The sequence below is a fragment of the Mercurialis annua genome, linkage group LG1-X, assembly GCF_937616625.2.
Source record: "Mercurialis annua linkage group LG1-X, ddMerAnnu1.2, whole genome shotgun sequence".
Lineage (NCBI taxonomy): Eukaryota > Viridiplantae > Streptophyta > Magnoliopsida > Malpighiales > Euphorbiaceae > Mercurialis > Mercurialis annua.
In genome coordinates this window covers 18,190,040-18,262,128 of record NC_065570.1, presented here as the reverse complement: position 1 = coordinate 18,262,128, position 72,089 = coordinate 18,190,040, and the positions used below count along the sequence as shown (strand labels likewise).

General features: G+C 36.5%; 2 protein-coding genes across 2 annotated transcripts; both read left to right on the top strand.

Annotated features, from left to right (window-relative positions):
- The first annotated feature begins 51,571 nt into the window (after window positions 1-51,571).
- Window positions 51,572-52,813, top strand: LOC126666480 (uncharacterized). The gene has a single exon (XM_050359396.1). It carries the CDS (start codon window positions 51,572-51,574, stop codon window positions 52,811-52,813), a length of 1,242 nt encoding a protein of 413 aa, XP_050215353.1.
- LOC126666464 (uncharacterized) lies at window positions 52,814-53,377 on the top strand. The gene is made up of 2 exons (XM_050359395.1): window positions 52,814-52,897; window positions 52,952-53,377. Exons 1-2 carry the CDS (start codon window positions 52,814-52,816, stop codon window positions 53,375-53,377), a joined length of 510 nt encoding a protein of 169 aa, XP_050215352.1.
- The last annotated feature ends 18,712 nt before the right edge of the window (window positions 53,378-72,089 follow it).

Genomic DNA, 72,089 nt, shown 5'->3' with positions numbered 1-72,089 from the left:
TAAGATTTCAGACAAAACCCCAAAATTTAAATGTCGAAACTAGGAAAGCTCGACGAGTTATTAACGAATATAAGTTAAGATATATATATATATATATATATATATATATATATATATATATATATATATATATATATATTAAAAGAAAATAAGAAAAGAAAATAATAAAAGAGTGAGGCGGTGGAGAGTGGTGGCCAAGTAAGGTTAATTTTCCACTTTAGTCTCTAAATTTTTAATTCAATTAGTTTTTTATTATTAACTAATTAAGTATTATTCGTAAGTACAAATTAAAATTAAATAATTATAAGTCTCGAGCGAATAATATTTGTATTAATATTCGCGGAATAATTTAACGAAGCTACCGTCAAATTTTTATGGAATTTGGACATAATAATTTTAATTAAGCGGGACTGATTTAAACCTAATAAATCTTTGTAGATTTATTAAAGATAAAATATAAGTCGGATGTGAATAAAAATTATATTTTTATTCGTTTTATATTTTATTGGATTTTTGGGTAAAGTTTCGTAAAATTTGGAATTAGTCTCCGTTTAGACTACGGACGACTAATTAAAATTAGAGTTAAAGTGCGTGATTAAGCTAGTATCAAATGGTACTTTAGCCATATGAATTGCCTATAAATAAAGGAGAGGGGGGACGCATAATTCATTCTGCTCCTCAGAATGACGTGCCTGCTTAGACTTAGGAGATGGGCAGTGGGCGCGAGGAATTAGTTCTCGTCTGATTTCGCGATTTCAACTCTGATTCTTCAAGAAATCCATTAGTAATCGAGGAATTAATCTCGTATAAGAAAGTTATTTTGATATATAATTATTACATATTCGATATTAAATGGTAAACGTATCGAATCGATCGTGTGCGTATCGATTTAACATTTTAATTATAGAATTGAATTGGATTGTGTAGTAGAGTATTGAATTAATATGTTTGGATATTTCGGAGTGTCGGAAATAGGTTGGTACGACCGGGAATCAAAGATTCCGGGGTTGTCCGTACTGTGGGGGCGCAAAGTGGACTGTGCGGACGCACAGTGGACTGTTCGTACGCACTGTCCCTACTATTCGGACGCACAGTAGGCCAGTAGGGAAAAAGATTTGGGCTTTCGCCCTAACTCGGTTCGGTTCGAGCTGGTTAGTTCTAATCGATCCGAAAAAAAATATAAGTGGACTATCAAAATATGAACTAGGACGTTTAAAAGGTTTAAAAGAACCTAGACGTTTGAGTATAGTCGGATTATTAAAACGATGTGATGTTTTAATATAACTCTACATTAATCAATGTGATTAATGTTAAAAGGACTGTAAGTCTATACTAAGAGTGGAATTATATACTGAACGAGAAGTTCAATATTGAGATTAGTTTTGTAATAACCCGGAAATTTAAGGATTAAAATATAGCCATGTGTCTAATATTTTATTAGACGGGAGTAGGTAAATTAAATTTAAAAATAAATTTAATTTACAAGTGTCCCTAACATTTTAATATGGCTATAGGATTGCAAATTTAAATTTTTAGAATTTAAATTTGAATAGTTATATAGTTAACGGAGACAATATGGATTTATGAATTGGGTGCAGAATAATTCATAAGTCCCTAGAAAATATTTTTGGTGCTAATATTCGCGAAATATATTAAAAAGGTTATCGTGAAAATTTGATAAAATTTGGAAGCAGAAATTTTATCAAGCGCAGTCAATGCGGACTTAATAAATCGAAAATGATTTATTAAGAATAAAATATAAGTCGGATGGGAATAAAAATAATATTTTTATTCTTTCTATATTTTATATAATTTTTGGTAAAATTTTCACGAAATTTGGAAATCGTTTCCGTTTAGGCTACGAACGACTAGTTTAGAAGTTGGTTTAAAGTGCATGATTGAGCTAGTATCAAACTGCACTTTAGCCAATACTATATATATAAACCTAAGCTAACAAATTGAAGGCAGAGCCTTCATTCTTTCATTTTGAAAGAAAAGAAGCAGCTGTTTGCTTCCTCTGACAGTGCGACGATTAGGGTTCCGCGCCGCTTCGTCCGTTTCTCGATTCTAACTCAATTTCTTCAACGATTACTCACGTAATCGAGGTATTATATCCGTATTAAACGTTTATTTCGATTTATTTTGAATATAAACTCGTTTATAAACGGTTACCGTATCGAATTATCGTTTTAAAAGTCCGTATTGATTTTGAATTGTGTATACGTGATTGTGGACGTTAGAATAGTGTTTTTGGACGTTTTAAGCAGGACGGGAGGTCCCGGAATTGAAATTCCGGGGCTGTGCGCGAGCACGGCGAGCTGTGCGACCGCACAGCATAGTGTGCGGACGCACACTATGCTGTGCGGACGCACAACTATGAAATGTTGTGCGACCACACAGCTGCAACTGTGCGACCGCACAGTGCTTCTGTGCGGGCGCACAGCTGCCCGACGACAGTCGGGGGTTCGTTTCTTTCGGGCTTTTCGGAGGACTTTCCGGGGGCGATTTCGACGTGCTTTCGCCTAATAACCCGAGGTGTTTTCCAACCGAACCTAAAACATTTTTAATAAATGTTTTTAATTAAAGTTATATATTTTAAAATGATAACTTGTGTTAGAAGAAAATGAAAAGGTTTTATAACCTAAACCTAAAGACTTTTAAAAGGAGATTTTAAAAGTAAAGTTAAATGTTTATAACAGACTTTAAAAGAGTTAAAGTCAACGTTTAAACGGTTTTAAAGATTTAGCAATCAGTTTTGCTAAATACTTAGTATATGACCGGGAATTGTTTTGACAATTAGGTCTATACTATGGTTTTCTTTAGGTTTTGCGATACCTAAAATAACTTCCAGAGAGAAGTTAGAACGTTTTCTCGAAATGAGAAGTTATAATATGGTTTTAAAAGAAAACAGACCATAAGTGTTACGTGTTTAAATGATTATATGTTTGACCTAGATCTGGGTTTAAGGACCTAAAAATTTTATAGGAAACATATATTGATGTATTTTATCTTGTTTGCTTTGTGTGTTTAGTCCGACCAGCTAGCGAGCAGTCTGACCACAACCACAGGATTAAGTTCCAGACCTAACGGTGTTTGTGAGTTCATTTGTTTACTTTTGAATATTAGTATTCAATTGTTTTTAAATCCATAAATCGCACTAAGTATGAAACTTAGCCAAGGAAGATCCACTGAAACGAGCTATCTATTGGGCAACAATAGGACTGTGTGATCACCGGTGTTAATGAACTAGATGAGAGGTAAATATTATAAGCATACATACTGAGATTAGGTTTTAAGCCAGATGCTTGCTAAGCGGCTTAAACCTATCGGGTAGTCCTGAGGTGGAAGTGATTTAAGTTCCGGCCCAGCAACCCTATACAGAGTCAAGATGGCTGTGATACATAAGTATACAGCTCATCCTGTATTAAACAAGAATTGTGCATATGCATTATATATATGATAGCATTATAACGTAATCAGGACTAGGGTTTCATTTGGATCGAGGACTAGTAATATTTTTTTATACCGATATTTTGTCTATACGCGATTTTGGTATTTAACTGTAAACCTATCAACTCACTCAGAAATATTTATATTTCTGACCCCGTTGTTGTTTATCATTTTCAGATACCTAGCTACCGGGTCTGGTCGAGCTTCCACCCTTTTTCCATCATGGAAGCTTATTCTGTTGTTATGTAAATAACACTTTAAACTTTTAGATGCTGCAATAGTGTATATAGGTTTGATATGCCTGTGGCCACGTCATGGTTCCTCTGTCTATATACTCTGATAGGAACCTGACTTTGTCTAGCTCTAATAAGTGGCTACTTAATAGGCATATGGTGTTTTATGGTGTCCCCTACGGGTGGGCCAAGCTTCGTGTTTTTTGTCTGCAGAGACACTGTGTGTAGTTTTAGCTGGCCTTACGTTTGTGTGCCTGCTGTGCATGTTTTTAATATGTTTGATATAACGCTTTGAAAAGGAAAGTATTCGATATATTTTATTAAACATATTGTTCGGGTGCGTGGTTTGAGACAGGGCTGCCTGCGAGGCAAGGCACGTGAGCTAAGTCCCTGTACCACCGCATCGATTTTCAGAAATGCGCGTGGGTCAGAATAACTAGGGTTATTCAACCAGCATTTCTGAAAACGCGATTTCGCTTATATAAATATTTTCAGAATGTGTTTTCCACGTTAAACGGAAAAACAATTATTTTAACGGTGTTTTCTGAAAACGGGTCGTACGCAATGTACGATCTAGATTTATATTTAGGTGGCGAAAAATTTATAGAGGTTTTAGGCTTGCTACGGATTTCGAAACAACCATTCCCATTCCCTAGCGCCGGTCTCGGCTCGAGTTTCGAGGCGGAAATCGGGTCGTGACAAGTTTATATGCGTTGTTTATAGTGTCGTCTATAACAGAGTTTGTTTATAGTTTATCGTTTATACAATAGGACTTAAGTTAGGAGTTCAATGTCTAATATTGTGCTGACATTTGAATTCTAATTAGATCTGACCAGTGGTCGATCTAGCGAGCCAAACACCAACGTGTTTGACTGACGAGCTTGATGGGAGCTTACGTTTTAAAAAAATGGGGACATCGGTTCTGTGAGTTTTACTTTGTGGTTTTTACTTTTGAATATTTACATTTAAACTGTTTTAAATAACAATCGCACTAGTATACTTGAACCAAGAAAGACCCTTTGGAACAAACTTCCTATTGGTTGTCAATAGGACTGTTTGATCACCAGTAGTGTCTTCGATGCGAGTCTGTGTCTGACATAGAGGTCAGTTAATGTCATTGGGCGTTAGAAGTGCTAGCGACCCTGACTCAACAGTCTGAGACGGCAGTAATGGTTACGGTCACAGGTATTACTGTGATGGCAGTTTCACGATTACGGTTCAGACACCCAGCTTAGACGGCAGTGATTCAGTTCACGGTCTAAGGATCATGTTGTGTAGGTTGAGACCCATACAATAGTCTTCCTTGTAGGATTTCATCTGGATCGACTAATTGGTAATATTTTACATATACAAATGTTCTATGTATCTACGATTTAAGTATTCAATTGTAAAATTGTGGACTCACTGAGAAATATTATTTATATTTCTGACCCTCCCCAATGTTTTCCTTTCAGGTTATCAAGGTTTGAGGTCGGACTTCTATAATAATTCCGGAAGTCAATGTCAACCAAACCTCTAGAGCTGCAAGTAGTTGGGTACTGGGAAGTCTGTCTTTCTATTTACAGCAGTTTAAACTATTTTGATAATCTCTTATTTGAACTACTGTATATATATATATATGATTTCAAAGCTGCGTGTTTTCTAAAAATGCTTTGACCAGGTATTTGACAGATACACTGGTTTTGTGTTAAAAGTATTTTAGGATTGTATTGGAAATAGAGCAAGTACGTCATATGAGATTGATGTTTGCGCTCTGGTTTCTTGAAATACAATCTGGGTTTTATGAACATGTTTTCAAAAATGTGTTTTCGTTAAACGAGAAAAAGGTTTTAACGGTATTTTCTGAAAACATATCATATGTGATATATGGTCTTGAATTGCGATCGCGTTTTTAATAAAGGTGTTAAAGTATTTCTGCAACGAGATTGCAAACCTTATTATGTTTTAAAATGCGAAAAATTTATAAACGTTTTTAGGCTTGCTACGGGTTTCGGAGCAACCACTCCCTTTCCCTAGCGCCGGTTGCGATCCATAAATTTGGGTCGTGACAAAGTTGGTATTAGAGCAATAGTTCTCGGACTCGAGAATTTAAAAACATTGCTGATACATGGAAATAAAGTATGGGGTAGATGTCATAGGTACTTATAGGAACTAATGCAGCACATAGGATTCGAGTCATGTCTCCTACATATATTCTTATATTTCATAGGTTCTCAGCCTTCCCTTTTGGGATATAAGACTGTGATATACGTGTGCGAGTCGTCTAGAAAATTCGATAGCGATGCTTGAATAGCAAGCATGGAAATAACGTGAAGACATTGTCGAAGTCATTCGATAGTAGTACAAGGAGACGATTGATAGAATAAGTACGAATTCAGAGAAGTGGACTAGTTGTGGAGAAATCTTACTAGTTACAAGGTTTAGGGTCAGGAGGAAACTTACAAAAAAAAAAAAACCAAATGATATAACATGTTATGGTTATTCATTTAAATGATTTTAAAAGCATAATTGTGCCTAGACATGAGACGTCATTACCCTATACACAATTACGCAGATGTTTAAAAAGTGAGTTTTTAAACAAATTGTTTTAAAAACGCCGGCAAATGATTGAAATGTTTTAAACAGATTTGTTTTATTGTAAGTATTCCTAGACCAGAACTCTGTAACAAAAGTAAATACTCGAGATCAAGTAGTAAGCGATTCTCGAGGGGGAAACAGAAGCATATGAGAATGGAAGTTGGAGAATAAAAGTTATGGACATAAAAGCACAAAACTAGTTGTAGTTAAATGAATTACAACTTGTATCGGATATATATATATATATATATATATATATATATATATATATATATATATATATATCCGAGTTACAACAAGTTAAGGATAAGTATATCCTTAAACAAGATGCCTAAGGCATTGTACCCTAAGACACTAGGAGTAAGAAAGGAGAAATAGAACCTACTGATCGAGCAGTGATTACGACGTTATAGATACTTGATTTCTCACTAGAGATTAGTATAACATGAGTTTAGGAAGACTCAAGGTAAGTGGAAAACGCACGATTCAAAGTGTAATTAATAGAGATAGTGTACTGATGAAGCGAGTTTCAGATAATGTTTGAAAACTGACAGGGTGTAGTAAAACCCTGATAATTTTTAATTGAACCGTTGGATCAGTTTGATTTTGGAATATGATGTTCCTAAGATGGTTGCCTAGAGGTTAAACATTGCGATCGTCAAATGGAAAGTTAGACGATTGATATTTTTTCAAGTAACGATGGGAAACTTGCGTGAAGTTTGGCAGTGAGCCAAAAGTGAAAGTGATAAAAGTATAAAGTATAGAGTTTAATTATTTTAGGATTATCAATGTAAGCTCCATATATATGTAATGAATTTGAAGACTACTGAAAACCAGTGGTTTCAAATGGTGAAAATTCCGATAACCGGGCCTAGCAACTGTGAAGTCTTGGCTGGCTTGTGACGGAATATACATGTAGAGTACATGTATTTTGAATGTCGGGTCAGAAATGTGTAAAGTATGGCCTACCAAAAGTGGAAAGTGTGAAATAGATGTTTTATTTTTAATATGAAATGTTTTGAAAAATGGAGCGAGAAGTTGATAATCAGTTAATTAAATATAGTAGGAGCTATAGAGAAGTAAGAATGACTCTTAGCTGCGAGTAAGACAGCAATATATGTATAAAGTTAAGAGGTGAAAAATAGCAATAGTCAGATCAGTGATGTAAGATCTGAGATTTATGCATCAGAATGAATGAAAGATTCTGAGTAAGCCATAGTTTGAGGTAAATAACCTGTTAAGAGTAGAAATATATGGACATTAAGATAAGAGTTCCGCGATAATAAAAGGAAACAGACTGTTGACCCGTGAAGGGACACAACATATAGTAAAGATATATGAGGAGATAAGAAAGTGATATAGAGAGTAAGATCGTACGAAACGAGTTACGATGAAATAAGCGTACAAGTGAAAGGTAAATCGCTTATTAAATGGAAAGAGAAAACATAAGCTGCGATTGGTGTGTATCGAGATTAAGAATAACATGGATATATTTTATCGATACGTGCAATAGTGAATTTGACTTTACCTAGCTATAATATAAGTAAAGTCACTAAGTTAAGGTTAATTGAGATTGAGATAAGATACACTGACAGTGAAGGTGTCAGTAGTAGACATAATTATAAGAGTGCAAACGAGTATTGCACGAAGCGAGATAGACAAGTATAATAGAAATACGTCTCACACGTATGATAAACGTGGACACAAAAGAAGTTAAACTAAGGTTTATCGTGAAGATAGCGTAAGTTAGATCCGAGTGATGGATTTTTCAAAACTAAGTATAAGTGAGCGAACACTTTAGCAGTTCTTATGAAATATATGAGAGCAAGTAGTCAAGCTACTTCTGGATTATTTTGGAAGTGGTGTTAATGGACAATGAGTCTGTGTGACTAATAAAGAAAGGACACGCACAATGTGTGCGACCATTGTTGTAAATTCTGAGAGAACGTCAGAATTAAGTTAAGATTTTCAAATGTAAGTGACAATTTGGAAACACTAGAAATCTTAGATGATATCTAGTTGATATGAGAAAGATTCAAATGGTTATAAGTGAAAGTAATCGGTACGGTTAAAGAAATTAGTAATTTATTGAGTTCTGCAGTATTCTGTGAGCATTGCTTGCAAGATTTTCAAAAATCTTTGCATTAGAAATGAAATTCGATAAAGAAAGTACGAAAGTTGATTAGGCAAATCGACTTGAGATAGAATGTGGAGATTTAGAAGAAATGATTAACTGTAAATAGTGCAAGTGTTAACACTATTCGTAAGATACATAAGATGTGTTAAAGAGTCAAGTGGAGATATGTTATGATATAACATGATTGAGATATAGAAAATGTTCCTCGATGGCCGAGAAAGCACGAGGTAACTGCCAATATATGAATTGGAATTAGCAATATTTATAGTCGCACTAAAAGTCGAAAGACACTAGTAGTGTGATATAAAGTGCGAACTAATTACGAGATAAGAGATATTGTGATAGAAGTTGAGAGACACTACTTGTAGGATAATGCGTACATTACCTACGAACTAAAACTCAATGGATGTTGATTTTTAGACAGGAAAAGATGTTTGGTCAGTAAAACCAAAAGATTATGATATAAGAAGAATGTTATATAGAGATCCTACAACCTAACTGTAAAGAGAACAGTTAGTAAATTGTATATCAGAGTAGCGCAGTGGAAGTGTGGAGGTTTGCAGAAATCATATGCATACTACACTACTGTGCTAGCGACCATTAAGTAAGACGTTCAAGTTTTGAATAGTCAAGTGTTGGACGTAAGGTTTCAAACCTGAAAAGTCTATAGACATAACCAAGTTTAAGATAAAGTGGAAATACTCCAGTTGAGTATATGATGGAATGTGTGATATAATATATGATTGAAAGTATGTGCTAGATGTCGATCAGCAAAGAGAAGTTTGTGAATTCAGTATTGTTGATGATTTACTGAAATCAGACAATAGATTATGTGAACCAGACATGTATAGTCTATTTTGTCACAGTACCACGAAAAGGTATGGTGTCGAGGAAATGTATCGATAGAACGATATAAAGAAAGAGATAAAAAAGATAATCGTAAAATGTCTAAAGGATTAGTAAGTCAAATTGGAATGCCAGTGACTATACTGATTTTGGGAAATATTTCCACACTAGAATGGAAATGAGAGGAGATGACAAAGGAGTAGTAGTCAAAATACCTAAGTATTAGAAATTTTTTGACTTGATATAGATGGTGATGGACAATATGATGAAGATCATGCGTTCCATACTCTCAACACTTTGCATATAAAAACAAGTCGATGAGAGTCTAAATGATAAAGGTGAAGTCTACGGACGACCAAAACTTGTAATAAGTTTTAAGTCAGTGATTAGAAGATTGTATCGTTTGTTGCTCATAAGTAACAAACGACTTAAAAGGGGTAAACCCAATAGTAAGCGTACACACACCTTAAGTGTATAAATGTCTATGGAGTTAGAAAACTCATAAAGTAATGCTATCAGAAAGCATTATGAGATCAAAGCAATTGATCTCCTCTGTGTTAAGAGAACTAAAAAAAGAGACGATATAAGACATGATTTGACAAAGATACAAATCATGTGTATACATACGAGTGAACAGTGTAAGGATTTACACTTCGTTGACAGACGAAAGACACTGATCCAAAGAGGAAGCGTAATTGAGAGGTTAAGAGAAATGCGATAAAAAGAATAACCTAGGTTATAACGAAATGTGGAGCGTTAACTCCAAGTCATGATGAATCGTGACATATAAGGAAGTTGCATGAAGATGCAACTGACGAGTTGATATCGTGACAAGTATTCCGTGTATCGTACACGAATACTGTAAGGATGAAGTTTATAATCTACCTCTGGTAGAAATAAGCTTATGCTACGTAAAGCATAAGAAATAAGGTATAAAAGATGTTAAGGGTTAATAAAGTTATGTGGCTAAAATTTTAAATTCGAGGACGAATTTTTATAAGGAGGGGAGAATGTAATACCCCGTAATTTTAAACAATTAAATATGTCACGAGGTTAAATTTGAATAATCAAAATATTAAAAATAATATTTTGAGATTTCGAATATTAAGAAAAATATTTGAAAAGACTAAATTTAATAGTTAAAGGATAATAGTAAGATTTAACTATTAAAGGTTATTAATTAAATCACGGGATGTGATTTAATAAGTTCGGAATACGTAAATTAAATTTAAGCGTAAAATTAATTTATATGTATCCATAAAAGTATATCGTAATAATATGAGTTTAAAATTTAGATCGGAAATTTAAATTTTAATAAAGGGATAGTAACAGGATTAATATAACAGAAAATACGACTGGACGTTGTAGATGAAATATATTGATAGTTAATGTATCAATATACCACTCTAATTGGAGAGTTTAAGATTTCGGACAAAACCCCGAAATTAAAATGTCGAAACTCGGAAAGCTCAACGAGTTATTAACGAATATAAGTTAAGATATATATATATATATATATATATATATATATATATATATATATAAATATATATTGAAAGAAAATAAGAAAAAAATAATAATAAAAGAGTGAGGCGCTGGAGAGTGGTGGCCAAGTAAGGACAATTGTCCAGTTTAATCCCTAAACTTTTATTTCAATTAATTTTTGATTATTAACTAATTAAGTATTATTCTTTAGTTCAAATTAAAATTAAATAATTATAAGTCCGGAGCGAATAATTTTGATGCTAATATTCGCGGAATAATTTGATGAAACTACCGTCAAATTTTTATGGAATTTTGGACATATTAATTTTAATTAAGCAGAACTGATTTGGACCTAATAAAAAAATTATTAAAAATAAAATATAAGTCGGATGCGAATAAAAATTATATTTTTATTCGTTTTATATTTTATAAATTTTTGAGTAAAGTTTCGTAAAATTTGGAATCAGTCTTCGTTTGGACTACGGACAACTAATTAAAACTAGAGTTAAAGTGCGTGATTGATCTAGTACCAAATGATACTTTAACCATATGAATTGCCTATAAATAAAGGAGAGGGGGGACGCATAGTTCATTCTGCTCCTCGGAATGACGTGCCTGCTTAGGCATATGAGATGGGCAGTTGGCGCGAGGAATTAGCTCTCGTCGATTTCGCGAATTCGACTCCGATTCTTCAACGAATCCATTAATAATCGAGGTATTAATCTCGTATACGAAGTTTATTTGGATATATAATTATTATATATTCGATATTAAATAGTAAACATATCCAATCGATCATGTGCGTATCGATTAAACGTTTTAATTAAAGAATTGAATTGGATTGTGTAGTAGATTGTTGAATTAATATTTTTGGATGTTTCAGAGTGTCGGAAATAGGTTGGTACGACCGGGAATCAAAGATTCCGGGGTTGTCCGTACTGTGCGGGCGCACAGTATTGAAACTGTACGGGCGCACAGTAGACTGTGCGGACACACAGTCCCTACTGTGCGGACGCACAGTAGGCCAGTGGGAAAAACGATTTGGGCTTTCGCCCTAACTCGGTTCGGTTCGATCTGGTTAGTTCTAATCGATCTGAAAAAAATATAAGTGGACTATCAAAATATGAATTAGGACGTTTAAAAGGTTTAAAAGAACCTAGATGTTTGAGGATAGTCGGGTTATTAAAACGATGTGATGTTTTAATATAACTCTACATTAATCAATGTGATTAATGTTAAAAGGACTATAAGTCTATATCAAGAGTGGTATTATATATTGAACGAGAAGTTCAATATTGAGATTAGTTTATATGCGTTGTTTACAGTGTCGTCTATAACAGAGTTTGTTTAAATTCTATCGTTTATATGATAGGACTTAAGTTAGGAGTTCAATGGCTAATATTGTGTTGACATTTGAATTCTAATTAGATCTGACGAGTGGTCGATCTAAAGAGCCAAACACCAACGTGTTTGACTGACGAGCTTGATGGGAGCTTACGTTTTAAAAAAATGGAGACATCGGTTCTGTGAGTTTTACTTTGTGGTTTTTACTTTTGAATATTTACATTTAAACTGTTTTAAATAACAAATCGCACTAGTATACTTGAACCAAGAAAGATCCATTGGAACAAACTTCCTATTGGTTGTCAATAGGACTGTGTGATCACCAGTAGTGTCTTCGATACGAGCCTGTGTCTGACATAGATGTCAGTTAATGTCAGTGGGCGTTGGAAGTGCTAGCGACCCTGACTTACTGTCACAGGTATTACTGTGATGGCAGTTTCACGGTTACGGTTCAGACACCCAGCTTAGACGGCAGTGATTCAGTTCACGGTCTAAGGACCATGTTGTGTAGGTTGAGACCCATACAATAGTTTGCCTTGTAGGGTTTCATCTGGATCGACTAATTGGTAATATTTTACATATACAATTTTTTTATGTATTTGCGATTTGAATATTCAATTGTAAAATTGTATACTCACTCAGAAATATTATTTATATTTCTGACCCTCCCCAATGTTTCCTTTCAGGTTATCAAGGTTTGAGGTCGGACTTCTATAATAATTCCGGAAGTCAATGTCAACCATACCTCTAGAGCTGCAAGTAGTTGGGTACTAGAAAGTTTGTCTTTCTATTTACAGCAGTTCAAACTCTTTTGATAATCTCTGATTTGAACTACTGTATATATATATATATATATATATATATATATATATATATATATATATATATATATATATATGATATCTAAGCTGTCTGTTTTCTAAAAATGCTTTGACCAAGTGTTTGTGAGATACACTGGTTTTGTGTTAAAAGTATTTTAGGATTGTATTGGAAATAGAGCAAGTATGTCATATGAGATTGATGTTTGCGCTATAGTTTCTTGAAATACAATCGGGGTTTTATGAACCCGTTTTCAGAAATGTGTTTTCGTTAAACGAGAAAAAGGTTTTAACGGTATTTTTTGAAAACGGATCATATGTGATATATGGTCTTGAATTGCGATCGCGTTTTTAATAAAGGTGTTAAACTATTTCTGCAACGAGGTTGCAAACCTTATTATGTTTTAAAACGCGAAAAATTTATAAAGGTTTTTAGGCTTGCTAGAAGTTTCGGAGCAACCACTCCCATTCCCTAGCGCCGGTCGCGATCCATAAATTTGGGTTGTGACATAGCGATTTAAGCAAAACGTTTAAAACGTTACGAAACAAATCCAAACATTTAAAACATTATGAAACAAATCCAAACGTTTAAATCGTTACGAAACAAATCCAAACGTTTAAAACCTTACTAAAAAAATCCTAACGTTTAAAATTTTACTAAACAAATCCAAACGTTTAAAACGAAACGAAATAAATCCAAATGTTTCCCCTTTTTAGCTATTTAAGCCAAACGTTTAAAACATTACACAACAAATCTAAACATTTAAAATGTTACAAAACAAATCCTAACATTTCACCTTATTAGCGATTTAACCCAAACGTTTATAACGTTAGGAAATAAATCCTAACGTTTCATCTTTTTAGCTATTTAACCCAAACGTTTATAACATTACGAACCAATTCCTAACATTTCACCTTTTTAGCGAATTAAGCCAAATGTTTAAAACGTTACGAAACAAATCCAATCGTTTAAAACGTTACGAAAAAAATCTTAACATTTCATCTTTTTAGCTATTTAAGCCAAATGTTAAAAATATTACAAAACAAATCAGAACGTTTAAGACGTTACGAAACAAATCCTAACGTTTAAAAAGTTACGAAACAAATCCAAAACAATTCACCTTTTTAGCGATTTAAGCCAAACGTTTAAAACGTTACAAAACAAATCCTAACGTTTCACCTTTTTCGCTATTTATGCCAAACGTTTAAAACGTTACGAAACAAATCCAAACGTTTAATTTTTTCTGCTATTTAAGCCAAATGTATAAAACAATACGAAACAAATCCAAACGTTCAACCTCTATTGCTATTTAAGCCAAACGTTTAAAACGTTACGAAAAAATCCTAACGTTTCACTTTTTTAGCGATTTAAGCCAAATTATTATAACGTTACGAAACATTCCTAACGTTTCACCTTTTTAGCGATTTTGTAATACCCCGTGAGTTGTTAAGATGCTAGGACGTGCCACTTGTCCGAAATTAAGAAAGTTAGGATATGAAAGACAAGAATGATAACCAAGATGAGAAGTGTAATCAGAGTAAGTATATCAATTGGACCACAAAATAATAAATTTAAGCAAAAATTATTATTCGTAGCGATTATAAAGGAAAGCTAAAGTAATTAAAATAAAATAAAGTATTTTCACACCAAGGTCCGTGAAATATTTTTAAAAAACAATGGAAAAAGTTTCATAATTTTTGGACATTGTTTAGTTAAGCACGTCGGTTGATTGAGAAGTTGAGTTAAAAAGCAAATTAACCACTTTAAGTACTAAAGTGGACATCTAGCCATAAACTTTCGAAGAAAGTTGTGTTTTACTCTGTTTTATTAAGGTAAAAAAATAATATCGATAAAGCGGTTATCGATAATCATTAATGAAATATTGGACGAAAACGTGCAAGTTAGCTCAAAATGGAAATTTGAGAGTTTTTGGCAAAAATTGCCAAAATAAAATTATTGAAAAGTGAAGTTATAAGATATGGGACTAATATTAATTATTTGAAAATAAATAATATGGAAACTAATAGGACCTAAATTGTTTAGCGTTCGACAGACTAAATTGGACGAAAGAAAATTTAAGGACTAGAAAATGAGGAGGTGTCAGTTTTAAGTATTAAAGTTGATATTAGCTAATAACTTACTAAATAAGATGTTGAATTCCTAATTTCCATATCTCATATTCCTTCATTATTCATTGTCATTAGAGAAAAGGATAGAAAGCTTGAGTAATGAGAGAAAAGAGGAGAATGAAGCGTTTTGGGTAAAATCGAGCTACGGTGCTTGTTTCTCGACCAAATTCGATGATTTCGGTGGCTATGGATTCGGGACTCAATCCTATACTCAAGGTACGCATCAATTCACATTTTTTTGACTGAATTTTGGACGAAATTGATGAGTATATGACTGTTTTGTTCGGCAAATTTGGTGAACTCGTGATTGATGCGTATTTGATGATTATGGATGTTTAGAGCTGCGAATTAAGTGTTTTGATAAATGAATTATGATTAATTTGGGTTGTTTAGATGATGATAGGTCATGGCAGAAATATAAGTGTCACGACCCAATCTCAGGGCCGAGACCGGCGCTAGGGAATGGGAGTGGTTGCTCCGAAACCCGTAGCAAGCCTAAAAACGTAAAATAATTTTTCGCGAAACATATACGTCATGCATGACATACATAAACACGTGTCATGCAGAATCATACATGCCAGGCACACATATCCTCTGGCAGTTACAATATAAATAACGCAGCAAGCGTAAACGTTTAAAACTTTAAAACGTTAAAGTTATATTTACAGAAAACTATACATTACAAGCTGACTTGTAAATTACTTATCTACTGCAGCTCTAAGAGTAAAGTATTGTTTCTTTACATACTCAAAAATACAGACTTCTGGAAGTAGGATAGAAGTCCGTTGCTTCAAAGCGTCTTTAACCTGAAAGAAAGTCTGTGAGGGGTCAGTATATTGGGATATACTGAGTGAGTTCATACATTTACTAATAAGTATTCAAATAAAACATAAAACTGCAATCAATCATATGCAGCCAAGTAAAGGATCCGATTAAAACCTTAATCCTCAAACATACTAATCATCAATCAAGCAACCCAATCATTAATATCAAATTGCGAGTCCAACTCGCTGGTGGCCCAGCCACTAGATACGGGGACTCCAGACTACACCGTAGCCGAGTGCTCACTCGTATCAAAATCATAAACCCATTCGTAAATTTCATAATCATCATCAGCTCCCAGCTGAGTCACATCAAAACTGGTGATCACACAGTCCTATTGTCGCCCAATAGGTAGCATGTTCCATCGGATCAATACTGGTTTCAAATCAAGCATATGCAATTCATAAAAAGAATTCGCATCGCAATCATGTAAAACAAACATAAAGCAATATAAAATATTTGCTTAAATAAATACTTTAAAAGCAAATCGTATAAACTCACTGAAAACGCTTATCCAAAAATACGTCGGGGCTTTAGAACGTCAAGCTTCCCGAACTACCGGTCCAGCTGCCTCTTACCTCGTCGGATCTAAAGCAAATTTTAAAACATTTGACTTGTAATAGAATCCTATTCTAAGATTGACTCTAGACTCGAGACACAACAAGACACAAAACATAAGCCATCGTGCTTCAAACGTAATCTTTTCCGATAAACGAATCATTCTTCTCTCGTTCTTAACACTTTTCAATTTAATTCTTAATAGAGAATATAGGTTTTCTCAATGAAACCAATTGATATCCATAAACTAACTTATCCCAAACAACTAGTCATAATTTACTCGTTTTACGTCCGAATCTCGCATTTTCGGAGTCCGGGAGTCGATATCGGGATGAGGAATCATCAAATTAGGTTTTTAGGGTCATTCCCATTCAAAAGAGGGGTGGCGCACGTCGTGCACCCCCTAGTGCACGTCGTGCACCTTGGGTGCACGTCGTGCACCTCACTGGTGCACGTCGTGCCCCTGCACGACGTGCACTGATGTTGTGCACGTCGTGCCCCCTTCGTGGGCACGCCTCCAGACGTCCAAAACGGCCATTCCGACCCTAAAATCAATGTTTAAACATCCCTAATCAATAGATTCATCAAATTATCAATCAAGCTAGTCGGAAACGCAAGAAAAACGCTTAAAACGAATCAAATACGTTATCGCGATACGGTTTCGCCATAACCTATCGTTTCAAACCGTTTTTCTATCAAATAAACTCAAACAAATGGAGAAACAACTTGCTTACCTTGATTGTCCTTCGAAATACGATCGATTCGAGTTATTAAATGTCGAAAACGGACGAGAAACGGAGATCGTACGAGAAAAACGGTGAGAACGTCGTAAGAAAGGAAAAAGGAAATGAAATGGTTTCTGGATGCTTCATTCCTTCTTCTGAAGGTTTACATATGTAATGGCTAACTTGCACTTTAGTCCTTGAAACTTTTCAAAAGTTTCAATTTAGTCCAAAACCTATCACTGTCCAAATTTTAAACAGTCTCTGATTGACTCGAAACTTTTAGCACTATTACTATAAATTATTTCGCGGACTTTGGCGAAATAATTTCCGTCACGGGATTTATATTTTATTTTATATTAATTTTCAAAGTTATATCCTTAAATCTCGCTAATACTCTTAATAAAAGTTATTCTAAATTCTCGATATAATTAAATTAAATTCTCCTTAATGTAATTTATCAGAAATCTTGACACGTGGCACGACGTAATTATCTTAAAATATTTTGGGGTATTACATTCACCCCCCCTTAAAATAAATTCGTCATCGAATTTAAAATTTAGCCACGTACCTTGAGTGAAAAGATATGGGTACTTCTGCCTCATATCCTTTTCTATCTCCCACGTGCACTCTTCTACGGACTGACTTCTCCAAAGAACTTTCACCATCGGAATTCTTTTTGTTCGCAATTGTCGTATCTGCGTGTCGACAATCTGCACTGGCCGTTCTTCGTAAGTTAGTTCCTCGCTCACATCCACCACTTGTGGTTGAATTATTCGAGAAGGGTCTGGTACATATTTTCGAAGCATGGAAATATGGAAGACAAGATGAACTTGCGACATCTCCGGTGGCAGGTCTAGCTTGTAGGCAACAGAGCCTATGCGCTCCACGATCTGATATGGTCCGACATACCTCGAAGCCAACTTGCCCTTCTTTCCGAAACGAATAACTCCCTTCATCGGTGATACCTTGAGAAACACATAATCTCCGATCTGAAATTCGATATCCTTTCTCTTGGGGTCTGCATAGCTCTTCTGTCGACTGGAAGCAGTAGCCAAACGCTGCTTTATCAACGGTATTTTCTCTGACGTAATCTGGATGATCTCTGCTCCAGTGAGCTTCCGTTCGCCGACTTCATCCCAACAGATAGGGGATCGAAATTTACGCCCGTACAACGCTTCGTATGGAGCCATCTCGATGCTCGAGTGATAATTGTTGTTGTAGGCGAATTCGACTAAAGGTAGGTACGTATCCCAACTACCTCCAAAGTCTAGTACGCATAGTCGAAGCATATCTTCTAACGTTTGAATTGTCCTTTCAGACTGGCCGTCCGTCTGAGGATGAAACGCAGTGCTGAAATTCAATCGCGTTCCTAACGCGTCTTGTAAGCTCTTCCAGAAATGAGAGGTAAATACGGAACCTCTGTCTGAAACGATTGACACGGGAACTCCGTGTAGGCTCACGATCTTATCGATGTAAATCTCTGCCAACTTTGCTGCAGAATACGTCGTCTTGATCAGAATGAAGTGCGCTGACTTCCTCAAACGATCCACGATTACCCAAATAGAGTCAAATCCTTTCTGCGTCATAGGTAGTCCGACTACGAAATCCATCGTAATTTGCTCCCACTTCCACTCTGGAATGGGTAAGGGATGAAGAAAACCGTATGGTCGCTGATGCTCCAACTTGACTTGTTGACAAGTCGGGCATTTCGCCACGAACTCTGCAATATCTTTCTTCATTCCGCTCCACCAATACGTTGTCTTGATGTCATGGTACATCTTCGTGGAACCAGGATGAACGCTATACATCGTTCCATGGGTCTCTTCCATGATCTTCTGTCTTAAGTCTTCCACATCTGGAACGCACATTCGATTGTCGTACTTCAGTATTCCGTTGACGATACTGAAATCTTGACTCTTTCCTTGTTGAACTTCCTCAATTAGATGCTTTAATTGAGGGTCGTCTATTTGCAATTCTTTAATCTGATCTATCAATGTCGATCGTATCTTTAGCTGAGCCATTAGGTTTCCGAGAGATGAAATCTCAAACTCAACCCCTTTGCTAAACATCGTGTGAATCTCATTGATTAATGGTCTCCGCCATGTCGTTGAAACGTGCGCGAGACTTGCTGCCGACTTCCTGCTTAAGGCATCTGCCACTACGTTGGCCTTGCCTGGATGGTATTGTATCGTGCAGTCATAGTCTTTTAATAACTCCATCCACCTTCGCTGTCTGAGGTTCAACTCTCATTGATCGAAAATGTACTTCAAGCTTTTATGATCCGTAAAGATCTCGCACGTGGCGCCGTATAAATAATGTCTCCAAATCTTCAGTGCAAAAATCACCGCTGCTAACTCTAGATCATGTGTTGGATAATTCGTCTCGTGCTTCTTAAGCTGTCGCGAAGCGTATGCAATCACTCTACCGTGTTTCATAAGGACGCATCCTAGTCCAACTCTTGATGCATCACAGTAAACTGTGAATCCTTCCGTTCCTTCTGGTAATGCTAGAACTGGTGCCGTCGTCAGACACTCTTTCAGTTTCAGAAAACTGAGTTCACACTGGTCCGTCCAGTTGAACTTCGCGTTCTTCTGAGTTAGCTTCGTCAAAGGTACAACGATCTTCGAAAAGTCCTGTACGAATCGCCTGTAATATCCCGCTAAACCAAGGAAACTTCGAACTTCTGTAATTGATTCAGGTCGCTTCCATTCTATTACAGCTTCAATCTTCTTTGGGTCAACCTTAATGCCACTTTGTGACACCACATGACCTAAGAAAACCACTTCTGCTAGCCAAAATTCACATTTAGAGAATTTGGCGTAAAGCTGGTGTTCTCTTAACGTCTGTAATACTATCCGCAGATGTTGAGCGTGTTCTTCTTCTGTACGCGAATAAATCAAAATGTCGTCAATGAACACGATCACGAACTGATCCAAGTACGGTTTGAATATTCTATTCATCAAATCCATGAAGGCTGCTGGGGCGTTCGTCAATCCAAACGACATAACAAGAAATTCGTAATGTCCGTATCGAGTTCGAAAAGCAGTCTTCTGAACATCATCATTACGAATCTTTAGTTGATGATAGCCTGATCTCAGGTCAATCTTGGAGAAAAACTTCGCTCCTTGTAACTGATCGAATAAATCGTCGATTCTAGGTAACAGATACTTATTCTTGATCGTCACCTTATTCAGCTGTCGATAATCGATGCATAGTCGAAGCGATCCATCCTTCTTTTTCACAAATAGCACTGGTGCACCCCACGGGGATACACTCGGTCTGATAAAACCGCGATCAAATAACTCTTCTAGTTGATCTTTTAACTCTTTGAGCTCTGCTGGCGCCATTCGATAAGGAGGTATCGATATCGGCTTTGTGCCAGGAGCCAATTCGATACAAAATTCAATCTCACGATCTGGGGGTAATCCAGGTAATTCCTCTGGAAAAACGTCTGGATATTCCGATACAATTGGTACGTCGCTTAAGTTTACACTTTTCTTCTCCACGTCTCGTACTATCGCTAAGAATCCTTGACATCCCTTCTTTAACATGCGACAAGCTTTAATAGCTGAGACAATACTCGTAGAAGATTCCATCTTATCACCCTGAATTGATACCGCTTCAATTCCAGGCGTGTTAAACGTTACCGTCTTCTTCCGGCAATCCACATTGGCGTAGTGCTGAGCTAGCCAATCCATTCCTAATATGACGTCAAAAACTAATACCTCGAGTAGAATCAAATCCACTAATAAATCTCGTCCTTGAACTCTCACAGGACAAGACGGATAAACGATACTAACTTCCACACTCTCTCCGACTGGAGTAGCTACTGATAAGAGATTCCTAAGATACGCTTGTTGTACTCCTAACTTACTAGCGAAGCTAGGCGAAACAAATGAATGTGTAGCGCCCGGATCAAATAAAATTAGTGCGTCTTGAGAAGCGATAGGAAAGGTACCTTGCACCACAGCATTGGAAGCCTGTGCCTCCTGAGGATTCAGTGCGAAGACCCTGGCTTGACTTCCGCCAGCCTGCGAAGTCTGACCAGTACCGCGACCTCCGCCATTTCTTCCTCCTCGATTTCCATAGCCACGGCCTCTCTGGCCAATGAAGGTACTCCCTGTCTGATCATATCCTGATGCTGCCAGCTGTGTAGTCCTCTGCTGCTGATACGAAGGTTGTACTACAGTAGTCATTGAACCCTGGGGCATCTGCCTCGGACAATCTCTAGCAAAATGGCCCCGTTGACCACAGTTAAAACACGCTCCACTAGCAATGTAGCACGCGCCGTAGTGCCTCCTATTACAGTTCAGACATAAGGGCACTCCACCTCCCATGTCACTCATAGATCTGGCACTAAATCTGGTGCCTGAAGTACTGACTCTAGTTCCATACCGAGCTTTCTTATTCCTCTGCTGTCGTGATGGGGGTCGAGAATAACTCCTAACATATGATTGGGTAGGTGCACTCTGTACGCTACGGAACACATCACTCCTCATAGGCGCAACATTGGAAGGATCGGGAATCTTCCCAAAACGGATCAGAGAAACTTCCATTTGCCTAGCGCTGTCGATTAGTTGCACTAGGGTTCTTCCGATATCAGACGTTAGACTCACAAATTCAGCTCCTAGTCAGGTCTGGTGCAAACCTACTTACTCTGGTAAACTCCGTCACATACTCTTGCACAGACCGATTGCCTTTACTTAGGGTCAACCACTGACTTCGATAACTTTCCGTCACCGCATATGGCAAGAAGTACTCTCTAAAGTGGTTTGCGAATTCAGCCCAGGTCATAGTATCCATGGTTGGCTGAATGTGCTGTTGAAACCAATCTTTCGCGGGTCCTTTCATTGACATTTTCACCATAATGATGGTCTATCTCTCATTAGCTTGCAGGCGTCGAGCGTTACGTTCTACTTCTTCGAGGAAATCAAGAGCATCGCCTGAGCCGTCAAACTTAGTTGGCTTAAGGCGCATATAAGCCAAGACGATATCTCGATCAGTGAAAGCAACGTTACGCAACTGTTGCTGCTATAGTTGTTCACGATGCATACTCTGCAACTCAGCCTGATTATCTTGCATAGCCGCAATTCCCGTAAGAAACTGATTCACATCGAAACCCACAACATTAGGTTGCTGGGCTTGCGCTTGCACTCCAGGTGCCTGCGCCTGGGCCTCTTGGCCTCTACCATCACCAGCCGCTTCAATTGGTAAGTTAAGCCCACCCTGAAAAGAAGACTCATCTTGAGCTTCTGGATGGACGTCATGCGCCCCTTCTATAACGTTTCGTGCTGCAGCGGCAGCTAGCTCTACTTCTTGTCGTTGGTCAGACATCCTGACCAAGACAAACAACGTTACTTAGCCACATAATCGCATATTATCGCAAACGCATAACGAATTAAACGCGCATCTCATCACATGCGAACACACACGTAAGACAGACTCACATCCTAAAGGGAAAGTTGAAAGTTTGAAAATCAAATGAATACGTAACAAAGACAAGACTCGAGTCCTATGTGCTGCAGTAGATTCCTAGGAAAATTAATCACTCTTCTGACATAAGCAATGGTAACTGGACCATGCTCTGATACCAACATTGTCACGACCCAATCTCAGGGCCGACACCAGCGCTAGGGAATGGGAGTGGTTGCTCCGAAACCCGTAGCAAGCCTAAAAATGTAAAATAATTTTTCGCGAAACATATACGTCATGCATGACATACATAAACACGTGTCATGCAGAATCATACATGCCAGGCACACATATCCTCTGGCAGTTACAATATAAATAACGCAGCAAGCGTAAACGTTTAAAACTTTAAAACGTTAAAGTTATATTTACAGAAAACTATACATTACAAGCTGACTTGTAAAATACTTATCTACTGCAGCTCTAAGAGTAAAGTATTGTTTCTTTACATACTCAAAAATACAGACTTCTGGAAGTAGGATAGAAGTTCGTTGCTTCAAAGCGTCTTTAACCTGAAAGAAAGTCTGTGAGGGGTCAGTATATTGGGATATAATGAGTGAGTCCATACATTTACTAATAAGTATTCAAATAAAACATAAAACTGCAATCAATCATATGCAGCCAAGTACAGGATACGATTGAAACCTTAATTCTCAAACATATTAATCATCAATCAAGCAACCCAATCATTAATTTCAAATTGCGAGTCCAACTCGCTGGTGGCCCAGCCACTAGATACGGGGACTCCAGACTACACCGTAGCCGAGTGCTCACTCGTATCAAAATCATATACCCAATCGTAAATTTCATAATCATCATCAGCTCCCAGCTGAGTCACATCAAAACTGGTGATCACACAGTCCTATTGTCGCCCAATAGGTAGCACGTTCCATCGGATCAATACTGGTTTCAAATCAAGCATATGCAATTCATAAAAAGAATTCGCATCGCAATCATGTAAAACAAACATAAAGCAATATAAAATATTTGCTTAAATAAATACTTTAAAAGAAAATCGTATAAACTCACTGAAAACGCTTATCCAAAAATACGTCGGGGCTTTAGAACGTCAAGATTCCCGAACTACTGGTCCAGCTGCCTCTTGCCTCGCCGGATCTAAAGCAAATTTTAAAACATTTGACTTGTATTAGAATCCTATTCTAAGATTGACTCTAGACTCGAGACACAACAAGACACAAAACATAAGCCATCGTGCTTCAAACGTAATCTTTTCCGATAAACGAATCATTCTTCTCTCGTTCTTAACACTTTTCAATTTAATTCTTAATAGAGAATATAGGTTTTCTTAATGAAACCAATTGATATCCATAAACTAACTTATCCCAAACAACTAGTCATAGTTTACTCGTTTTACGTCCGAATCTCGCATTTTCGGAGTCCGGGAGTCGATATCGGGATGAGGAATCATCAAATTAGGTTTTTAGGGTCATTCCCCTTCAAAAGAGGGGTGGTGCACGTCGTGCACCCCCTAGTGCACGTCGTGCACCTTGGGTGCACGTCGTGCCCCTGCACGACGTGCACTGATGTTGTGCACGTCGTGCCCCCTTCGTGGGCACGCCTCCAGACGTCCAAAACGGCCATTCCGACCCTAAAACTCAATTTTTAAACATCCCTAATCAATAGATTCATCAAATTATCAATCAAGCTAGTCGGAAACGCAAGAAAACGCTTAAAACGAATCAAATACGTAATCGCGATACGGTTTCGCCGTAACCTATCGTTTCAAACCGTTTTTCCATCAAATAAGCTCAAACAAATGGAGAAACGACTTGCTTACCGTGATTGTCCTTCGAAATACGATCGATTCGAGTTATTAAACGTCGAAAACGGACGAGAAACGATGAGAACGTTGTGAGAAAGGAAAAAGGAAATGAAATGGTTTCTGGATGCTTCATTCCTTCTTCTGAAGGTTTACATATGTAATGGCTAACTTGCACTTTAGTCCTTGAAACTTTTCAAAAGTTTCAATTTAGTCCAAAACCTATCCGCGTCCAAATTTTAAACAGTCTCCGATTGACTCGAAACTTTTAGCACTATTACTATAAATTATTTCGCGGACTTTGGCGAAATAACTTCCATCACGGGATTTATATTTTATTTTATATTAATTTTCAAAGTTATATCCTTAAATCTCGCTAATACTCTTAATAAAAGTTATTCTAAATTCTCTATATAATTAAATTAAATTCTCCTTAATTTAATTTATCGGAAATCTTGACACGTGGCACGACGTAATTATCTTAAAATATTTTGGGGTATTGCAATAAGAGTTATGAATGATGAAAATTGATTAATATATGGCTTAGATTTTGCGGAAATCCTAAGTGAATTCATGTTTAAAAAATTGATGATGGTATTAAGTTTGGATTGGGTTGTTGTGGCTGAAATATTGTGGCCGAGTTTAAGATGAATTAATGGAAAAATTGAAAGAAAATGAGCTAGGGTGTTTTTGCAATCAAACTATGATTAGTGTTCAAATTGATTGATGAATGGTGACGGTTTGAAAAGTTAAAATGGAGAGTCGTAGTGATGAAACGTTGTGTGTTTTGTTTCCTAGGTTCGGCAAGGATTCTGGAAAGCCATGCCCTGCCCCTAGTAGGAAGAGGTATGAAGGTCATAGGGGCTAAGGGGGTAAGCCTCACATGTCGAGAACGGAGGTATTCGTCGTTGGTTGAGCTCGATGAGTAACGGATCGAGGTAAGGATATAATTGGACGTTCTCGAGTTAAGTAGTTGATTGAAACATTGGTATGATAAATGCTAAAGATATTTAGCCATAATATAAGACAATGATTTGTAATATAAGTGCTAAGATCTTAGGTTCCGATAGGTTATAAGTTACGAGATAAGTTTACGCAAACAAGTAGGACGCTTTGCAGAAAACTGTTCTGCAAAACAGCCATGTTGCGGAGGCTATATCTCGAGCTATATAATTCCGAATTAGGTTCTGTTTATTGGTATCGGAAACTGAAGGATTTTATCTAAATATGTCTAAATATAAGTTTCTGCAAAATCGGAACATAAGATGTTTATTTTGGACTGAACATTTTACTATGCAGTCTGCCCTGCACTTGTAATCAGGTTTAAGGAAATAACTTCGGAGCTAATTTCTAAGACTTTCGAGTGCTAATCTCAGCCCGAGACCTAAATTAATTTTGTAGGAGACATTCTAAAATTTAAGAATGTCAAGGTTTTTTAGAGGTTGGACTGTTTAAAATGAGCGGTTTCGATAGCCAAAGTTGGCTATAAATTATATTTTTTGATAATTAGCTATAGTTAGAATGTTAATAATTTAAGTCATTATCGAATTTTTGTAGACTCACCGAGGCGACTACTAACAGGACACGGAACGTGACGAACGATATTGCTTTGTTAGTTTTAGAAGATTTTAGATAGCAAGTGGTGAGTTTACAATTTACTTTTGTGTGATAGAATTTTTGTAGACTCGCCGAGGGGACTACTAACAGGACACGGAAAGTGATGAACGATATTGCTTTGTTAGTTTTAGAAGATTTTGGATACCAAGTGGTGAGTTTACAATTTACTTTTGTGTGTTATTAATAAAAGCTATTTATTTTATCATTATTATTATTACAATTGCATTACATAAAGTATTATTATTTATAATAATTATTATTTTCATTGAATGTTTATTCTTTATAAAATAAAACTAGTATAATGATCCGAGGAAACGAGCTACCTATGGGGCATCAATAGGCTGTGTGATCACCAGTGTCCGGGTCAGTCATAGAATTAGTATCGAGAGATGATTGTATTTAAAAATGTTTGATATGATCTCGTTACATGATAAATATGTTTGGGAATCGAAAGGAGGATTATGTTTTTGGTAGATACGAGATTAATTCGGTTGAACTATCTTAGGACCCGTATCTAGTGAGTAACTCGGTTGAACTATCTCGAGACTCACACCTTGGGATTAAGCAGTGGCATGAGTAACTCAGTTGAACTATCTCGGGACTACGCCACGTGATAGTGAATAACTCGGTCGAACTATCTCAGGACCGTACCACTCGATTAAAATGATTTGATACAATATGAATGGATATAATATGAGTTGGATACGGATAGGAAATAGTATGAGTTTAAGATTAAGGTTTCAATCAGATATAATACTTGATATATACTATGTTCATTTATATATGTTTTGTTTTAAATGCGATATTATTTTACATAACACCATTAGTGAACTTAAACTCACTAAGTATTTCCTAAAATACTGACCCCCTCACAGTGTTTCATTTCAGGGTTATAGTAAAGGATGTGACGGACTTGTATCCTTGTTCCAGAAGTTCGGAGTTTGTACATAATCAGTATTGCTGCAGTAGTCGAGTCCTAGTAATCTTGTAATGGTTTGTCAAACAATTTTTAATATATAAACTATACTCTGATATGTATGATAGATTTTGAAACTGCGCTTTTAAACCGTTTGTTAAATGTGGAACGGACTGTGCTGGATGTGAGACATTGCACTATAAGACCCAGGTTCCTATGTAATATCTTCAGGTTTTGAACTAGACGTTTGTATACGTAGAGAATGGAAAGGCTTTCATGAAAATGTTTTTGTATATGATTATGGTTTTGTTTTATCAATTTATTCGTGAAAAATTTATAGTCGTTTCAGGCTTGCTACGGGTTTCGGAGCTAACACTCCCATTCCATAGCGCCTCAAGATTTTGGGTCGTGACAGATTTAAGCCAATCGTTTAAAATATTACGAAACAAATCCAAACGTTTAAAACGTTACAAAACAAATATTAATAATTCACCTTTTTAGCTATTTAAGCCAAACGTTAAAAACGTTACGAAACAAATAAGAACCTTTAAAACGTTACAAAACATATAAGAACCTTTAAAACGTTACGAAACAAATCCAAACGTATAAAACGTTACAAAACAAATCAAAAACATTTCACCTTTTTAGCGATTTAAGCCAAATGTTTAAAACATAACGAAACAAATCCAAACGTTTCACCTATTTAGCGATTTAAGCCAAATGCTAAAACTTTACGAAACAAATCCTAAAGTTTCACCTCTTTAGCTATTTAAGCTGAACGTTTAAAACGTAACAAAACAATCGAACGTTTAAAACTGTACGAAACAAATCCAAACGTTTAAATTGTTACGAAACAAATCCTAACGTTTCACCTTTTTAGCGATGTAAGCCAAACGTTTTAAAAGTTATGACACAAATCCTAACGTTTCACCTTTTTACCGATTTAAATCAAACGTTCAAAACGTTACGAAACAAATCCAAACGTTTAAAACGTTACGTAACAAATCCAAATGTTTTACCTTTTTAGCGATTTGAGCCAGACGTTTAAAATGTTACGAAACAAAATCCAAACGCTTCACCTTTTTAATAATCTAAGCCAAACATTTATAACGTTACGAAACAAATCCGAACGTTTCACATTTTGAGCAAATTAAGCAAAACGTTTAAAACGCTACGAAAAATCCAAATGTTTCACCTTTTAAGTTATTTAAGGCAAACATTTAAAACGTTACGAAACAAATCTAAACGTTTAAAATGTTTCAAAACAAATCTGTCACGACCCGATTTCAACCCCAAAACTCGAGCCGAGACCGGCGCTAGGGAATTGGAATGGTTGTTCCGAAACCCGTAGCAAGCCTAAAACCTTTATTAATTATTTGCAAAAATAAATCTACATCGTACCTCGCGTACGACCCATTTTCAGAAAACACCGTTAAAACATTTTTCCGTTTAACGTGGAAAACACATTCTGAAAATATTAATATAGCAAAGTCGCATTTTCAAAAATGCTGTTTGAATTACCCTAGTTAATCTGATCCACTAGCATTTCTGAAAACCGGTGCGGTGGTCCAGGGACTTAGCTCACGTGCCTTGTCTCACAGGCAGCCCTGTCTCAAACCACACATCTGAATAATATATTTTATAAAATATATCGAACACTTTTCCTTTCAAAGTGTCATATCAAATTTATTTAAAACATGCAGAGCATGCACACAAACGTAAGGCCAGCTAAACTATACATAGTGTCTTTGTACACTAAAGACACGAAGCTTGGCCTACCCTTAGGGGACACCATAAAACACCATATGCCTATTAAGTAGCCACTTAGTAGAGTTAGACAAAGTTAGGTTACTATTAGAGTATATAGATAGAGGAACTCTAACGTGGCCACAGGCATAGCATACCTATATACACTATTGCAGCATCTAAAAGTTTAAATTTTTATTTACATAACAACAAGATAAGCTTCCCTGATGGAAAAGGGTGGAAGCTCGACCAGACCCGGTAGCTAGGTACCTGAAAATGATAAACAACAACGGAGTCAAAGATATAAATATTTCTAGGTGAGTAAATAGGTTTACAATTAAATACCAAAATCGCGTATAGACAAAATATCAAAATATTACCAGTTCTCGATACAAATGAAACCCTAGTCCTGTTATATTATAATACAGGATGAGCTGTATATATAAGTATCACTGCCACCTCAGGACTCTTGTTTAATACAGGATGAGTTGTATACATATGCACAACTCTTGTTTAATACAGGATGAGCTGTATACATAAGTATCACATCCATCTAAACTCTGTATTGGGTTGCTGGGCCGGAACTTAAATCACTGCCACTTCAGTACTACTCATTAGGTTTAAGCCGCTTTGCAAGCATCTGGCTTAAAACCTAATCATAACGTATATGCTTATAAGGTTTACCTCTCATCTAGTTCATTAACACTGGTGATCACACAGTCCTATTGTTGGCCAATAGATAGCTCGTTTCAGTGGATCTTCCTTGGCTAAGTTTCAAACTTAGTGCGATTTATGGATTTAAAAACAATTGAATACTAATATTCAAAAGGCAAACAAATGAACTCACAAACACCGCTAGGTTTGGAACTTAATCATGTGGTTGAGGTCAGACTGCTGGCTAGCTGGTCGGACTAAACACACAAAGCAAACAGGATAAAACACATCAATATATGTTTCCTATAAAATTTCTAGGTCCATAAACCCAGTTCTAGGTCAAACATATAATCATATTAACATGTAACACTTATGGTCTCTTTTCTTTTAAAATCATAGTATAAATTCTCGTTTTGATAAAACGTTCAAACTTCTCTCTAGAGGTTATTTTAGGTATCACAATATCTAAAGAAAATCATTTATAGTATAGACTTAATTGGCAAAACAATCCTCAGTCATATACTAGGTATTTAGCAAAACCCTTTGCTAAATCTTTAAAACCGTTTAGACGTCGACTTTAACTCTTTCAAAGTCCGTTATAAACGTTTAACTTTACTTTTAAAATCTCCTTTAAAAATTCTTTATGTTTAGGTTTAAAACTCTTTTCACTTTCTTCCAAAAGAAGCTATCGTTTTTAAACGTTTTCGGATCCATGAAAATACGTCAAGTTCTTAGGGAAAAAAGCCTCGAAAAGTCCCCTCATATCGACATCTCGACATGGTGCATGATCGTTCACCCTAGGGAAGTGCACGATCGTGCACAATTGTTGCACGTTCGTGCACCCCAGATGGTGCACGTTCATGCACCTCCTCATGGTGCACAGTCCCGAAAAACTTGATTTTCCGGGCTTTCCAAAATATATCAAATATAAACGTTTATAAACAAATATATATTCAAAATATACCAAAATATATCAAAATAAACGTTTAATACGGGTATACTACCTAGATTACTTGAGTAATACTTGAAGAAACAGAGTTAGAACCGAGAAATGGACGAAGCGGCGCGAAACCTTAAATCGCCGAAGTCTTCAGAGAGCAAGCTGCTCTTTTAAAACTTAAAACTTGTTGAAATGGGCCTCTGAGCTCATTTCACATGCGTCAATTCCATTAAATAGGAAATGGCTAAAGTGCTGTTTAGTACTAGCTCAATCATGCACTTTAAACCAGCTTCTAAACTAGTCGTTCGTAGCCTAAACGGAAACTATTTCCAAATTTCATGAAAAGTTTACCAAAAATCAAATAAAATGTAACAAGAATAAAAATATAAATTTTAATCTCATCCGCCTTATATTTTATTCTTAATAAATCATTTTCGATTTATTAAGCCTGCATTGACTGCGCTTGATAAAATTTCTGCTTCCAATTTTTTTCAAATTTTCACAATAACCTTTTTAAAATATTTCGCGACTATTAGCACCTAAAATATTTGCTAGAGGCTTATGAATTATTCTGTATCCAAATCATAAATCCATATTGTCCCCGTTAACATGCTGTTAATCAAATTTAAATTCTAAAAATTTAAATTTGCAATCTTATAGCCATAATAAAAATTTAGGGACACTTGTAAATTAAATTTATTTTTAAATTTAATTTACCTACTCCCGTCTAATAAAATATTAGACACGTGACTATATTTTATCTCTTGAATTTCTGAGTTATTACATTCTCTCCCCCTTATATAAATTCATCCTCGAATTTATATATACTTACTTTTCACTTATAATCTAAACTTCACTTATACTTAATCTGATCACTTTATACTTTAACTCCATTTATGGTTTGCAAAGCATAGCGTCATCTTGTTTGGTATCATCACCCATATCTCTCTTTCTCAATGTTGTTCATATCATCTGTTTGATCTTCTGTTTTGAAAACAGATTATCCACTTTATATACTTCTCTTGATCTTATAACTTGTATGGAATACCTTTTGCTCCTTAGCTTAGCGTCCTACAACGCAATCCAAGGACTAATGTCTATTGTTTGTTTCTTGCTAAGCGATCCATGTAGGTAGGTATAAGTTAGCATCATTTAACTTACTCCATGGTTATTGTAAAACTAGGTTTACTTTGCTAGCTTTCGATAACTCCACTTTTAATATACTACCTTTGTCGCACATCTTTATTTATTTTATTTTTCTTTCTTTTGTTTTCTTTTCAACCTTAGTTGTTTGTTTACGGCTCATCTTATTATTAAGATGGCTTGTAATATGTATTATGATTACTGTTTCATAAACTAATTACTCCTCTTCTACATTCCTTACATTTCTATACCTTGTATAGAATGTCTTTTATTTCCTCTTCAATCTATAGTAACTTCATGTTACAGATTGCATAATTGATCGTTTCTCTTGCCGGAATGTGGTTATACAGGTGTGGGTGTGGTTATAATCTAACTATCCAACCATAAAACACCTTTTAACTTCCTTTACAGTCACCGCAAAACTATATTTCCATTACTAGATTTCGGTATTTTCCAATGTTAACTAGACTTCTTAACTTCTTTTCCACATACATAGCCTCGTTGTTCACAGCTAACAGTTTTCATAACTGTACAATAGCTGTTGTTATCGTGTTTAATTAACTGATTCTCAATTTTAGCTCCACTTTCAAAACATTTCACGTTAAAAACAAATGTTTATTAAATATGTTCCACTTTTAATCGGTCATGCTTTACGCATTTCTGACGCGATAGTCCAAATACGTGTACACTACATTTATATTCCATTACTAGTTAGCCTAGACTTCACAGTCATATGGCTCAGTTCTCGGAATTTTTTCTTTTGAAATTACTGTCTCAATACAATTTTCAAACTCATCATTGTTTTTTTTATACATATACGGGGCGTATGTTAATAATTCCAAGTTAATTAAAGTTAACACTTCTTATCGTGATCGCCTGCACTTTTGGCTTACTGCCAAAATTCATGCAAGTTTCACAACATCACCTTCATCACCAAGCATCATCTATCTCTCCGTTCATCGATCACAGCTGTTAATACTTAGATAACGGTCCTGGGATTATCATATCCCAATATCAAACCGATCTAACGGTTCGATCATTCGTTATTAAGGTTTTACTATACTTAATTAGTCTCCAAATAACATCTGAAACTTACTCCTTAATTCACTATCTTCACTTTCTTACCTTGATAACATTTCCACCTTATGTTAATCCAAGGTTTATTATACTATTTAAGTATATTGTTTATTCATTAAATAGTTTAATAATCATTTATTTATGAATACTTCGTTTGACACGACTTCACAAAGTCTATCAGTCGTTAACTTGATCAACGACCATCTTTATTCAAATCACAACTAGTAGTGTAACTACTTGGTTCTGAGAATTATTTTTCTTTTCATCATCTTTCTTTTAATTAATTTGTTGTTGTTTGTTGGTTAAGTGCTGAGGTTTACTCCTCTCAGACTTATGCATTTTGGTTCATCTAACCACTCGTTTGGATTCAAGAGATATGTCCATTACTGACATCTGCTTTGTCTGTAAGACCAATCTCAGATCAATTTTAATTAAACACATACGTATGACTTTGTTCACCAACAGTTACTTGAAGTCAAATTAACCGAGTTGAGTTTAATTAGATCCTACTCTCTCTTTTCTTAATCGCAATTATCTTCTATTATCTACTCTCGAACTTTTATTTATCATAAAAGTCCATCACTAGACTTACATCTCAGTCTATCTCGAAGTAAGAATGTAATTTCTCACTTCCTACTCTTCTCAATCCTCATTAATTTCTGATGTTTCGGAATGAAACATTAGAATCCAGATCTTTATTGTTTGTTATGAACAATACAAATCACAACATCTTATCTTCACTATCTTTTGTCCTGCCTTGACTTTATTACAAAGTTTTCGTTCAAGTACCCTTACATTTTAAAACAAATATAGTTTGCTCTGTAAAACAAATTGTTTCTCAACAATTTATTTCACAAAAATTTTATTTTATAAACATATGGTTTCTCAAACCAATCATTTCAAACATATGTGCATATACACATATATGTGTGTACCAGCTGGATTTTTTTAAATTCATCTCTTCAAAATCGTGATCTAACAGTTCACATTTTTAAACTTTTGTACAATTGTGGCTCAGGATGATGACATCTCTCATCCCCAAAGAGTTGATATACAATCCACTTTCTCTTTGATATACTAATATACATGATGCATGTCCTAACAAGATCATTTTTGTATAAGTATATGGAATTATTCCTTTTTCTATAATGATCGTGCAATGTGCATTCATGATGCATCTGAGCACAATAATACATTTTTAAAACAAAACTGTAATACTCACTCTGTAAGCTTTTTTCAAACTACTGCTCCGTAACATTTCAAGTTCTTAATCCTAATACGTTATTCTCACATTAGGATTATTATTTCTTCACATCATTTGGTTGATTATCAATAGTTATTGATTTCTATTTAAGGATGCACATTTCTTAACATACCTAACATTTTCATTCATTATTTATCTTTTAATGTTTAATTGTATGTGTTTTTCTTTTTGTTTAAGGATATAATTTATATCTGTAGTTTATGTTTTCCAATTCTAACGCGAATATTGAAAACACATAAACATACTAACATAAACATTAAACACATAACTAAACGTTACCTGACGATAATCGTTGAGACTGAACGCCTCACGAATCATCGGGCCTGTCATGACCCAAATTATTGAGCCGAGACAGGCGCTAGGGAACGGGAGTGGTAGCTCCGGAACCTGTAGCTAGCCTAAACCTACTATGAATTTTTCGCGAATTAAATATATTATTCTATATAAAACATTTTCCAAAAACCTTTTAAAACATTATCACTTCAAATATCAAATTACTTTAATTGTTTTCCGAAAATATTTACAAATGATTCTTAGAAACCAGGGTCTTACCGAGCGATATCTCATATCTAGCACTGCCCTGTTTCTAGTCATAATCGTGACCAATTCCCTCATGGAAATTGGTTAAAGAAATCAAATGGGAGAAAACATCATTCTTTAAAATTAATTATATATATACCGTTTGACTTCAACATTATTCACAAACAGACGTCTACGGACTACTGCAGCGCTATGAAGTGATACATCCTTTGACACATACTTCAACTACTGTAGACTTCCGGAACAAGAAATGGAAGTCCATCCTTTAAAATGCTTTCACCTGAAAGGAAAGACTGTGAGGGGTCAGTATATGGGAATATACTGAGTGAGTTCATACATTTACTAATAAGTATTCATATAAAACATAAAACAATGCAATAGCGTTCAAACCTCATGCAGCCAAGTATAAGATCCGATTGAAACCCTAATCCTCGAACATGCTAAACGTATGAACTCAGAGGATACCTTATCCAATAGTCCGACCCGGGAGTATTCATCCTCAACCACGTCAGTCGCGACAAATCTCTTAATTCCAATGAAGGGTCCAACCCACTGGTAGGTCCAACCTACTAGATACGGGGCTCAGGTTACACCGTAACCGAGTTACCTCTCGTATCGCATTCGTACATCCAACTTCGGAATTCGTATTCTTAATCGTATTTACAGCTGTATCAAATCAAAACTGGTGATCACGCAGTCCTATTGCCGCTCAATAGGTAGCACGTTCTATCGGATCAATACTGGTTTCAAATCAAGCGTATGTGCAATTCATATAAAAATTAAGCACTATAAACATGCAATTCAAATATAAAGCAATATAAAAATAATTGCTTGTATAAATACTTTAAAAGCAAATCGTATAAACTCACTGTGACCGCTTATCCAAAAGTACTCCGGTGCTCAGAAACGTCTAGCTTCCTTAGCTCTTGGTCCAGCGGCTCCTTGCCTTGCCGGATCTAAAACTATTTCAAAACAATTGACTCACATCAGAATCCTATTCTAGGATTGATTCCAGACTCAAGACACGACTCATTACTCTTATCGATTATCGTGCTTCTCACGTGTATCCCAATAAAAACGGTTTCTAACTCGTTTACGGATCGAATATCCCTTTTAAATAAATTCTCTTTTAACCTCGTAAGGTTAAATAATTAAAACTGATCGATAATTAGTCGATAAGCTAATCAATTCCAATACTTTTACGCGAGAACGGGTAAATTCCCCAAAACGTATCATCGGCCAAACACTGTGCGAGCACACGTCTCACTGTGCGTTCGCACACAGGACTATGCGTTCGCACAGCACTGTGCGATCGCACAGTATGCTGTGCGTTCGCACAGCTGGACCGTGCGGCGCACAGCCGCGGGTTTTCACCCCGGCTCTATTTCCGACGTGCTTTCGATATAAAAACGATCCTAAAGCATCCAAAACGCTTAATCTATATTCAAAACGCTATAATTCAATTCTAATATCGTTTAAAACGATATAATCGTTTCGTGGCCTCAAATTTTAAATCGATATAACTTAAAATTTATCCATTCAAACAAGAAAACGACAAGCTTACCATGATTACCCTTTGAAATCCGATCGATTTGAGCTATAGAACGTCGAAAACGGACGAGAAACAGAGATCGAGCGACGGAACCGATAGATTTTGACGAAGGAAAGAAAGAAGCTGAGGTTTGGTTTCTGAATCCTTCATCTGGAAGGAAATCATATATATAATTGGCTAATATTCTATTTCTATCCTTCATCTCTTCATCTTAAACCAATTCTCTTTTAAACTTCCTATTTTAACTTAACAATTAACTATTTACTTTAACTCAATTACGTACGTATTATTTATATCCAAATAAATATTTCGACTCCAAAACTATTATTTTCCGTCAATAATCCTCTAATTTCTATTCTCGAGGCTCAATAGGCTAATTTACACTTTAGCACTTAAACTTTTCAAAATTTACAATTTAGTCCTAAACGCATCCGCGTCCAAATTTTAAAAGGTTTCCAATTGACCCGAAACGTTTATCACAAATACTATAAAACATTTCGCGGACCTTGACGAGATAATTATCATCTCGGGATTTATAATTTATTTTATATCAATTTTCTAAGTCTTTTCCTTAAATCCCGCTAATTCGCTCATTAAAAATTATTTTAAATTTCTGATATAATTAAATTAAATCCTTCTTAATTTAATTTATCGGAATTCACGACACATGCCACGACTTAATTATTCTAAAATATTTGGGGTATTACATTCACCCCCCCTTAAAATAAATTCGTCCTCGAATTTAAAACTTTTGCCACGTACCTATGCTAAAAAATACGAATATTTCTGCCTCATATCTTCTTATGTTGCTCACGTATATTCTTCTACAGACTAACTTCTCCAAAGAACTTTTATCATAGCTTCCATACTTACGTACTAATAATCTTGGCTGGCTTTTCTTCATATGACAGGCTCTTCGGTCACTTCCGTCGCTTGCGGTTGAATTATTTGAGAAGGATTTGATACATCTTTCTTGGAATCGCTTGCCTTTGGCTGGCCATTCTAATGAACTGTTGTAAGCAGAAATATGTTCAAATGTTATGTCATCTGTTGCATTGCACGCTTTACTCCTTTTTCATGTATTTGACGTCGTTTGGATACGACTATCACTAATCCTTTTGGCGTACCGCGGTCGTTCTTTTACTGGAATTACTAAAAATCTTGTTCTTTATTCTCTTATTACTTTGCTCGCAGGTTCCAGCACTTAATCTCTTATAGATACTACAAATTGTCGTCCTCATAACCTCTCATGTTCTTTAAACTTCTGGGTTTTGTTGTTTCTTAACAGCTTACTACTTACTTGCATGTAGCAAGGTTCCTTGCTTGCATTACTTAAATTACTTGTCCAAAGTAATTATCTCACATCTAGCTCTACTAATCTTACTCTTGTATTCATTATCTTGTGGTTATTTTTCTTCTTATGATGTATAATTTCACTCTAGTTGATCGTAGAGTGAAGAGATACGTTGTCCTTATTGCTTATTAATTCTTCGCTCCGTTGACTTAGTAATCTTATGGCCTTATACCACGAATCAAATCTCTCTTGAAATACTTCCTAGTGTAAGTACCCAAATTCGCTTAAATGCTTATATCCACATTTCTATCCTTGTCGATGTGGTTTTTACTTAGATGAGGGAGATCTTTTATAGCATTCATCTGTATTGCTTTTTCCGTACACGTTCCCCTAGACTTGTACAGTTCAACTTAACATTTTTGTTTTCATACTTCATAGTTTCTTAATCTTATGAAGTTAAATGCACTCTTGGCATTACTTAATATGTTTAGCATCCACCTTTCACAACGTATTTTGTCTCTTGATCCTTTGATTTCATTAATTTCTCTTGTTAGTATAACTTTCCTTTCATTTGAGACTTTGTTTCTAATTCCCAAATTTGTAGATTAGTTTTGTAGCCCATCCTTGTCAATAGCTACAAGCATTCTTCATGTTACTTTGGTCTATCTCTCGAAGTATCGTTGTTATTTCATATTCTTTCAATAGCTTCCTATCTTAATGACTTATTATTTTCATTAGACATTCCTTATCTAATGACACTTAATGTTAATCCAATCTTAATCTTCACATTATTATACTCTAATGTCATTACGGATCTCATAGATTCTTGAATAATCCTGGTTTAATCCTTCATTAGCTCTTTTGTTCCAGGGAGGTATTAGACTTAATTAGTTAATCTGGCTATTCATTTCTCTATTACTTTTGATAGGTACTTTGCCTCTTTCTATTATACATCCTCTGTTAAAACCATTCGCTTCATGTTGGTTTATGAATCCTTAGATAGCTTTATGCTTGAAATCGTAAAAACGACGTTTATAAACTTCTATAATAACCTTTCGTTTCTTTCTTTGTACTTTTCCTTGTACTCGAACTATTTATAAATACTTTTATTTACGACTCATTCTTATTACAACTCATTACTTCCTTTCATATTCCTTAATTTCATTCACTAGTCACTTATCTATTTACTCGCTTGATTCGTCCTAGATGTCTCGCGAGACATTTTGGATTCTAAACAAACATCGCTGCCATTAGAATGTTTGATCTTACTCCGTCTATCGTTTGAAAGTTAAAATACCAATCATTAACGTTCCACGTATCCTTTCTTCTTATCCCAATTACTTATAAATCGTTAATAAACTCTTGGCCATACTCCAAAATGATCTATGTCATCATTTGCCATTCTAATCTAGGTACAGTTACTGTACCCTTTGATCTTGAAACTACATGATGTCAAAATCCTCTTTTGTATTCAAACTAGTATACCTTGAACTGCAATCAATGTCCTTAAATTACGACTTCACTCTTGGTATTTCAATCTTAACTATTCATTTTCCTCATTCGTCGTCACTCTTCGTATCAAACTATAGGATCTTTCTGTCTTTACTAGCTATATATTTTTCTTTCTCTTTTACATCTATCATAGCTTAACTTCCTTTTATACATCGTTGTCTTGCATTTTCCGTTTGTCGTAATATCTTTATTTAGGTACCTTCATTCGTAACATATTACGTATCCTAAGTGTTAACTTACTTCAATCTATTCGCCAGTCCTAAAATATGGAACTTTTAATTCGTATATGTCTGGTACAATCTTCGTCATGAAACGTGTGCCATTCTCCCACATGCAGCATTCATGTCATCCTTTGAGAATCATCATCAACATCGCATAGCTATCGTACTATGCTCTTTGCGCTTCATCTTTCTTATTTCAATCTAGTTGTCTTATACTTCATATATATTCCTTATATATCCACTCATTCCTTTGACTTTATTAATCTTATTTATCATCTCATCCACATCTGATACATATCTTACGTTCTTACTTATTGTACTCTTGTAGTATGTTGATTAAGTTGGTTATTTCTAGCCGTACAAGTCTCCTATGAATAGTCTTATGAAGCTGTCGCTTAGTTCTCCGTTCGACGATCGCAACGGTCAACTCCTAGTCAACCTTCTTATGAATATTGTACTCCGATATTAAACCGATCCGACGGTTCAATCAAAAGATATGTTGGTTTAACAATCTTCTGATATCGTGTAAAACTTGCGTCATCCATACATAGAGATTGTCTTCTGTCTCTAAGGTTTAAGCTATAGATCGATTATCATATTCAACTATCACTTTTCGCATTTCTATCATCATACCATATAGAGTTCTAATCACTTCGTTCAAAGATAAAGACATCCTAGTTCACTGGTCAATGGATTATACTTAACCATTCCAGCCTATCTTATCATCCTTATTCTATAATAGATCACAGAACTACGAATATCTTCATGTCTTTCCAAGGTATAACTTCTTGCTCGTATTCTCGTACACGTTCGTTGTACTTTCGAGAGTTTCTTGTATGTAGATCTCGAATATTTCACCTTCGTTACAGAGTTCTAGTTTAGGTCAACTCACATTAAAACAATTATGGCTGCAACCATTTCAAAAATCTTTGAAATCCCAAGAAACTGACTCTGTTACAAAATTCATGTTTAAATTCTTTAAGCATTAGTATAATTGTGCACTAGGGCGATGACGTCTCTCATCCCCAAGGAGTTGCCATAACTTACCTTTTATCTGAGCATATTGCATATGATGCACTGTCCTACTAATGTATGAATTCAGTTTCTATTTTTTTTCATTTAATGTGTATGTAGTGATGCAATTCTATTCGTGTCATGGCAATAGTATCTTACTATATCGAATCTAGGCACAATTATACTTTCAAAATCATTAAAACAGTTAATCTTTGTAAATCACAAATCTTTCACCTTGTAAGTTCTCTAAGCCTTAAACTCTGTAACTCGGGAAATTCTTTCATCCCTCTAGATCCATGTTTCACTATCGACCATTTCTTAGCGCTTATCGCATGACTTTGATGGTATCGTTATACCACATAATACTTAGTATGCTAGCCTCGTCATCGCGTTGTATAATGTCGACTGTCCACCTTGTACGTGATCATACGCAACGATCATATATTATATCGATCATTCTTACATAAGCAGAATACTTTCGAATACGTATATCGTCTAACAATCCTATTGATCATACTAACAGACTCAGATCGTAGGGAGGAGAGTTAAAATCTTAAGATCAAACAAAAACTGATCAAGACATGACTCGAATCCCTATGTGCTCCAGTAGTTCCTAGGTAGACTCACACACAAGAACAATGGTATCCTGGACCAACTGTTCCGAAATCACATATTAGCACTGGACCAACTGCTCTGATACCACAATTGTCACGACCCAAATTATTGAGCCGAGACCGGCGCTAGGGAACGGGAGTGGTAGCTCCGGAACCCGTAGCTAGCCTAAAACTACTATGAATTTTTCGCGAATTAAATATATTATTCTATAGAAAACATTTTCCGAAAACCTTTTAATACATTATCACTTCAAATATCAAATTACTTTAATTGTTTTCCGAAAACATTTGCAAATGATTCTTAGAAACCAGGGTCTTACCGAGCGATATATCATATCTAGCACTGCCCTATTTCTAGTCATAATCGTGACCAATTCCACTCATGGAAATTGGTTAAAGAAATCAAACGGGAGAAAACATCATTCTTTAAAATTTATTATATATATACCGTTTGACTTCAACATTATTCACAAACAGACATCTACGGACTACTGCAGCGCTATGAAGTGATACATCCTTTGACACATACTTCAACGACTGTAGACTTCCGGAACAAGAAATGGAAGTCCATCCTTTAAAATACTTTCACCTGAAAGGAAAGACTATGAGGGGTCAGTATATGGTAGTATACTGAGTGAGTTCATACAGTTACTAATAAGTATTCAAATAAAACATAAAACAATGCAATAGCATTCAAACCTCATGTAGACAAGTATAAGATCCGATTGAAACCCTAATCCTTGAACATGCTAAACGTATGAACTCAGAGGATACCTTATCCAATAGTCCGACCCGGGAGTATTCATCCTCAACCACGTCAGTCGCGACAAATCTCTTAATTCCAATGAAGGGTCCAACCCACTGGTAGGTCCAACCTACTAGATACGGGGCTCAGGTTACACCGTAACCGAGTTACCTCTCGTATCGCATTCGTACATCCAACTTCGGAATTCGTATTCTTAATCGTATTTACAGCTGTATCAAATCAAAACTGGTGATCACGCAGTCCTATTGCCGCTCAATAGGTAGCACGTTCTATCGGATCAATACTGGTTTCAAATCAAGCGTATGCGCAATTCATATAAAATTTCCACATTATAAACATGCAATTAAAATATAAAGCAATATAAAAATAATTGCTTGTATAAATACTTTAAAAGCAAATCGTATAAACTCACTGTGGCCGCTTATCCAAAACTACTCCGGCGCTCAGAAACGTCTAGCTTCCCGAGCTCCTGGTCCAGCAGCTCCTTGCCTTGACGGATCTAAAACTATTTCAAAACAATTGACTCACATCAGAATCCTATTCTAGGATCGATTTCAGACTCGAGACACGACGCATTACTCTTATCGATTATCGTGCTTCTCACGTGCATTCCAATAAACGGTGTCTAACTAGTTTACGGATCGAATATCCCTTTTAAATAAATTCTCTTTTAACCTCGCTAGGTTAAATAATTCAAATTAATAGATAATTAGTCGATAAGCTAATCAATTCCAATACTTTTACGCGAGAACGGGTAAATTCCCCAAAACGTATCATCGGCCAAACACTGTGCGAGCGCACGTCTCACTGTGCGTTCGCACAGAGGACTGTGCTAGAGACTGTGCGTTCGCACAGCACTGTGCGATCACACAGTATGTTGTGCGTTCGCACAGTTGGACCGTGCGGCGCACAGCCACGGGTTTTCACCCCGGCTCCGTTTCTGACGTGCTTTCGATATAAAAACGATCCTAACGCATCCAAAACGCTTAATCTATATTCAAAATGCTATAATTCAATTCTAATATCGTTTAAAACGATATAATTGTTTCGTGGCCTAAAAATTTAACTCGATATAACTTAAAATTTATCCATTCAAACAAGAAAACGTCAAGCTTACCGTGATTACCTGTTGAAATCCGATCGATTCGAGCGATATAACGTCGAAAACGGACGAGAATTGGAGATCGAGCGACGGAACCGATAGATTTTGACGAAGGAAAGAAAGAAGCTGAGGTTTGGTTTCTGAATCCTTCATCTGGAAGGAAATCATATATATAGTTGGCTACTATTCTATTTTAATCCTTCATCTCTTCATCTTAAACCAATTCTCTTTTAAACTTTCTATTTTAACTTAACAATTAACTATTTACTTTAACTCAATTACGTACGTATTATTTATATCCAAATAAATAATACGACTCTAAAACTATTATTTTCCGTCAATAATCCTCTAATTTCTATTCTCGAGGCTCAATTGGCTAATTTACACTTTAGCCCTTAAACTTTTCAAAATCTACAATTTAGTCCTAAACGCATCCGCGTCCAAATTTTAAAAGGTCTCCAATTGACCCGAAACTTTTATCACAAATACTATAAAACATTTCGCGGACCTTGACGAGATAATTATCACCTCGGGATTTATTATTTATTTTATATAAATTTTCTAAGTCTTTTCCTTAAATCCCGCTAATCCGCTTATTAAAAATTATTTAAATTTCCAATATAATTAAATTAAATCCTTCTTAATTTAATTTATCGAAATTCACAACACGTGGCACGACTTAATTATTCTAAAATATTTGGGGTATTACAGGGCCTTTACCTCGCCATCTGCGGAATTTCAATTTTCCTTTATCTTTTCCCCCTCGCGGAACAAAATAGGGGTTGTACTGCCTCGCGGGTCCAGAGTTTTCTACCCTAGGAAATGTAGTAGTAAGTTCTTCAGGTTTGGTATAATAGTATGGCTGGAGGGGTATGTCGTTCCTCCTCAACTTATTCTCTATCTGCTTTGCACGCCCAGCCAGATATGCCACATAATTAGAGTTTACCGCCGTGAGTTCCTCAAATTCAGACCCCAAACCTTTGACGTACCTACTTGCAACTTCCTCACCATCACGAACTAGCTCAGGTATTTCTTCGCATAAACGCATAAACTCGATAGTGTATGCCAACACATTCAAATCTTCTCTAGTATACTTGTCCATATAATCCCTCAGCCTATCCAAACTTTGGTTCTCTTGCATCTCCCACTCGTTCACGTATTCCCACGACTGACTCGGCGAGTGTCTTATTTAATGTTGAACCCTCCTTAGATGGTCAACCTCAGCTAAAAACTCTTTCACCTTAAATCCTAGATAAGCTGATGTAGCTGTTGATTCAGATACAAAACTATGGCTATTTCTGATACTATTTATTTCTTCATTCAAAATTCTCTCTAATTCCTCCACTACAATAGCATCCTCCCATATGTCCATGTTGCATTCTGATGTCGCATACTTATGTGGATTAGACCCCACATGCGTATGAGCTCTACTAGGCCAGACATACTGAAACACATGAAATTTCAGCATAAGTACTGTATGTGATAGTTATAGAAAAATCACATTTTCATATAACAGGTATCAACTATTACCTTATATAAGCAAAACACCTAACAATTAGACAATTCAGAGAAAATCTAACTATTTTCTCAAGCAAAAATTCAGAGTAATCTTCGTTTTATCCTGTATTCTAACAGAACCATTCTCCTCGAATACAGGTCATCTGTTCTAACCATTCCCCTCCATGATTGTAACGTGTTTCCAACCTAGGAACATCTCACATGTTCCATCAGTTGTAACGTGTCTCGAACACAAGAACAACTCATGTGTTCCTGATCAAAACATCAATACATACTACACACATGGATAGTGCTATCTATAGCTGAATGTATTCAATAACTGACAACTGATCAAGACATGACTTGAATCCTATATTGCTGCAATAGTTTACTAGGAATTCTTATGACTTCTAGTACCTCTACTTAACATATATCAGCAACAATACTTCGGACACTCAAGTCCTAAAACATTGCTCTGATACCACCTTTGTCACGACCCGATTTCCACCCCGAAACTCGAGCCGAGACCGGCGCTAGGGAATGGAAATGGTTGTTCCGAATCCCGTGTCAAGCCTAAAACTCTATAAATTTTTCGCAAATATAAATCTAGATCTTACCTCGCGTACGACCCGTTTTCAAAAAACACCGTTAAAACATTTTTTCGTTTAACGTGGAAAACACATTCTGAAAATATTCATATAGCGAAATCGCATTTTCAGAAATGCTAGTTGAATAACCCTAGTTATTCTTATCCACGAGCATTTTTGAAAACCGGTGTGGTGGTCCAGGGACTTAGCTCACGTGCCTTGCCTCACAGGGAGCCCTGTCTCAAACCACGCATCCGAACAATATGTTTAATAAAATATATCAAACACTTTTTCTTTCAAGAGTTATATCAAACATATTTAAAACATGCACATTAAGCACACAAATGCAAGGCCAGCTAAACTATACACAGTGTCTTTGTACACCAAAGACACGAAGCTTGGCCTAACCGTAGGGAACACCATAAAACACCATATGCCTATTAAGTAGCCACTTAGTAGAGTTAGACAAAGTCAGGTTCCTATCAGAGTATATAGACAGAGGAACCCTGATGTGGCCACTGGCATAGCACACCTATATACACTATTGCAACATCTAAGAGTTTAAAGTGTTATTTACATAACAACAAGATAAGCTTCCCTAATGGAAAAGGGTGGAAGCTCGACCAGACCCGGTAGTTAGGTACCTGAAAATGATAAACAACAATGGAGTCAGAAATATTAATATTTTTGAGTGAGTAGATAGGTTTACAATTATATACCAAAATCGTGTATAGACAAAATATCGGTATTATCAAAATATTATCAGTTCTTGATCCACATGAAACCTAGTCCTGCTATGTTATAATATTATCATATATATTGCATATGCACAACTCTTGTTTAGTACAGGACCAGCTGTATACATAAGTATCACAGCCATCTTAACTCCATATTGGGTTGCTGGGCCGGAACTTAAATCACTGGCACCTCAGAACTACCCATTAGGTTTAAGCCGCATTGCAAGCATCTGGCTTAAAACCTAATCATAACGTATATGCTTATAGAGTTTACCTCTAATCTAGTCATTAACATCGGTGATCACACAGTCCTATTATTGCCCAATAGATAGCTCGTTTCAGTAGATCTTCCTTGGCTAAGTTTCATACTTAGTGCGATTTATGGATTTAAAAACAAATGAATACTAATATTCAAAATGCAAACAAATGAACTCACAAACACCGCTAGGTTTGGAACTTAATCATGTGGTTGAGGTCAGACTGCTGGCTAGCTTGTCGGTCTAAACACACAAAGCAAACAGGATAAAACACATCAATATATGTTTCCTATAAAATTTCTAGGTCCATAAACCCAGTTCTAGGTCAATCATATAATCATATAAACATGTAACACTTATGGTCTCTTTTCTTTTAAAATCATAGTATAAATTCTCATTTTGAGAAAATATTCAAACTTCTCTCTAGAGGTTATTTTAGGTATCACAATATCTAAAGAAAACCATTTATAGTATAGACTTAATTGTCAAAACAATCCTCAGTCATATACTAGGTATTTAGCAAAACCCTTTGCTAAATCTTAAAAACCGTTTAAACGTCGACTTTAATTCTTTTAAAATCCATTATAAACGTTTAACTTTACTTTTAAAATCTCCTTTTAAAAGTCTTTAGGTTTAGGTTTAAAACCCTTTTCACTTTCTTCCAAAAGAAGTTATCGTTTTAAAACATTTTCGGATCAATGGTAATACGTCATGTTATTAGGGCAAAAATCCCAGAAAAGTCCCCTCATATCGACATCTCAACATGGTGCACGATCGTGCACCTTGGGTGCATGATCGTGCATCCTAGGGCAGTGCACGATCGTGCACCTCCTTATGGTGCACATTCGTTCACCCGAGTGCATAGCCCTAGGAAATTTAATTTCTCAGTCTTTCTAACGTGCTTTAACTCCATTTTCCCACCCCTAACACGTTTACACAATCCAATCTATCCATATTCACATTCGAAATATAAAAATAATACGTATACGTTCGATTCAATACGGTAAACGTTTATAAACAAATATATATTCGAAATATATCAAAATATATCAAAATAAACGTTTAATACGAGTATACTACCTCAATTACTTGAGTAATAACATTTAATCACATATAACATTTATAGACAAACCATTTTTCAAAACTACATCTTTTTTGCCACAGCACATGGAAAGCAATATATATTTACTACTAACACCTTATACTACTGCAGCGCTAGGGGAACTCGTACTTTGTGCAAGCCAAAGACTTCCGACACAAAAGATACTACTGTTTGATCCGACTCTAGCCACCTGAAAGGGGGTAAACATCAACGGGTTAGCTATAAGCTGAGCGAGTACACATTACTAATGGTACTACTCAAAATAACATCGCATTTTAAAAACAAGACTTAAATGCATCAAAAATCACAAACTTTCGCGTGTTTTTGGTATTTAACATAATCTTTTTGATCATCTTTGAGCTATTAAAACTATTACTTAGAGTGGTCCAAACTCTAAATAAAAATGACATTCCTAAAGTTGAATGTCACCTACAATATTTTTTTAGACCTTAGTTTCAAAATAGCGCTCGGAAGTGTGGGAAACTAGCCCGAAAGTTGTTACCCCGGACTGTTTTCAAAACTACAGAAAACAACCCTATGGGCTGTTGTCTTTGCTGCAATTCTGAAGCTTCTCTGCCGCTGTTGTGGCAACAGCTCTATCATACTTTCGTTTTTTATATCATAACGAACGAAACGACACAAAAACCAACCAATTCCGATCTTATTTCAAAGTTTGCTCCTCAAACATGTTTTAACTCATCTTTTTTAACTTATGTTTTTCCATTTAACTTCAAGCCTCATAATCCATCAACTTAATTTAACAACACTATAATTAAATTACTTATATTCAATCTATTCAACATCATTTATCCATACAAACTAACTCTGATTTCAAATTCTCGCGTTTAACGCTCTATTTTCGGTCGCGAAGTAGCCTCCTTGGCCTCAATTGAGGACTGTTTTAAAACAGTCCCTTTTTCTCTTATGGAGTCTTCATAGAAGACTCCATTTCTGCTCTTTAGAGCAGTCCATCATCTGCTCTAATAAGCAGATGTTGCTTCTCGAGCAGAAACGTTTTTTCTGCTCTTGAGCAAAAATAATATTCTGCTCATCTAGAGCAGCAAGGATTCTGCTCTTTGAACAGAATCTGATGCCTTTACTCCGCTCCATCATTCCCTAATTCGATTCTTAGATAGTTTTTGCATAAACCTCACTGAAACCAATCAAAATCATGACTTAAAAGCTGAAATATGTCATCAATTACAAAGCAGAATATTCACCCATTTCAAAGTCAGCAAACACCATTAAAACCTCAATCGAATTCCAAATTGAAGAGGTTACCTTATTCATATGTGAGTTAACTTTTTATCGGAACTTGAATCATTGAAATCGGTGGCCGGGTTGCGGAGTTATGGAGTCAATCGTCCATCGCGCGCAAAAAATGGAATGAAGATGGCGATGATATTTTTCCTTATGTTGTAACCTTTCTTTTCTTCTTTTCTTATTCTTAACTTAATAAATTGTCACGACCCAAAATATTGAGTCGAGACCGGCGCTAGGGAATGGGAGTGGTAGCTCCGAAACCTATAGCAAGCCTAAAACAGTTATAATTTTTTTTTTTGCAATTAAACATAATATTATATATAAAACGTTTTCAGAAAAACTCTTTCAGATAATACATATATAGTTATTATAATATCATATCAGAGTTTATAGTGAAAATAAGTTATTTGAAACCAATTCACAATATCTTCTATTGACGCCTACTGACTACTGCAGCTCTATGAATTCATACTTGTGCAAGTCCAACGACTTCTGGCACAATGGAGATGGTTTGTCTGATCCGACTCCTACTACCTGCAAACATCAAAGTGAGGGGTCAGTATTTGGGAAAATACTGAGTGAGTTTGCAAATTACTAATGATATTATCAAATTATAGCATCGCATAATACGTATGTAAATTCCATACATGATATAAGCACACATCAAACATTCTTAAGTAACAAACCCTATCGAAACTCTAATCCTTGATTTGCTAAATGTATATAATCAATTCAACTTAATTCAAATGGTCCGACCCGGGAGTGTTTACACTCAACCACGTCAGCCCGACCAATCTCTTAATTCCAAAGTGTGAGTCCAACTCACTGGTGGGTCCAACCCACTAGATACGGGGCTCAAGTTACTTTAATCGAGTTCACTCTCGTGGGGCTCAGGTTATTTTAACCGAGTTCACTCTCGTATCGCACTCTTATTCAAATTCTCGTAATCGTGCGTATTCTTATATCATCATAACCTATTCACACTCAATAGGGTAATTGATTTCTATGGATCTCACACTAGCTACTCATATTCAAAACAATGAATATAATAGCATTCATATAATCAAATTCATCAAACATATCATCTTATACGAACAATTCGTATACATGCGATGTACTGATAATTGTACTAATAAGGTATGAAAATAACTTTTATAATAATAATACGCGAAAGTAAATTTGCACAATGACCGCTTTCCGAATAATAAAAATATCAAGATCCCATGAACGCGAACTCCATACGTCGTTTGATCACGTAGATATTCCAGCTCATGGGCCTGATAGCTCGTCGATACGTCAGCTACTTATCCGAATCACCTGTACGTTTAATTCATAAACGTAAACCTAGTATCAAAACCCTAAGTTATAAACTTAGGTTAATATAATCGTATTTCAAATACGACTCTTAACTTTGATCGTATTCTAATACTTAGTCGAGATATTTGTTATATCTCTTATTCATCGATTTTTAAACTTAGGTTCCTTATATGTTCGATATCCAAATTTCTCGTTGTGTTAATCCGTGATTCACTTTTAATGCCCTACGTACTTGAAGTCGGAAATCTAGGTTAAAGCAGGGCAAAATGTCCAAACAGGTACGATTGCTGGCTGTGCGAGCGCCCGAAGGGTCCCGTGCATGCGCACGGCCCAGTGTGTGTTCGCACCCCAGCAGGTGTGCGTTCGCACACATAGGTATCAGTCAACAGGGTCCTTATTGATAACGGAGCTGGGGTCAATATATTACCGGCGAAGATGCTCAAGAAGCTCGGCATAGACCGGGATCAGCTAGACCCAACTGACGTTTACATGACCGATTTCGCCGGAGGCGAGACGCCGCCTGAGGGGTACATTACTCTCAAGATAAAGGTTGGGCGGGTAGAGACCGAAGAGGGGTTCTTCGTGGTCAACGCCCGGAGCAACTACAACATATTGCTTGGCCGAAGATTGGATACACTCCAATATGTGCATACCGTCTACCATGCATCAAATGCTGTTCATATGGCGAGAGGACGGTGAAGCCGAAGTTGTTCAGGGCGATCCCAACCCTTTCGGCGAAGACCATAATGTACTTGAGGCACGTTTATACGACGAAGAAGTGCGAAACATACAGTCCCTTAGTTCCAAAGGGAAGGCAAGCGTACCCCGCTTGTTGGTCAACTCGGATCGGCCAATGTCAATGACCCTTGGGGGCAACAGCCGATCTACTATCATCAAACGTTTAGAATGATAGCACGACACAAGGAATTAAGGGAGAAGATCAGACAACTGGCTTCTCTATATGATGTTTCATCGGCCGAATGCATCTACGAGGACCAGGATCAAGACCCAACAGGATCGCTGAGAATTGGGGATATACAGTTGGCAACAGGGAAACTGAGAGATGATCTCGCCCATGTACAAGATGACTTGTTAGAAGTAAACTAGGGCACGGTTGAATCGCCCAGACCTATATATATCAACGCCGGGTTATTTGGAGAATTCAAAGGACGGCTGATCGCTTTACTCATCGAATTTCGCGACTGTTTCGCCTGGTCGTACGATGAAATGCCGGGCCTCGATCCAGATATCGCTGAACAGAAGCTCCCTCTAAAAAGTGGTTTTTGGCCATTTCGACAGCCCCCCCGACGAATGTCAAGCGAAGTGGATACCCTCATCCCGGACGAAATTAAACGGTTAGAAGGTGCCAAATTTATCCGAGAAGCTCAGTACACCGAATGGCTATCTAACATCGTCCCTGTGATGAAGAAAAATGGCAAATTGAGGGTATGTGTAGATTTTTGAAACCTCAACCTGGCCACGCCAAAGGACGAATACCCGATGCCTGTGGCCGATATGCTGATAGATAGAGCAGCAGGACATACGATGCTCAGTTTCCTCGACGCACACTCCGGGTACAATCAAGTACCAATCAGCAAGGAAGACGTATCTAAAACGGCTTTCAGATGTCCTGGGCCGATTGGAGCTTATGAATGGGTCGTTATGCCTTTCGGCTTGAAGAACGCGGGTGCGACCTATTAAAGAGCGATGAATAAGATGTTCAGAGGTCTGGATTGCCTTGAAGTATACATTGACGATGTGGTGGTAAAGTCGAATACCGAGGAGGTTCATTTGGCCGATATGAGGAAAGGGTTCGAGCGCATACAGTCTAATGGGTTAAAAATGAATCGTCTTAAATGCGCATTCGGAGTATCGGCTGGTAACTTCTTGGGTTTTTTGGTTCACCAGCGGGGAGTAGAGATAGATAAAAACAAAGCCAAGGCGATCATTAATGCTGAACCGCCTAAAACAAAGAAGCAGCTTCAGAGACTAATCGGTCAAATAAATTTCCTCAGACGATTCATAGCAAACACAACAGGCCGACTTCGCAGTTGGAGTGTTCTGCTACGAGGAAAAGAGACCGATCACTGGATATGGACGGACAAGCAGCAGAAGGTGTTCGACGATTTAAAAGAGTACTTGGCCAAACCTCCGGTCATGACCCCTCCAAAGCCGAATGAACCATTGTTGCTTTATCATCGGCTGCATATGAATCCCTGGGGTGTATGCTCGCCCAAGAGGAAAACGGGGTCGAAAGAGCGGTCTATTATCTGAGCCATGGGCTGACCGATACTGAGATTCACTATACTGACATAGAGAAGATGTGTCTATGTTTGTACTTTACGTGCTGCAAACTACGATATTACCTGTTGCCAGTAGTGTACGTACTATCCCAGACCGATATCATTAAATATATTATGTCAAAACCATACTTAAGAAATCGGATTGGGAAGTGGGCGATCGCTATGTCCGAGTTTACATTGGTGTATGTTCCTCAGAGAGCAGTAAAAGGACAAGTATTTGCCGATTTCCTGGCCGATCATCCTGGTATCACCCTTACGGAGGAAGTAATTAGTTGCTGCGACATAGCCATATGGGAGATGTGGTTCGATGGGTCCAGGACTAGCCAGGGGGCAGGCGCCGGAGTACACATCGTCTCGCCCCTAGGGGCATCTTACCGACTATCGTTCAAACTCCAGTTTGAGTGTACCAACAACCAAGCAGAATACGAAGCCCTGATATTCGGTCTCAAAATTTTGGCCGAGATGGGGGCAAAGGCAATCAACGTTAGAGGCGATTCTTTGTTGGTCATCAAACAAGTGATTGGGGAGTTCAAGTGCGAGTCCGAGCTATTGGTAAGGTATTGCAACAAGGCAAAACATCTGATCGAAGGCTTTCAAGATACAAGGCTGGAATACACCGAGAGGGCGGATAACGGTATCGCAAATGATCTGGCTCAACACGGCAGTGGGTACAAGATGAATATCCATTTCGACGCAATCGAAAGAGAAACGCCGAATCTCCATAATGGGGGCATCATCATCGACGAGAGGAAGTATTCGGCCTACCAATTGGATATCACCCAAGATTGGAGGACTGAAATCCTAAGATGGTTTGAGGAACCAGACCAGACGAATAGGAGGTTAAGGACCCTGGCCTTAAACTATGTTGTCCTAGCAGGCGAGTTATACAAAAAGGGTTTTGAAGGGCTACTCTTCAGATGCATCGGCCCAAAGGAAGCAATGTTAGCAATGGCCGAAGTACATGAAGGGATAGCGGGCGCTCACCAGGCAGGCCCTAAAATGAGATGGCAGATCCATAAATACGGCTTCTATTGGCCGAAAATGGAACAAGACTGCATAAGATATGCTAAAGGGTGCGAAGTCTGTCAGAAATGTGGCCCGATACAGCACGTCCCGGCCGAGGAACTGCATTCCATCATCAAGCCGTGGACATTTAGAGGATGGACGGTCGACCTCATAGGGAAAATATATCATGGCTCGTCAGATGGCCATACTTTCGTCATCATCGCCACTTGCTGTTTCACCAAGTGGGTCGAAGCCAGACCTCTTAAATCGCCCACGCAAGAGGCTGTCATCAAGTTTTTTAAAGAGTACATCGTTCACCGACATGGCTTACCCGAATCAATAACCACTTATCAAGGGATGATGTTCACAGGAGGCGATATTGTTTGGTGGGCATCATAGATGAAGATCAAAATGCTGCACTCAACACCATACGCGCAAGCTAACGGACAGGCCGAGGCGACGAACAAAGCTATTAAGCTCATCGTTCAGAAGATAATTGAAGAAAACCCAAGATAATGGCATGTGTTGTTGCCAGAGGCAGTTTGGGCGAATAGGACCAGCCAGAAGTCGGCCACAGGAACTTCGCCTTTTCGGATGGTGTATGGGTATGATGCAATGTTTCCAATGGAGCTTACTGTGATGTCTACTCGCCGTTTATACCAGAGTAAATTATCCAAGGACGATTACTTTGACAAAATGGTGATAGACTCCTTGGATCTCGATGAGGAGAGATTGGCAGCGTTAGATCACCTTGAAGCCCAAAAAAGAAGGGTTGAAAGGGCATATAATAAGCGGGTAAAACCGAAGTCATTTGCCATAGGCGATATGGTATGGAAGGAGATCCTACGTATTGGCCATAAAGATACGCAACTTGGTAAATGGAGTCCGAACTGGGAAGGTCCGTTCATCGTAACTACCAAGTTGACAGGCGGTGCGTATGTCCTGGCGAATATTGACGGATAGGAACATGACAGGGCGATCAATGGTCAGTTTCTAAAAAAATATGTTCCCAGTTGTTGGGAAAACATTGACCGACGGTTGTTTGGAGCCGACGAAGAATGACACCTACAACAGATATTTATCGGACGTACTAAGCCGATAGGTGTTTTCACCAAGGCCGACATATATGAACTGGAGTTCTTTTTATATATTATTCGGCCAAGCACTTTTACAAGCTTACTTTAGCAAGGCCGATACATGTAAAAACCTTATGTTACGATCGGCCATGTATTGTTACGATTGAGTTTTTTCAACGGGTACTCCGTTTTTCTCAACTATTTGATGTAATAATTCATAATAATAAAAATGCAAACTTATGGCAAATCAGACTTTGCGAGACCGATTAAACAGGTGTAAAATGCATGAACACTATGGATTATGAAATATTCGGTCCCTCAGCCGATTTAAAATAAAATTGTGATAATGTTTACAAAGCAGTAAAAGATTCGGCCACCGAGCCAAATCAAAAGCAGTACGGTTCAAACATTCAAACATTCAAAAATTGTTCTGAATTAATAATCATTACAGGGGTTCCAAAAATGACGGAAACAAGCGCCCAGCTTGCTCCGAATCTGGCTAAATTCAGTATTCGCCGCCTCATACTTCGGTTTAAGCTTTGTAAGATCCCCTTTAAGAAGTCCCCGCAATTTCTTAACCTCGATGCCCTCCACCATCTCATTATCCAGCGAAGCCTCCATGTCACAAATACTTTTTTGCTCCGAATCCAGCTGAAGTTGCATAGCAGCAATCTTCTCCTCCAGCTCTTTGGCGTGGGTTCGGCGACCTTGGAGTGTAGCAACCGCCAACTTCACCGAGGCTTTCAAAGTGTCCAGATTCTCTTTTGCCTCCTGTTCCTGGCGAGTCAATTTATCATGATCAGCCTGCGTCGTGACCGAGTCCAGGTACATCCTCTGGAAAGCCGGAATAGAAGCCGAAAGGTTGGTTACGGAAGAGCGCGCTTCATCGGTAAGAATCTCGGCGGGGGCATCGGCCAAAGCTGTTGCTGCAATCTTCAAGTTTTTGACATTTTCGGGCAGCTTGAATAGGGCGATACCTTCCTTCTTCATTTGCGCCATCACCTCGAGATGGTCTTCCCAATTGACGGAAAGACGACTAATCGCCTCCGTTGGAGTATCGTCGGTAGAGATGATGGCAGGATCATCGTCTTTGATGTCTGAGTCAAGGAAGGCTGCTGCTTTTGCCGCCACGTCATCATTGGCCGAGGTCAAGGGAATCTGCCATGTTTGCCCATAATAGAATATTAGCTGCAAGGCGAAACGTTTGAATAAGAAATTTAAAAGAACATACATTAGTTTTTGCTTTCGTGTTAAAATTAAGATACTCCGAAGCCAAAGGTGACAGCAGCTGGGGGGTTTCCATTCGCCCCATCCGAGGCATTAGGGGTCTGAGAACTGGTGGCCAGCGATGTATGTGTGTTCCCCTCGCCCTCGGTTGGTTGAGATTCGCTAGTAAAAGGGATGTAGCCCTCAACCTGCGTGTCGCCCCTCGATGACGAATGGCGGCTTTGAGATGGAGTAGCAGCTGGAGACGGATCAAACAGCGAAGACCCTTTTCTCTCGGCCGTTGGTTTGACAGATTTGTCCTTCGGCTCAGATCGGCCTTTCTTCAATTTCAGCTCCTTGGTAGAAGCTTTTGCATGTCTTTTCTTCTTCGATTTCTTCGCTGCAGGGTTTTCTTCCTCGTCATCGTTATCCCAATTGTCCTCTTTTTCGAAATGGGGAATGCCAACTGATAGAAAGACAGAGTCAGAATATATATAATCTAAAAGCCAAACGAAGGTAATGATCGCCCATACCTGGGATTTTCTGGTAACCGATGCGCACCAGTTCATTAATAGCTTCTTTGTCAGGTGGACATCGGATGCCAGTATAGGTCACCCCCAAATCAGTTAAATCTACCTTAGACTTTTTAGACTTCTTTTTCTTAGGTTTTTTAATAGGGGTGATCGTAGTCATATTACATTTAGGGACGATTGGTGATTTATACTTGAATTTTGGCCGAACTTTTTCTAAAAAGAGTTGATAGGGCAGGTGTTTATATTTTTCCTCCCAAATTCTATCCCATTTTGCATAGAAATTTTGCCGAGCTATCTAAAGGGTCGAATTTAAATTTATAAAAACGTTCAAAGCGGGAAATTTCAAAATATAACCAATAATACCTGTGAAAGTTTGGCGTTTCGGAGCCTGCAAAAGAAATAAATCGGCATGAGTAGATTTTCTGTTTAAAGGAGGTAAATCAAAATTATGAAGCGAAAGAATTTCTTTAGGCGACAGGTCAAAAGAAGTTTGGACGATGGAGGTCCACCAGTTGGTGAATTCCGGAGTACAGGAAGGGGTGACAATGGGGCGAGATAGCTCGGACAAGGGAGGAATGTAAGCTTTGTTTAGGCGAATGATGTATTGAAGTTCGGAGTAGTTTTCTATAGAAGCTCTATGGGTCCCGCTATTATTGAAGGCGATCATTAAAGGACAGGGAAGGCCTTGGCAGAAACCAAATTGGCGAGACACAAAATTCAGACAATATGGTTCAACCCCACTGCGATCGTAGTCAAGCCCGTCTATTAAGTTCCTGGATTTAAGGGCGATTTCCCAATAAGGACCGCCGAGTTTTAATCTGGGATCGGCTTGTATGGCTTCTTCCATGTCTTTCACGTCCCATCCGGCGAGTAACCAAGACGGTGGATAAGCAAGTTGCAGGGCAGGACACATCAGTATTAATCTCGCCTGAGTTCGTAGCTCCCAGATTATTACTAGTAGATCACGTGGTTAAGTGTTTTTAACCAAAGAAGCCCTGTGAATATCTACATAGGTTCGTTAGAGTATCAAACCTCAAACCGATCCCGATTATAAATTCAAAGATTCGAGTCCGAAATAATTCCAGGCGAACAACTACAATTAACTGAAACTCCAGTTCGTTTCATATTGCATTTTGAGCTGTTAATCGGTAACTGAATGAATGTCGATATTGTAGTGTAATTGACTATATAAACAGCTTACTAATTAATTTGTTTAATTAATTTTATAGAGCAATAATATTATGGATTGTTTCAATAAATGTTTTTCTATTGCAATTTGAAATATTTCGATTGTTGGAGGAATCAAATGAAGAAAGTGATGATGAGATGGGCTTTAACTTGTTCAATTAAGTGCTTTCAACCGCTTTTATGAAATCATTAGTGTTTTTTTGTTGTTTATGCAAGTATGAAAAATAGGCTTAATTTATTGTTTTATCTAATTGTATAAACCTTGATATTTTTAGTTGTAGTAATGTGTTATTTCTGTGAAGCTATTAAATGTATGCACATGTATGTCCCTAAATAGATTTAGAAGCTGTATAGTGGTGTTTCCGCAATAGTTAAATCATGTTATTTAAATGTGCAGGGTAAATGTTACTCATGAAGTTGTGTAAATCAAATATCATGGACATAATTATAGTCAACAGACTAGACAATGAGGAACATTTTTTGTTCTATTAAAACTAGGGCATTTATCAACTTATGTATCAAAACACTTTTTATTTTATACCTACATTTAAGTGCATGTACTTTGTATAATCCATACCTATGCGTGTTGGCAGAAATGAAAAAGGTGAATGAGAGTGAGAATTTGACCCTTGAAAATACTTTTGATTTTATTTTAACTACTTTATCTTAATTATATAATAAAGTTTTAATCTATGATTTTTAATTACAGGTGACAAAGCTCAAGAAAATTCATTCAAAAGTATTTCTTTTGGATATAGGCCTAAGCATTTTTATTGGATACAGTCAGATGATTTTCGTTTTTAGAAACATATAGGCATTTTGTTTTATTGAATTATTGGTTGGAGGTAACATTATTTTATAGTTTGTTGTTCCTTGGGATAATTATATTTTTGGGTGATTTTGGAGTTATAAAAGTATTACTTTTGTTCAACATTTGGTTTTCATTTTACAATTTATGTTAAATTTGATCACTTATACCATAATTCATATGGCAGGGGCATTTGTAATATTTAAAAAAATATTCTCACACTTATTGCGACCGGATTTGGAGTCGCTAATACTGAAAAAAAATATAAATTATATTAATTACTGTTTGTAATTTTAAATCAGCGAAGGAAGACCGGTCGCGATAATAAATAGTTCCGGTCGCAATTTAAACTATTAGCGATTGGAAAAGCTCCCTTCCCTAATTGTTTTTGCGACTGGCAATGAATTCCGCTCCCTAATTACTTTTAGGGCCGGAGCTTATTGCGACCACTGGCGACCGGAATTTTCCGGTCGCTATTACGTATTAGGAACCAAACAGTGACTTTTAGGGACCGGTTTTTCGGTCGCTAATTAGCAGTTTTCTTGTAGTGAACATCGCATTTTTAAAACAAAACAAGTATATATATATATGAACATATTTTATATTTCAAGTAATTGATCCTATCAGTACCCTAATCTTAATCTTATACTATTTCCTAACTGTATTCTATTCGTATTGTATCCATTTTACATTGTATCAAAACATTTTAATCCAAGTGGTACGGTCCCGAGATAGTTCGACCGAGTTAACCGCTACCAAGTGGCATAGTCTTGAGATAGTTCAACCGAGTTAACTCATGCCACTGCTTAATCCCAAGGTGTGAGTTCCGAAATACTTCAACCGAGTTAACTTACTAGATACGGGTCCCTAGATAGTTCCACCGAGTTAACCTCGTATTTATCACATATAATCCTCCTCATTCCCAAACATAGTCATCATATAACGAGATCATATCAAACATTTTTAAATACAAACATCTATCGATACTAATTTTATAACTGACCCGGACACTAATGATCACACAGCCTATTGACGCCCAACAAGTAGCTCGTTTCCCACGGATCATAGACTAGTTTTCATAAGCTATTAATCGATAATTCGGTGTATGAAATACATATATATAACGAGAAAATAATATAACATGTGATGCATTATAATACTTACATATTATTTAACAAAATAATTATAGCGTATAATACGCAAGAGTAACGTATACTCACCGCTTGCTATCCATAAACCTTGACAATAGCACTATTCAAAAAAAAAAAACCTTGACAATAGCAAAGCGATGTCACGTTCGGGGTCCTGTTGGTAGTCGCCTCGTCGAGTCTACGCAAATTTGATAATAGCCGAATCAATAAAAATCTAGCTATAATTAATTAATCCAAAACTAGGTTTCTAGTCAACTTTGGCTATCGAAACCACTTCATTAAAAAAAGCCCAAACTCAAAACAAATTGGACATTTCCACAGTCCGCAATATCGTCTACAATTTTCATTTAGATTCTAATTTTATTTGACATCTCTAAGATCTCCAAACTTTTGCTCAAAGTTAACTTCTTAAAGTGTCCTATTAAATTCATATATTTCAATCATCTCTAAGCTATTAAAACTGTTACTTAGAGTGGTCCAAAATGTAAATAAAAATGGCATTCCTAAAGTTGAATGTCACCTACAATATTTTTTTAGACATTAGTTTGAAAATAGTGCTCGGAAGTGTCGGAAACTAGCTTAAAAGTTGTTACCCCTGACTGTTTTCAAAACTGCAGAAAACAGCCCTATGGGCTGCTGTCTTTACAGCAATTCTGCAGCTCCCCTACCGCTGTTGTGGCAGCAGCTATACCATACTTTTGTTCTTTATTTTACAACAAACAAAATGACACCAAAACCAACTCATTTTAACATTCTGTTAGCTTACAGTCTTATTTCAAAGTTTCCTCCTTAAATATGTTTTAACTCATTTTTTTTAACTTTATATTTTTCCACTTAACTTCAAGCCTCATAATCCATCAATTTAATTTAACAACACCATAATTAATTTTTTTATATTCAATTTATGCAACATCATTTATCCATACAAACTAACTCTGATTACAGATTCTCGCGTTTAACGCTCTATTTTCGGTCGCGAAGGGGCCACCTTGGCCTCGGTTGGGGACTGTTTTAAAACACCCTCTCTTCCTCTTATGGATTCTTCTATTTATTCTCTTTAGAGCAGTCCATCATGCGCTCTTATAAGCAGATGCTCATCTGCTCTATTGAGCAGATGTTTTTGCTCTTTAGCAGAAACAATATTCTGCTCATCTAGAGCAGCTAATAGCAGAATTCGATGCATTTACTTCGCTCCATTGTTCAATAATCCGATTCTTATATAATTTCAGTATAAACCTAACTAAAACCAATCAAAATCATGACTTAAAAGCTGAAATCTATCATCAATTACAAAGCAGAATATTCACCCATTTCAAAGTCAGTAAACACCATTAAAACCTCAATTAAATTTTAAATTGAAGAGGTTACCTTATTCATATGTGAGTTAGCTTTCCAACGAAACTTGAATCATTGAAATCGGTGCCCGGGTCGCGGAGTTATGGACGCCGTCATCCATTGCGCGCCAGAAATGGAATGAAAATGGCGATGATGGTTTTCCTTTTGCTGTAACCTTTTTTTTCTTATTTCCTTATTCTTACTTTAATAAATCAGCTCCCTTATTCACTATGTTGAGTATGTCATTTTAAGGTTAAAATACCATTTAACTCAAAATGGTTAAATTACACCTTAGCCCAAATCCTTAACTAATCGTCGCGTCCAATTTACAAAACGGTTTCGTAAATTTACGAAAGTTTGACGATAATTTATTAATAATATTTCACGAACCTTATCATAAAAATTATTAACTCGAGCTTTCCAATTTATTTATTTTATTTTAATTCCCTTCAAATTCAATTTTCCAAATAATTATTTTTCGCTTAAACTATTATTTTTCGATAAGTCCTGATGGAAACTGGAATATTATGAGACGAGTCTTGTGGGATTTGCCACCGAGACGAATCTCGAGACTCGTTGAAGAATCTGAATATGATTTAATACCTAAAAACGGAGATTCTAGAATACCAATCTTCTAGAAGAATAGGAAACACATTCCTATTAAGAATCATATTCCTAAAGAGATTTACATGTCAAATGAGAATCCCTTTCCTATTTGAATTATGATGCTAAATAGGAACCCCTTTTCTATTTCTACAAGGTACTCTCTCACTACCACTATATAAGGAGCTTGAGGTATGCATAAAACAGATGAATTCACAGTAAATACAATTATCTCCCTTAAGCCTAAACTGACTTAAGCATCGGAGAGCTAATTAGACAAGCCGTCTGATTAGCCATCTACACTGTTTCGCATGATTAACATTGTCGACATACCAGAATCCATCAACTGGCAAATGATGGAAACCAGAATATTATGAGCCGAGTCTTGTGGGATTCGCCACCGAGACGAATCTCGAGACTCGTTAAAGAATCTGAATATGATTTAATACCGAAAATAAAGGAGATTCTAAAAGACCAATCTTCTAGAAGAATAGGAATCACATTCCTAAATAGATTTACATGTCAAATGGGAATCCGTTTCCTATTTAAATTCTGATGCTAAATATGAATCCCTTTCCTATTTCTACAAGGTATTCTCGCACTACCACTATATAAGGAGGTTGACGTATGCCTAAAATAGATGAATTCACAATAAATACAATTATTCTCCCTTAAGCCTAAACTGACTTAAGCATCGGAGAGCTAATCGGACAAAATGTCTGATTAGCCATCTACTCTGTTTTGCAGGATTAACGCCGTCGAGATGCCGGAATCCATCAAATGGCGCCGTTTGTGGGAAAAGCTTGAAAACTTCAAAATCGAAGGAGCTTTTCTGAACTCAATTTAAAATCTCATTGAAAGATGGCATCCGACGGGACTAATCTAAAAGAACAATAAATAGATCTAACGGATCTGCTAAATCGAAATAATAAAGCGATGATTAATTATTGATGGCGAGAATTAGGTCAACATAAAATTCAAAGAGAAAGCAGGTCAATACGACATTCAAAGAGAAAGCAGGTTAGTGTTCAAATTTAAAGAATTAAGGTTAGTGTTCAAATTTAAAGAATTAACCAAGTCAAAAAGGAAAATATAAGCAGGCATGTCAAGTGAAGGAATCATGCACGTGATAGAAGAAGCAGGCGAATAAATGAATTTGATAAACCCAAAGCAGACAGAATTATTGGCCAAATTAAAAGGAAAAGTAAGTGATTAGGTAACCAGCGAGTCACATTATATTTCCAAATATAAAAGAGAATGCAGGTTCATCCATGATTTAGTAATTTGAATGACCATTTAATATTTTTGAAGCACGTCAAATTGCTGAGTTAGATAGCGTCTCAGTCGAGACACTTATGTCTTATTCGAAATACCGTGATAAAAATTATAGAGGAAGCAGTTTTCGATAAATTTGAAGAGTCTAGAAAAAACTCCAACAAACAACACTATACCCCGACGGAGGATCTTCTGACATCACCAAGATCACATCCGGAAGTGACGAATTGAAAATATTATCTCATTATCAACTGGATCTGAATCACGATAAGTTTTTTCTTATTTTATCTTATATTTTTTTTATGTTCGTTGGAATATTATAATGCACGATGAACTTTTTATGTCGCATACTATATGCTAAAATTTGGTTATTGATTTCGGTTCTAAAATCAAAACAAAAAATTATTATTTTAGTTTAATCCACACTTTTATATAACTTCAATTATATTATGCCTTTTAAATTGAAAATCAATAAATATATTAATTGTTAAGATGTTTTTTCTAGCTAAAATATATAAGGAAAAAAGAAGAAGAAGCCAAATATGGCCTAATTAAGAAGGGATTATGCCTAATAAGAATCGATTAAAAAGAAGACATCAAAAGGAACACCAAAGAAGAATAAAATGAAAAAATCACAAAAACCAGGCGAACAACGCCCGAGAGGCAAAGAGTGCAGTAGCCCGAGAGGCGAAGCCTGAGAGTCAAACCAAAGGCGAAACGAACATATTGATGAAGAGGAAGTTCCGATCAGAAGCAAAAGAGGAGAAAAAGATGCAAAAATCGCAAAGTAAAAAAATTGTCCAAGAAAATAAAATGCAAAGTTTTATATTGTGATGGATCGAATCACAAGGTTGATTGAAACAGACGACATAAACACGAAAAAAGACAAACAATTGGCTGGAGCAAATAACTCAGATCTAATAATTACAAAAAGAAGAGAAAATCTAGAAATAGGAAATAAAGCGAGAGATGGTGGCAACGGAACTCCTGCAAGGAATAAAAAAAACATGAAAAGCACAACCAAAATCGGTGGCAAGCAAAGCAAAAGCCTAAATGCTGAAGAAAGAAGGGACTCGCCTTAATAAGACTCGGTCAAAAAAGAACAAACCAAAAAAACAACCAAAAAAGGAATAACGCTTAGCAAAGATGAATCGGCCAAAAAAGACTCGTCCAAAGAGATAGGTTCGTCCGAACCTTGACTAAAACCCCAAGAGAAAAAAGAAATAGGTTTGCCCGAATCTTGAATAAAACTAAAGGATTTAGAATAACCTTAAAATTAAAGAGTTTAGATTAACTCTTAAAACAAAAAGGGGTTTAACTCCTAGAGAATATATGAGGCAAAACGCTCGAAAAATAAAAAGAATACGAAAGAAAGGCGAAACGCCAAAAAAAAAAAGAGGAATGCAAAAGAAAGGCGAAACGCCAAAAACATAAAGAGGAATGCGAAAAAAAGGCGAAACTTCAAAAAATAAAGAGGAATGCGAAAAAAGGCGAAACTCCTAAAAAAATAAAAGGAATGAGAAAGAAAGGAGAAACGCCGAAATAAAAGGAATGCGAAAAACGCCCCAAAATAAAATGAAGGCGAAATGCCTAAAAAGCAAACTCGCTCGAAAGGAACAAAACTTAAAAAGGAAGGCAAACAGTACAAAAGAATCAAAATCGAGAAAAATAGACAAAATAAATTGAATGACCTGATCTCAAAAACGAGCATAAATACTCTCTGAGATAAGTGTATTTGTGGAGGAGGTCGAATGACTCATATATGTCCAAAGAAGAAAACAAACTTTTAAAATAAAAAAGAATCACATAAAGGACAATAAGAAGAATCACCTTAAAGAAATAATTACTCATTAAAAAGAGTAAAATTCAAAGATACCGCCAAATAAGGGTTTTACCGCAAAGATGTTAGCTTCGTCAAATATAATGGTCGCCTAAGTAAAAGAGAACTGGAATAAAAGGATCACCATCAAGAAATATATAGAATGAATATCAAGAACGAAGAGAAATAAACAAGAAACTTAAAATCACAATCAACGGAGATCAAGTACTTGAAGACAAAAATAGCAAATCAAATGGAAAATAAGAAGCAATGCAGTAAATAAAGAAAAGACTCAACCGAGTCCCAAACAAGAAAGGTTCAAAATCCAAAAGAAACAAAAAAGACTCGACCGAGTCCTAAACAAAAAAGGTTCGCTCTATAAAAAGGTTCCACCCAAAAGAAGAATGAAGGTTCTCCCAAGATGAGGGAACACCCAAAGATAAGGGCTCGCCCAGTACAAGGGCTTCGTCCACTGATAAAGATTCATTTAATATAAAAATTTAACCAAATGATGAGGACCCGCCACATAAATTTTGCCTATAAAAACAAGAAAAAGAAAACAATAAATCTCGCCAAGAGAATGAGCTTCGTCCAAGGGGTCAAGGAGAATCTCGACGAAGAGAAAAAAGAATAAACAAACAAAATTTTCAAAAAGCCGATGGATCGAATCACAAAATTTATTGGAATTGAGAAGACAATTGAAGAAATTTCAAGAACACAAAACAAACATGAACAACGGAATACTTGGAGATAAGATATCAAAATAAATCAAAGAGATTTGTGAAGAGTCTTGCCAAAAAAAGAGGACTTGCCAAGGCGAAACTAAAATCAATAAGGAAAACTAAAAATTAAACAAGATATAAACACCTAGACATTAGCTTACTTGCGGGGGGCTAATGATGGAAACCAGAATATTATGAGCCGAGTCTTGTGGGATTCGTCACCGAGACGAATCTCGACACTCGTTGAAGAATCTGAATATGATTTAATACCGAAAATAAAAGAGATTCTAGAATACCAATCTTCTAGAAGAATAGAAAACACATTCCTATTAGTAATCATATCCCTAAATAGATTTACATCTCAAATGGGAATCCCTTTTCTATTTGAATTTTGATGCTAAATAGGAATCTCATTCCTATTTCTACAAGGTATTCTCTCACTACCACTATATAAGGAGCTTGAGGTATGCCTAAAACAGATGAATTCACAATAAATACAATTATTATCCCTTAAGTCTAAACTGACTTAAGCATTAGAGAGCTAATCAGACAAACCGTCCGATTAGCCATCTACACTGTTTTGCAGGATTAATACCGTCGAGATGCTGGAATCCATCAAGTCCAATAGACTTATTTTGGTCCAACTTCTTATTAATTGATGTTAATATAATGTTCTTAATATTTATTCCTTACAGATATACCTCATGACACTGTCCTTAATACTTTCAAAAATATGGGGTATTACATAAAATTAACACAATAACGTAAGTTAAATTTAATATCATAAAATCTTTTATTCAAACGTTTATTAACCTTCTCGAAATAAGAATATCTCATTAAATCCACAACTGAAAATATAGTCTCAAAACACAAGACACGTAGATTAATTCAAAGTAATAAATAACTGTTCTAAACACTCTCCAAATAACTGTTTGTAAGAAAAATGAAAACTAACTCGGATGGCATCGTTGACCCACCTAACCAAACCAAATCAGCTGACTGCACGAAACTAAATATATGGGTCACTACGGTTTATCTTCTAAAGAATAGGTGGCAAGGGGTGAGCTGCCTACTCAATGGAGAATATAGCTAATTATATATATATATATATATATGACAAAATTAAACAAAAATAATAATATAATTGTCACGACCCAAATTATTGAGCCGCGACCGGCGCTAGGGAACGGGAGTGGTAGCTCCGGAACCCGTAGCAAGCCTAAAACCATTATAAATTTTTCGCGAATAAAACATATCATTATATATAATACGTTTTCAGAAATCTTTCTTAAGTAATATAATTCAAATATCAAAATATCGCATTCCTTTCCTGAAAACGTTCGCAGCACAATTCTTAGAAACCAGGGTCTTACCGAGCGATATCTCATATCCAGCACCGCCCTGTTTCTAGTCATAAGCATAACCAACTCCTCTCAAGGCAATTGGTACAAAATTCAAACGGGTAAAACGTCATCTTTATAAACAACTTATTTATAAAATTATATCAGAGTTGACTTTTCAAATATCGTTTGAAATTAAATCATAAATCTCATATAGACACCTACGGACTACTGCAGCTCTAAAAGGCAACGTGCTTTGTGCAAGTCAAACGACTTCCAACACAAAGGAGATGGTCTGTCTGATCCGACTCCGATAACCTGAAAACAACAATGGTGAGGGGTCAGTATTTTGGGAAATACTGAGTGAGCTTGCAAGTTACTAACGGTATTAATATAAAAATATAACATCGCATCTCAAGAAAACAATAGTGTAAAACATATAAACAGGTATTTGATCCGTACGAAACTAATATCCTAGCATGCGACACATCTCTTGAATAATCATATATCATTCAACCCAATCGTAAATATCAATTGCGAGTCCAACTCGCTGGTGGCCCAGCCACTAGATACGGGGAGTCCAGACTACACCGTAGCCGAGTGCTCACTCGTATTAAAATCATATACCCAATCGTAAATTTCATAATCATCATCAGCTCCCAGCTGTATCACATCATTTCTCAAATGCAAACACACTAGACTGACTCGATACTGGTGATCACACAGCCTATTGACACCCAATAGGTAGCTAGTTTCTTCGGATCGCATACTAGTTCTCGTATATAGAAATTAAGAAAGCAAATAACATTTCAATCAATTATATAACATGCGATGCGTATAAACAGTATATGTATATCTATACAAAATAACTTTATATATATAATACACGAAAGTAAAATGCAACTCACAGTGACCGCTATCCAAATATGCAATATTATAATCCCGCAAGCGTAAGCTCCATGCGTTGTCCAATCACGTGCCCACTCTAGCTAAATGGCTTGGTTGCTTGTCGGTACGTCAGCTACTTAATCGAGTTACCTATATGTTTAATCCATAAACGTGGGCTTAGTATTCAAACTCCTAAGTTATAAACTTAGGTTAACACAATCGTATTTCAAATACGACTCTTAACTTTGATAATCTCTTAATCACACTTTTCTTTTAAACATCCTAGTTTACGTTTTGATACTCAATCGAATCACGATTGATTACGCGATTTGAAATCGTCTGAAATCAAGTTTCCGCGTCGCGTCAGGGCCCAGAAAGCCCAAATCAGGATTCCTCACTCGGCGAAGGACTGCACGTTCGTGCAGCAGGGTACTGCACGTTCGTGCAGTACGCTGCACGATCGTGTGCTGCACGTTCGTGCAGTGTGCTACACGAACGTGTGCTGCACGTTCGTGCAGTGTGCTACACGAACGTGCAGCACACGATCGTGCAGTATGCTACACGAACGTGTACTGCACGTTCGTGCAGCAAACGGCTGCCGATGTGCAGCCACGGGTTTCATTCCCGGGCCATTTCCGACGTGCTTAAACGCCCAAAGTCGATTCTAACATGATTTCCATTAATAACCACTTCAAATTTCATCAAAAACGCCAATAGAAACGCGATTACGATTCGTTTAATTCGTTAAAACGAAATAACCCTTATTTATCAATTCTCATAATAAAAACGTCAAGCTTACCTCGATTTGAAGCTTAGCGATGATAGAGAATCAAATTCTGAACGAATCGATATAAAGAACTCGCGATTTGAGCGAGAAACGGCGAAACGGCGGCGGAACGTATCGATCGCCATTTTCCTTCTGCTCCTTCCCCTTTCATCTGGAATCATCTGATTCCTTACCAATTCATATATACATAATTGGCTAATTGTCCATTTTGATCCTTCATTTCTATAACTTAAACCAATTCTCTTTTTAACTTTCTAATTTAACCCAATGGTTAAATTATCCTTTTAACTTAATTACTTATGTATTATTTATATTCAAATAAATAATACTAACCCAAATTTATTATTTTCCGTCAATAATCCTTTAATTGCTATTCTCGAGGCTTAATTGGCTAATTTACACTTTCGCCCTTAAACTTCTCAAAAGTTGCAATTTAGCCCAAACGCATCCGCGTCCAAATTTCAAAAGGTCTCCGATTGACCCGAAACTTTTACCACATATACTATAAAATATTTCGCGGGCTTTGGCGAAATAATATCCCTTCGGGTCTTATATGGTTAAATTACCATTTTAGTCCCTGTACTTTATTTTGCGACTTTCTTAACATTTTTCTTTTCTAATTCCAATTCCAACTTTAGAATTGGAATATAATATTAAATTCCTCGCAATAATCTTTTTTTTTTTCAAAACCGTCCTGCTAAAATTTTATACTTATCTTAATTTCTCGGAAATCCTTCCGATATCGCTACTCCGGCGATGCAACACTGGACACGTGGTCCAATTAAATACTTAAATATTTTGGGGTATTACATTCTTCCCCCCTTATAAAAATTCGTCCTCGAATTTTCATATACTCTTCTTACTTACGTTAATCCCTTTTTACATCTAGAATTGTATTCATAGTAGGAATACCGTGTTCGTCTTTTAATGCTGGTCAGCGCAAGGAATCGTCATTCCAATTTCTGTACTTCTGGCACTTTGATGTCAGTTATCACTGACAACCTCACTTTTGATTTCATCTCTTTGAACTTTTAGTTCCTTACTGCAATCCAATGGCAGTTCGTCTTAATGACGTCTTATTACTAAAGACGATAATCTTTGTCATTCAACATCTCCCTTTTATGACGACATTAGTCGTATTCATATGTATCTACGATTCACCGTTCTTAATTCTTTACTTTTGTAGTCTCTTCCATATGGCCGTCATCACGGTCTGATTCTTATTTGTCATTATGTTGGGATTTTTATCCCATTATCCACTATTCTCTTTTTGTCTCGTCACTTTACTTCTCGTATGAAGATTCTTTCGTTATCGTCGTTAATCATGGTTATCCATGAGGTGAATTCTTTAGTAATAAGACGTATCCTTATAAGGTCTTTGTTTACTTTCCTTGTAAAGCTTACTTAACCTTCTTCTTGTATCTTGATATTTCACATATTTCTCTATTCGTTTGCATATCCACTGATCTATTTTCTTTTTCTTAAGCATGACGTACTATTCTTTGAAACTCCTTGTCTCTTCTTACATTACATCAATCTGTTTCATCAATCTGGTTTTCAACTAGATAGGATCGTCATATTGTCGCTGAATTCTTATTTTAATAAGACAGCGTGTGACCAATGTTCTAATAAGCTTTCTTTGCTTATAATCCTTAAATGAGGATCTTAATCTTCTTCTATTTATATGCTTACATCTGAATGTCCTCTGATGACATCGTTACTTGCTCCATATTTGATCTTTTTATTCATCATAATTTAACTCTTTCTTATTTATTCCTTCCTTCCAATTCTTAATCTTAATTGGCTCTTAGCTTCCAAATCATATCCTTTTACTATCATGTAGCGTTAAGCTTACTTCTCATTACTATCCATGATCTTGTTACTTCACTTGTTATTCCTACTTTTGTTCATACAGCAGACGTACTTCTCCGTAACTTTCTTTGACTTCTTGTCCTTTGTTAACCAATAAGATTAATAGTATAGACGTTATAATCCTATGGTATTCTTCTTGCATTCTCTATTCATGCTCTTATCGTGTTTCTTGATTATCTTCCCTTACATTCCTTACTTTCCTCTTCAGCGTATCTTATACATCGTGTATTACTTGCCTTTAGTATCCACAACATCAATCATTAATTGAGGGTTGTGGCCTTCTTCATTTAAATCTCTCGATGTAGTGCGTTCTCAATCGTATATATATTATCGTGGCCATCTGTAAAGCCGATCATATGCGGGTATCACTTCTATTGCATCTCGTATTCCTGATATTTCTTGTTTCGGCACTCTGAACGTCAGTTATCAATTAAATAACGGGTCGCAATTCTTTTACCTGAATTATCGACGTAGTACATTCTCCATTACTTACTTATCGTCCTATTGTACCCTTATTGACATCTTAACTGTCAGTGGATCTTTTCATATAACTCTATCATCTTTATTCCTTTTTGTTTCTATGCGTTGACGACTACATAGAATTTAATCCATCTGATCCTCTCGTCATCTTTCCACGTGACTTTCTCTTTTTCATTTCTCAATAACTCTTATCAAGTTCCTTGCGACATATGCAGGTTATCCGTACTTTCCTTAACTCTGCTTACTTTAACTAATTTCTTATTATCCATAATCTACTTTTGCGTCTTTATACTTTATCATATACGTCATGTACCTTTGATAATTCCTCGACCGTACGCAGGAAGTCAGTGGAATACTGTCCCACTGGTAGCATTCCTTGTGATGAAGAGCGCATTTGCTTCCTAACCTGATCAGAACCACTCGTGTCTGACCATTGGCTATCTCTGCATCCTTCCTCAGATTGCGATATTTCCGTACATTGGACCAGAAATACTCGCTCTGGTGCTTCTCGACATCGAACTCGTCTGATAACTCTTCTTTCCCGAAGTCCTCTTCCTGAGGATCTTCTTCTGGAAATATATCAAACAAGTTTGATCGTATCCACACATCTCAATCCTTTAAGGATCATAATCAATCTTCTATACTGATCACATCACTCTTTATTTGATCTAACTTGAAGTCTAAGGCTTAGCACTTCACAAGCATCCATTACATTTGTACCTTGATCTTTCCTGCTTATCCTTAACCGGAACTAATAGTCGAAAGAATTTCTCAAATCGGGTCACAAACTTAGTTCATGTTATTTGGTCTTTCACTGCTCTAATTGCATGTCGGAACTAATCATAGGTTGAACCTTTCATCGACATCTTCATCGACATTACTGTTTGTCCTTCATCCGCTCAATGTGTACGAGCATCTTACTTTACTTTCCTAGTGGATTTAGCATACCACTTGATCCGTCAAACTCTTTTAGTCTTAACTTAAGTATACTAACATCAAATCTCTATAGGTGTTCCTTTCTTCACGTTTATACTATCTTTATATCCATCATCCTATCATTGGCACATAATTCCTTATATCAGTTACTTTTATTGCTAACTGATTCTTAATGTCGTTGGGTTATTGTGGTACTTCTGATGCCTGTATATTCCCACCTTATCTTACTAGGTTCCCGTTGACTTTCATCTCCTTTCTGGCCTTTACTGGTCAATTAGACTAGGTGGCACTCGCTTTGTTTACCCCGATCTTCCTCTCGCGCTTTATATGCTTGTTGTGCAATAGCACGCATTCGCGTAATTCTACGTTCCTAGTATAGCGATTATATAAAGGAATACTGATAAATTCCTTAAAATATAATCCTTACCAATCTTCACGTCTAATCGATGTACACGTACGTTGGACTTTAGGGACGTCTCCTTCCTTTAGACTTTCTAGGGTTACGTCTCTTATTGCAAGTCTTATGAGTGTTCTGACTCATCGTAGACTGGCCAATTATCTAAACATATACTCGCGTATGTTAAACGCATATTACTATCGTGGCTATAAGCATCTATGTTGACCGGATTCAAGAAAATCAGTGTTCCCTAGATTTTCTTGATTACATATCGCATCTTAAGTCTTGCGAGCATTCCACTCACATGGACTTAATCAAACATCATGGGTATCAAATCACATCATACATGTTCTATACATTATTAATCGAATACATATATTATTCTAGTTGTGTACTAGCCTGTTTAATCAAGGCTAAGTTCAATAACTAGGGGCACAAATCCTATGTTTCTCAATTATGCATATTCATTCGTCTCACAGCCTTGATCACAGCTTGCTCGCGAGCACTTCACTTCCGTCACAGAGTTCTGGTCTAGGTATACTCACATTAAAAACAAAACTCTTTGAAAACTCTTTCAAATAAAACGACTCATTTGAAAATTTCATTTAAATCTTAGCAAAATTGAGCACTAGGGTGATGACGTTTCTCATCCCCAAAGAGTTGCCACATCTCACCTTTTCGTCTGAGCATAATGCATATGATGCATGTACTATTAATGCATGTATTCATTTATTGTTCTTTTCATTACCAATGTATGTAGTAATGCACTTCTATCAATGTCGTGGCATTTATCAATGACTATCACGGGTCTAGGCACAATTATGCTTTCAAAATCGTTTAAACAAAACAACTTTAGAAAGTTATAAAGTTTAAGTTTTGTAAGCTCTCTAGACCTTAAAAATCTGTATCTGGAAAGTTCTTCAACTTTTGTAACTTTGCATTTCTTCTTCATTCTCCTTTTTTTGACACTTCGATCGATCGAATTCGACAGCATATTGGCGTTATTCAATGCCAACCACATACGTGTTACTATCGAGTCATAGTAACATCGACTATATTCTAGCCATAGGGGGCATTGCATCTCCCCGAGATTCCATCTGGATATGCATGTCGCATATGCATATCCTATCGAAAACAAAATATACATATGCATCTCATATATGCATGTCACAGAAACAAGCAAGTATTTCTCAAACTAAACTATCACACTTATCGCAAAACAAACAATGAAAACTACCTGGATCAGACAGAACTCAACT

Excerpts from the sequence above, each read along its gene's own strand:
- LOC126666480 (XM_050359396.1), top strand. The coding sequence starts at position 51,572 with ATGTCCGAGTTTACATTGGTGTATGTTCCTCAGAGAGCAGTAAAAGGA.
- LOC126666464 (XM_050359395.1), top strand. The coding sequence starts at position 52,814 with ATGAAGATCAAAATGCTGCACTCAACACCATACGCGCAAGCTAACGGA. Across the intron at positions 52,898-52,951 it reads ACAAAGCTATTAAGCTCATC|GCAGTTTGGGCGAATAGGAC; the intron begins GTTCAGAAGATA and ends TTGTTGCCAGAG.